Below are 63782 nucleotides of genomic sequence, written 5' to 3'. Positions count from 1 at the left end.
CTGGTCTATAAAACTTGTTTAATCTCATATACATGTGTGTAGGGGTATGTATGTATATGTATGAATTGATGACTCAAAAGGACGAGCTGAAGGGGCCAAAGAGGCTTAACGCTTGTGGTGGGCTCGGACACACCAGATGACCAGGAGATCCTACTTTTTAATGAATTGATGAATCAGAGCAAGACACCAACACGAAACTGACAACATAGACAATTCACTGACACCCTTGTGTGTACATCTTTGTAGAGAATGCTTGATAGAACATAATTTCCCCAAGCACACCTCACAGCTGGGAAGAACTTGTTGAAAACCAAGGAGTACTGGCCACCATGTACTTTCCTCCACAGTCCACATGGAAAACCATAGGGGTCTTGAAGATGGAGAAACCCAAGTGTTTTGACATCACGAGTAGCTCTGTGAAACATTGTCAGGCTGGGAAAACATAGCTTATCAGGTTTTGCACAAACATGTGTTTGAGTGCATGCTGTCCTGCATTGACTACCAGCCTGGGGGGACAGCTCAAAACTTTGGACCCTCCTATAGGCTATACATGTAGTTCATATTTCATTAGCAATAACATGCATATATTCATAGAGATAGCAACTGTATATACATCCTCATATTGCTCAGTCTTCTGTGTAGCATGATACGGTATCCGTTCCCCAGGTTAAAAACCCAGTGCACTGTATTTATTCACATCCAGCTAAACTGGGGATCAGTTTTTTTGCCCCAGATGACAGACTAAGCAGAATCCTTTTCTCCTTCTCTTCCCTCCTCCTCGCTTTAGTTTAACAAATTGTCTCAGGGCTCTTCCTGTCCAGTGCTCTATCAAGGAACAGGAAACACAGAACAAAGAAAGCAAAACAGCATTGACAAAGCTAGTGACCCCATAAACACAAACATTTAAAACAACCTCTGGACAAGCAGCGTGTGCAAAGATAACTAAATATAATATAATTTTGCAGCAAGCACAACACCACAACATTTCTTGGGCACTTGATGCAATCCTTTGGTCCAGGTTTGGCCCCCACAGTGTCCAAAACTGCTGTTATGCTCACATTTTGCTGATTTATATGAATACCTGTTGTAGCTCTGTCTTTATAGATTTGCATCCACTAAAAAATATCTAAAAATGAGTAATAAAATGAATATGAAGGTTAATTGTCATGTTAAGGAAGAGTAAACAAAATAATCCAACCTTGAGGTCTATTTGCTTATTTTCATCAAAGCCTCTAATGACAATTCATAGTCTTCATATGTAGATTACATCACGCAACCTAAGAAGGACATTTCAGTCACATTTAAGATGATCACATAATGATCTTTCACCAGTCATCACAAATCAAAACACTGTCGGTTGATGGCCTTTTATCTCTTCCTACTGTACACTGTCGGATGTTCAGGGCTGGTATTTAACATCATCTCTGGCATGTGAGGGGAATGGGCTACACACCATTTTTGTATTTCCTGCCCATCTTATGCATTGTCAATTGGCCTGATTGATCTTTTTTCTCATTATTATTTTCAGCGGCATTGGAAGGATCCATTTGGACCTCCTTCACCAGTGACTGGTTGGCATGAAGTAATCCAAATTTACCTGAACTTAAGGTCACAACCTTCTCTAAGGTCTTGACGTTTTATGTAAAGTCCATGAGCTAATGTATATTACGATTAAGCACTATAAAAATTAAGTTGAATTGAATTGAATCAGAAGTAGATGCTGTGCAGGTGAGCAGGAGTCATCTTCAGCCTGGTTGCGTCAACCAAGGGAGCAAAAAACAATATTCATTGGCAAAGGCAGCCAGTGTCTAGGTGCATTTCAGGCAGGTCTGTAATGTTAACATCTTACGACCGGTTGCTGAGTGAAAAAATGTAATTAAATCTTGAGTCTATAGACCCTTTTATTCCGACCTTTACAGTCCCAGCTTAAACTCTGATTACAGACTGATAACTTATTGTAGCATGTTGCTTGTCTCATTTCCATTTCTGTTATTTGACTGAATAACAGAAATGGAAATAAGACTGACTCCATGCACTACTTTGCTGTTTGTCTTTTCTTTTTGTCTATTAAGGAATGCACACAAACCCAATAAACTACCTGTCCTATCCCCTGGAAATGGAGCGGGGGGCTTTTGGCTTATGGAAACTATAAGATTCTGTCCTAGAATGGAGAGTGATTTGTGTCAGCTCAATGAACAGGTCTGGGATTGACAACAGGCATGCCACCAACATCCCAATCAGGTCCGGGAACCATCTAGTGCCCAGGTGCTCGGATGCCACTGTCAGGCTGTGTCCTGATCCTGTCGAGCAATGGCATCATCTATCTGTAGGAGGGACAGGTGTCACTAGCATGCTGAAGTAACCGGACAGTGACTGAGGAGTGTCCTGCATGTGCACAGGTCATCTGAACAAAGATCTAACTGAAGCAACTTTTTCCAGGAGGGGGGTGAACTTGATTCCAAGCCCTCCTCTCCCCACTTGCGACTCGCGACATTAGCGCAGACACCAACATCTTAGGGACCTCTTTTTAAATGCCTGTCGGCCTTTGTGTGGAGGTTGAAGGACTGGTACCTGCTAGGCTCACAGAGCTGTAGTGAAAAAAACTGTTCCTAAGGAGAACTGTTCCTAATTTCCTCCTTCAGTGCCATTCTCCTACTGGTGAGGGAAAAGGTAGAAAGATCAGGGTGGAGGAGAATAGCAGCAGAGAAAAATCCCCACTTGTAAATCACTGATTTGTATCCATATTGCATTGACGTGAGAGAGGCAGAGTGAGGTTGCTCCTGGTTAGCCCTTTCAAAATTTTGAAAACAGTTGGGTCCTGCTGCAGAAAGCTGTTAATGAGTGTGCTGACAAAGAGGAGGTCACCATTGGGAGAACACTGTCTGTGGTGTCAATGAAGGGGCATCCTAGTGAGCAAAAAGAATGGTGATTGGAATAGCTCTATTCCCGCAACCATCAGCATATTGCCTGTATGAAATTAATTTATTCAGTCGTAATTGACTCTTGGAAATGGGTTACTCTGTGATGTAAGTTTCAGTGACATTAAAACTGACCTGTGTGGTCAATCTGTGCCCACGAGTAACCACCATTCTTATTTGAATGTCCTAAAATCAAATGATGTTCCTCGACTGATGGCAAATGCCAGAGGGTGAAAGTCAAGGGACAAAACCCGCCACACCAGTACCTCTCTGGTGCATGAGAATTGACAGCAGTAATTTACCGTTCGGGAGCCCAATTGTGTCCACATCTGGGTGGGTCTAATAACTGAACTGGTGGTAAAGATGACCTGAGTGACATTACTGCTCTGACAGTATGCCTCATAGTGCATACTTTAGAAGATTAAATAATGTTTAACCACAGCTTTTTCATATAAAATGTGCCTGTTTTGCTATATTAAATGTGTTGGAGATGCACCATTTTTTTTTTTAATTAGTTATTTGCACTGCAGTTTCCTTTTCGGGTTTTCAGCTTTTCCTTAAAGGTCCAGTGTGTAAGATTTAGATGAAAGGGATCTATTGACAGAGAGTTAATATAAAATAATCCTAGTGTTGTTTTCAAGAGTATGTTTCATCTAAATTATACAAATTGTTGTTTTATTTATCGTAAAATGAGCCCTTTATATTGAAATACTTTATATTTACATCTATGGAGGCCACCATGTTTCTTGAAGTAGCCCAGACTGGACGAACTAAACACCCTTTGAGTTTTTATGAAAACTGAAGGTTACCACCATTTCTCTTTCACGTGTGGAGGGTGAGGGGAGTTCAGCTGCAACATGACACTTCACCACTTTATGTCACTAAATTCTACTCACTGCATCTTCAAATAACTATTCAACCTGTAACAGAGAGAAACCTGTAAATCCAGAGTGCATTGAGCGTCTAACCATCTTATTCTGGCAATTATACTAACAGTTTTTTTTATTTCTTATTTAAATAACGGAAGCAAATTACTTCCTATGTATTAGAGAGTATACCATGGTTAGACCATGCCCTTTAAATGAAAAGTCACAAATAATGACAAATGTAAAAAGTATTTATTCAAATTAATTACAACAAACATATAATTTCATTCTGTATTTGTGTATACTTTGTGTAATAGATTTTTTAAACTATTCTTCCCAGGAAAACTGATTTGGGGTATTTGTCCAGCATAGAAGACCACTGCACAAAGAAATAGTCTGATATTGGGTACAGGATCTTCCCCGTGAGTGACAGTGTGTGCACCCGGCAAATACTTTCAACATAAACTATAAGAACTTTCTTCATTCCCAGAATTCCAAGCAGGAGTCCTGCCACACACAAGGGGATGCAAGTCCCTGGACCGTTACACAGCACCTGAAACAACAAATAGAGAGAGAGAGAGAGAGAGCGAGAGAGAGCGAGAGAGAGGAGGGGTTGAGCACATTTCCAGGAAGTGATATATACTCCATTTTGCATAAGCTATATAGAAAGTGGTGTCCGTGCTGATATGGGGCTCTGTGACAGAACTCATATTTTTATAGCTGCTTTCAGACATGCAATGAACTCTGGATAATGTCCGGAGGGAGGAGCTTTATGTAAGAACGCAAATTAGTGAGTCTGAGTGAGAGTCTCCGGAACAAGAATCTCCTGCTGCATAGTTGATGTGTGAGAGGCAACCTCCGCAGAAAGTCCAGACCAAAATCTCTGGACCTCCTTCACAGGTCCTGACCGAAAACAGCTTATGTTGACCTACCTCAGTAGGTAGAGAGGGTAGTCCGCTAACCAGTGGTGGTTCAATACCCGGCACCTCCCCTAAATTGTCCCAAACTTGAACTGCTCTTCGAATGTAGCCTATTTACATGCTAGCTGAAAAAAGACACTGGGGTTTGGAGAGATATGTGGTGTGCTTGAAGGTAAACATCACTGAGTTGAACTGCTCCTCAACATTCAGGTTGGAGAAGCTGGCATTAAAAGGCAGCAGTGACTGCAGCTGAGTGAGACTCGAAGACAAAGGGGGAGGGTGCTGAGATGAATAAGTGGCCTCAGGGCTGAAGGGGGGCTGCGGGTGTTGGGTTTACAGGAAACCAGGCTGAGCTGCTCTGTAGTCTGGAGAAGTCATCATACAACTCCAGAGTACAGACAAATCAGACATGTACCCTGCACACTGCACATTTAAAAGTATAGAACAGCGAATCCGCATTCACAAGATGAATTGTTCAGGTCATAGCTAATGTAAGCATTAAGATTATAAATTTTCACTTGTGAACTACACAAATACTGTGGTCAGTGCAGTAAATAATACTAAAATTTATTTCAGTATTACATGAACAACAGCGGATTTTCCCACTTGATCTTAAGCTCTCTCTGGCAGCCATAAATAGCATTGTGGCAATGGAAATCTTATTTCCAGGCACTGGACTTGCACACGCTCACACACAGTAATCTGGTAATTGTCGACTTTCTTCCAGTAACCTCACTTCTTGCATCATAAAAATGAGAAACCCAGTCAACATGGTTAGATTTCTGGTATTCACCTGGATTATTTAGGGGCTTTACAGGGACAATGCTGTTGTGACAATAGCACAAAAACATCTTTATATTCAGGGAAGAAAAAGTTATTGAGGTTGTAGAAAAACTCACAGAAGTTAAAATATGCCACCCTTGGTGGTTGGCCTGGCATATGTGGTCAGTGGTAAGTGTTTTACATCAACTGAGTTTCGAAGTTTGTCTGTTGTTTGGTGATGTCAGTGTGACACAGGCTTGATACACTTTTTGCAAGCAATTGTTATTCAATCAAATACTACATTTAACTTTAAAGCCTTTTGTTACTTCAATTTTGCTCACCTAAACTTGGGACTTTGTCCTAAGTTGCTAAACACATCTCCATGTATATATTCAGAATGGGCAGCTGTGGCTCAGGAGATAGAGCGTGTGTCCTTCCTTAACCAGAATGTCGGCAGAATGTTCTGGTTTGATACACTGACGGCTGTGCCAGTGTAAGTGTATCAGTTCTAGAGTATACATATGCAGTTTACATTTCACGATTGCTTTTATTTATAGAGTAAACATCACTATAAAGACATTTAGCTAAATTGCCATCAAAAGATATTACATCCAGAACACCCCAAGAAACCCATCCTCAACCCATCTGAAGTAAACAATTACAGAACTGTCTATCTTTTTCCTTTTCTCTCCAAAGCACTCGAGTGAGCTATCTTTAATCAACTCTCCTCCTATCTTCACCAGAACAACCTTCTCGACCCTTCACCAGTCTGGTTTCAAGGCAGGTCACTCAACTGAGACTGCCCTCCTTGCGGTCTCTGAGCAACTTCACACTGTTAGAGCAGCCTCTCTCTCCTCTGTCCTCATCCTTCAAGACCTTTCTGCGGCATTTGACATAGTGATCCATGATTCTTATTTCCTTCCTTCAGGATCTGGGTGTCTCAGGCTCTGCTCTCTCCCTGCCTTCATCCTAACTCAAAGACCGTACCTACCGATGACTTGGAGAGGATCTGTGTCAGAACCTTGTCCACTCACTACTGGGTCCCCTCCATTTCTCTTTGTACATCAACTCTCTCTGCTCTGTCATTCACTCACATGGCTTTTCCTACCACAGCTACGCAGATGACACCCAACTAATTCTGTCTTTTACCCAGTCTGAAACACAGGTAGCAGCAAGAATCTCTGCCTGTCTGAATGGCATCTCTCAGTGGATGTCCGCAGACCACCTGAAAACCAACCTGGACAAGACCGAGCTACTTTCCCTTCAAGGCTCTCCCACCCATGACCTTACTATCACCATCGACAACGCTTTTGTAGCCCCCACCCAGACCGCAAGGAACCTGTGTGTGACACTTGACAGTCAACTCTCCCTTACCGCAAAGACTGCTGCAACAACCCGATCGTAGATACATGCTGCACAACATCAATCTGCCAATCAGCTTGCTGCTCCACTGGTCTGTGGTATACGGACTCGACCAAGGTAATTTACACCATGTTTAAAGCCTAAAAGTCCACTACTGCAAGTGGCGATGCTAGCGGACATAGCCACACGATGGTGTGTCCGAAGGTCCTTGAACGTTCCCCCGTAGGAAGATATCAACGGACATTTAAGCTAAAAACATTGTGTAAATGATGCCGTTTCGAGCAGTACGGAGGCATGTTGTGTTTTTTCTGTTGTGTTATTACGTCTGAAGTATAGGCTGCCGGTTACTTCAATTGTATTGGATTCAGTTGCATCAAAGTTTACCCCTGAGACTCCAGAAGTGTTTTGTGGACACTTTCACCCACTCCTTCATCGGCATAGGGGTGAGTAGATAATGAGTGAATTTAAAAAAAAATTCCGGTGAACTATCCCTTTAAGTCTGGCTGGAACATTTCTGGCCTTTCTGATAAATCCCTGGCTTTGTTTCCAACTAGCCATAAATAAAGCTGGACAGACACTTCACTGACTAAAGTGAGTGTTGTAGACCACAGAGTTGTTACTGTAATTTGCCTTCACCCAGATCATTTTGGCTCTACTCTCACGTCAACACTACTCACTGGAAATGATGCTTTCAGTGCATTTAAAAACTGCCCCCAATATCTTTATTGGAATTGCCTGAGTAACAGCGAGGTTTCAATTACCACCATAGATATCTTAGAATTTTTTTTTGTTTATTACTATGGGGCCAGGCGGGTAATCCAGAGGCTTTTCCCTGTCCCTCACACATACAGTATGGTGATTGGCTATAGTTGTCGACAACTCATCTAGATATTTAGACTGGGAGTCTGCATCAAGTTCACAAAGAGCAATAGATTTGGCAAAAATAAAACTATATCATCATAACAAATACAAATACTGCAACATAAAATTATGTATGAAATAACTCATGCTGCCTGTGAACAGGAAGAAATTGTTCAACCTATAGTAACAGCATTGAATTCAGGAGAAATGTGAAAGAGCAGCATTACTTTGATGTTTTGGCTGGCTTCAGCGTGTCATCTCCTCTCAGGCCATCTCTGAGGTGTTTGATCTGATGGATGGCTGGTTTGCACAGCTGCACAACACAAACACCTGCCTGTGAACGTGTCATTTTCTGCCTCCATTTCTGAGAGCAGCTGTGAGGTTTTACTTACAGGCTCCATTTAAACAAATAATGACAGCGTCTGAACCTTATCTTCTGTATGTCTGTCAGTTCAGCCTGGTGTGTTTTTTTATTTATGTTGATCCTTGCCCATTTAGATTTACAATGTGTTATGTGAATGTCTGTCTACCAGGCTTACTTGGACTTTATGATGAAAGGACAATATGTGGATTCTACATGAAGGCAGAGGAGTTGAACAATGCCAGCATAACAAAACAAACAAATACAATTCAATTTGCAGCAGAGGAAAACAAAGGGTCTAAAAAAGGTTCGTGAATGAGAGATTTCTGTTATGGCTTTTTAAAAAGGAACATTCTTATTTTTTAGTTGACCTTTGTCTGTTTGACTGTTACATGAAAACTACAAACCCATGTTATTGAAACCTGGTAGTCAGAATTTTTTCTTAACTTAACATTTTGTGATTTATTCATGCTCTGTTAAGTCACTCTATGTATGTTCCAACATGTACAGAACTAACAGGCAGCCTTTTTCCAACTCTTTCTCGCATTCAGACAATTTTTCTCACTGTACATTGACTTCACCCAATATTTCCAAAATGAAAATGATTGTGGAACAGATGATATCTAACGATCTATAAGTGGAAGAAATTTGGTCTGGTTATCAATTTTGTGAACAAAGGGCTTTACATACTCTGGTGACGTCAAAGACGTCTGAGAGACTTGCTGCTGCGTCACTGACTGCTGGCAGACATCTAGCAGTTTAAACATATGGACCTGTCACTGAGTCCAAATCCAGAAGTTTGACCCTTATGTGACTGGCAATGAATGCAGTGACCAGCTCTAGCCAATGTGTGAGGGCAATCCCACACAAGAATGGATTTCCCCTGTTACAAAAGATAATCCTGAGGAGATATTGTTCTGATTCTGATGTCACACCTTGTTAAAGCCCTATGAGACAAATTGTGATTTGTGAATATGGGCTATACAAATAAAAATGATTTGATTAACAACAATAATATTTTAAACATCTAAGGTAAACTTGTCACAAGAAACAGAAATAATTCATATATATCAGGTTAAAAAAAAAAAAAAAAAATCTATGCCACACACTTCGAAGACACTGACGAAGATGTCAAGAGAGCGTTTGGTGATGTTGTGAACGTATCGGACCAGAGAATCTCCTGCTGCGTCGTTCATGTGTGAACGGCAAACTCAGTAATAAAATCCAATCCTAGTTCTGCTGACATCCTCTGGAGTTCATGTCTAAGACGGCTTTTGATGTCGACTGCTTGCTGGGAGAAACGTGTTTTATTCGCGAGGCTCAGAAATGCTATACTCCCCATAATCCTCAGTTGTGTAATAGTGAGGTAGTTGTATGTTAAGTTGACTTTTAGTCAACCTAGATAAGAGTTTTTTGTAAAATCATGCTAACTCACAGACAAATAAACAGAAACAAACAAAGTAGTATATAGGAATTGCATGTCCTGGGACTCTTTTGGTGTGTGTTGTGTTACCATGACAACATCTAGTTTGGAGCGCGGACACATTCTTGTTGGGGATTGCTGCTGGTCAAAGATCTTGTAATTTGTGTGATGTAGTGAGCAAACCACAACAAATTAAAGACTCATGATTAGAAGACAAAAAAAAGTTGTGCAGTGTGAACAGTGCAGAAACTGATTGACCATGAAATCATGGCGTGTAGTGTATGAAGCGTTAGTTGTTTTCAATTGAATAATAAATGACATTCTGCACTGATCAAATGTTCTGGTTCAAAATTAGATACTGCTAAATATGTTGTGGGAATGGGGGCATCTGTTAGAAGCCCATCAATTAATGAGACAGATGCTGCATAACTCAATGAGCATGATCGCGTTGTGCAACATAAGTTACCGGTAAATGTCAGCATTGTGTGTTTCATGAGGAGGAATTGCTGTGTTTATATCTGTGTGCAATATAGCTACATAGTCTGCGTATAGCTACAAGTGCAAGATGGTGCTGGATGTCATTGTAGAGGTACATTTCTGTGTGGCAGGTACGGTCACAGCTACTGACTGATGTGTCCACTTACTATGTCAGGTCTGAGTCTGAACACCAGAGGGAGGGAGTACTGCAGGGCATTCAGGGTACTGCCAACTGAGGAACTCCAAGATTGATGCACCTCCCGGCTCCGTGGGATCCGACTGATGGTGAACTGTGGAACAAGAGCAGGTTTCTATCACCTGTCTCAGACACATGATCATTTGAATTGCACAACAGAAATACAGTACTCATCACACATCTCTTATGTATTTGGTTAAAACTCTCACATCTCACCAACACACAAATAAACCAATCATGGACTTTTCCAATGATTCTGTCATTTTAACTACACTGCTAAACAATAACGGTTCAGTCCACCTCTAATCACACAAAATCTGTTCTTATTTACATTTTGTGTTATCTCGCCATGTAGATAATTCATTTTGGGGAGATTTCCGCCTCAAGACAAATACAATGGATATGGATGAAGTTTTCCTTGTGGTGCTCACGGCACTAAAAATACAACATATAAAAGAGTAGAGTAAGAGTAAAAATGCACTGTTATCTTTTTAATAAAGGTTATATGCTAAAGTAAAAAAATATTATTGTGGGTAACCGAGTTACCTACTAAACAAAAATACTATGTTTGCACAAAGCACAGGAAATGATAAGTCATCTTACTAATTAGTAAATCAAGAGAAAATTTGACATTTAAGTAAATTTGTATGCATCTAAATGCCTCTAGATAATAATGACTAGTTGCAACGATAAACACACCTGGAATTGGAAATCTGGATCCCTCTAATATCAATACACAACCATCAAAATCAAAAAAAGGTTCTAATGATTTTTTCTGCATTGAATGTCATTGATTTTTGTGGCTGACTGGATTTTATTAATTTTCTGGCATGTGATTTCTTAGGTATTTTAATTTTGTAACATAAATGTGTCTGATATTTGTACATCTTTAGTTTTTTGCTTATTTTCACCTAAATGTGTATATCATGCCACTAAAAACTTCAATTCATGTAACCCCAAATGTATGTTATGTGATATGATTCAGTACAGTTTCTTTCCTCACTGCGATGCTAAAACAACATATGAGAAGTGTACTTGTGCCACCTACTGGTGAACAATTACACTCGTCAACTGACAAGATCTACGATGAAAGATGTGGTTAACCAACCAGCCCACTAAGTGTGATAAAGATCTCAAAGCAGTACATTGTTCAAGATACATCTCAATAAGTAAAAGCACAAATGCAACACACCAAAATATAAAAAACTAATCAGGAAACAGAGTTAAAAGCTGGAAGAACTAAGACCAGATCACAAGTGGCTTTCGTGGGATTTACTGTTCTTAACATTATCAATTCCAAGCATAGACTGATTCCAAGACAACTTCTTATCCAATATTTTGTAGGTCCCAGCTTCTAAGTTCTACCTTTTTCCACTATTTTGTGATGTAAATTGATATTTTGGTAATTGTATCAGTGAGAAAAGAGAAAATTCTTCCAATCAAATAATTTATCACATAATTAAAATGTATTTACTTGTTTATTTTAATACAGAAAATAATATCACTACCATAACTGTGTAGTTTCGTGAAAAATCCCAAAAGGTGTCTGCTCGGGAAGCAATTGATTACAGACAGACATACACACTGATCAGTATATCCTCCACTTTTATGCTGGAGGAATGAAAAAGGACCTGGTGCCTTAATTCGATTTTTGGGCATATTTGCCATAGTAAAGTCGTTTGATGAAATGATGTGACTGAGCAATGACCTCAAATTAGCTAATGCCTACAATATAAATATAATATCTGTTACCTGATGATAGTAATATCCAGTGACGATGATGTCTAATTATTCAATGATTGAATTGTTTAAGCAGCTTTTAACCACATTTCATTCAGACTCTGAAGCTGCAAACAGAGCTGCAGTTAACTGAAACTCAGGAGGCTCTCACATTTGCGTACACGCACACGCACACAGTGCTTGTCATAAATAAGCTTCCAGGCGTTGTGTTTGGAACCAATTCATGTTATAGACAAGGTTTGAACAAAATCTGAGACAGTGCTGCCATCTGATACAACATGGTAAGCGCAGAACATAGCCAGCTGTGTACCTGTGATCCAGAGTCCGAATGTGTAGAGCTCTCAAATGAGCAGATTTTCTCCTCACTCATCTGGTCAGTGTTAGCAATGACATAGTGTCGGGGTGTGTAGGCTGCAGACAGGCTCTCCATCAGCCGCAGGATCTCTGTGGTGTGACCACCTGGAAAACACACAGGACACCCTGTGGTGTACACTATGAAGATGAACCTGAAGTACAGCAATGTCAGCCTATGAGGCAGTAGCGTCGTGACTGGACCATTAAGATTGAGATTCTCTCGAGGCTGAGAGGGAGCAACTCTCCACAGCCAGATCCTAATGTCTGGTAGACACAGTGGAGCTTCATGTTTAGAATGTGTTATTTGCTCTAGTTTATGGAAACGTATTATTGACTTGAGAGCAAAGGGGAAGGAAGAAATATTGAATAACCACTGAAGAGCTCTAGTTTACCCCCCCATGCTCCCCGATGTTTTGGTACACTCCACAGTGCGTACGGTTGATGTTGTTAGCATTGTTGCTAAGGAAGTCCGCTAATGGCAGAACATGAAAACATGAAGTGTACATTAGAGCGTTAGAATCTAGCGGTAAATGACCTGACTCACAAGAATATTACTGTTTCGCTTGATCTAAACTGATAACATGTGTCTAGATTAATGTCATGAGCGTTACCTGATCCTGCAACGACGAGAACAGCAATCGGACCTTTGCTTCCAGGTTTCAGCTTTGATCCAGTCTTCACAACTATATATAACCGGAGAATCAAAAACACACATATGATTAAAATAGCAAAGGCAGCGCCTTCCATGTACATTATGGCGGATGCGTAAGAGCAACTCAGACACTGTGCTTTGACTGGATATAGATCTCAGAGTTCAGGCACATTTTCCTGCTCAGCTTTGTACAAATCCCTCCGCCTTCACCAGCACACTGCCCCCAGTTGTTCGTGGAGTGGAATTGCAATGTTTCTATTTACACTCCTGACACACAACGTGTTGAGGTTGCCGTGTTACGGCCCTTTGACATAAATTACTACCTACTCTGTACATAAACACATACACACACATACATAATATGTTTGTTTTATATACACACACACACACTGTTTTTGAGGTTGGAGCTGACAGAGAGGCTGTGGCTACTCAGATTATCACTTATTTTAACTGTGGTAAAGCAGAGAACCATTTCAGGATGAACTCGGGGGAAACCCTGAGAGCACATACCCCAGCCAAGGCTGATTCCCTGCAAGACGATGTCTTAAAGTGAGTAAAAAAGTTGATGAATTCTACCTTGGCCTGTACTCAACCATTTCAAGTTTGAATAAAATAGGTCATCATGCTAACGGACAGACAAACGGCAATGAAAACTTAAGCTCCATAACATAAGCTCCAAAATAGAACATTTTTTACTGCATGTGAATTGTCTAGATTTAAGTTATCTTTGTCATTTTAGTTATGTTAATGAAATTGTTCAGATTATTTATGTATTTTATTTTGGTCTGAGAATTGCATTTGTTTTCAGAGGAAAGCTGTTGTCTCCGACAGCTCATGAACGCAGCATGTGTTGAGACGCGGAGGCTGAGCAGCATCAGGAGCAGGGGGATGGACAGAGAACTACATTAGCTTCTGCATGACTGACAGGTGGGTCACACAGTGTGTGTAGACTCGGTGTGGACGGTCAATGTGTTTCCATCATCTCGCTGTGTTGTGCGGCTCCACAGTGGAACAGCAGCGACCGTGCTGCAGGGCTACAGGTGCACAGACGACCGTGTCCTTCACAAGAACACAAGGTCTCTGCAGACAGAAGGTCAGTGTGACGAGACGCAACGTCTCCTGGTGGACGTATGACCTCTGATCGCCGTCTAGCGAGCTGCTGCAGCACCTGATGGTAGCCAGTATAGGACGACCAGGACACACACACACACACAGGCAAACACAGGCACACACACACACACACACACACACACACACACACACACACTTTTTTTATATTTGCAATCCATCACGAATAGAAGGCATTTATTATTTAAAATAATGCTGATCAGATTAAGTCGGGTTGAGCAGGACACACATTGGCTGGTAAAGTGTAAAGTTCTCTTGAGATTATATAAATGCACCGCTTTATGATTTCTGCCAAAGTCTAACATCAATCGGTTCAGAAGTGCGAAGAATAACTGTAGCCAATATCATAACAACCATTGTAGAGTTATGGTATCATCATTACACCCACTTGGAAGCTAGTGACCTAAACTAATGCATATCTTCCATCCTGTGATGTGTGTAGGATATCAAGAAAATATTCCTGAGAAAAACATAACAATGTTGCTGAAATTCCCTTTTGCGCTTACCTCCTTTAGCCATACTGAAATCCTCCTTAGCCGAAAACCATTGAGGAAGTGACAGGGAGGAAGGATGGACTCTATCTCTATGATGGGTGGAAGCAGGAGCCACATGTTCCTCACAGCCTCCTCCTCTCAACACATCCATCACGCCCAGGCCTGTTTCCTGCCCAACGGCATTAAGAATGGAGTTGGAGATACTGGCACGACTTGTGTGTCTACCCAGCCTACAGTGGCCATCCTGGGCTCAGGTGACTTCTCCAAGAGCCTTACCATCCGCTTGCTGCGTCGGGGTTTCCATGTGGTGGTGGGCAGTCGCCATCCCAAACTGGCAGCACAGTCATTTCCCCATGTGGTGGATGTGACGCACCATGAAGACGCTGTGGGAAAAGCCAGTGTCGTGTTCCTGGCAATCCGCCGGGAGCATTATGCTGTCCTGTGGGACCTTAAACATCTACTGGAAGGTACCAACACACACTCAGAACACAAGCATCTATTTAAAGACACCTCTTCACAGTCGAGTGATGAGTCTTTCAATTGCATTATCCCCTAACATTTTACTTCAGTAAAAGTAAACCTGATGCTTATTTGTGATGGAAATGCTAACTGAAACTCATTCAAAAGATACATGCTAAATGGATGTTACAATATTATATAGCACTGAAGCATAGCATATGCTATGATGAGTTGGAGCTGTATTAATTATTATCTACTAACAATGATGAATCGAGCTATATGAAGAAAGTTAGTGATTTTGTTTTTGTTTATCTTCATGCAACACTGACCATGTGTGCACCATTTTGGACACATCATTCCTCCTGTCTGCGTTGGTTGTAAAGTCCCCAACAGGATTCTAATGTCAGAAACTGGAGGGCAGCTATCAAACTTTAGTCTCTGTAAACCTTTATAACTTAATTTCTACTGATTATGACGTGATGCTTTATGAAAGCATCACGTCATAATCAGTAGAAATTAAGTATTTGTACTTGAAGTGAGTATAGTAGGCTACTAAAACTGGCTTGAAAATATTTCAAAGTGTATTGTGTTGTCAGTAAGGAAATTATGTGGTTTTATATTTGTTTTTCAATACACTACATTTTTATTGGGTCATGGTGGAGATAGAATATGTAAACTCACACACACACATTAGGTTTCATGATTAAACAATTTAAAATCATTACATCTCCTACAAAAGTTAAAACTACAGTGTGACTGCCTTCAGGGACACGTCCAAGCCTCTATGGTCCAAGCACGTGGGGCTATAAACAGTGGACGGACACAGACTCTTCTCACTTTTGTTTTAACTTCACATTGCTTTTTCTACTATTATACACTTAGTTAGTTCTTGTCGTCTTCCTATTTAAAGGTCTCACCGTCTCACCGGTTTTATCTATAGATTTACTTTGTCCTACCCGCAAGTAACTTCCCTGCGCAATATTTACTTTTTTATCAACAGCCAGCTGATCAGAAGAATACTGCATCAAATGCTCTTTTTGTCTAAATATTTATAAATAACTTCATTGCAACTTTGTTTAAATAGTAGGGGGAGATTTTGTGTCGTACGACCAACCCCAGTTACTCCTGGAGTTTGAATGACAAAGTTGAGTATAGAACTTAAACTTAAAATACACCTGTGCATTGATTTTTGTGCAGATCGGTCAATGTGAACACGTTCCGGGGGTCTCGGGGGGCACAGTTAAGCCATTTTGCAACGCCCATTGAAAATTCCTCCAGAATACGTAAATTTTCACCACTTTCTAACTTTCTGCAAATTTTGGTAAGAATTTGAGCCCTCAAAAAGCCAATTCATTTGCCTGACTAATAATAATAATAATAATAATAATAATAATAATAATAATAATAATAATAATAATAATGAAAATAATAATAATAATAATCCTTACAATTTCAATAGGGCCTCATCTGACCTTTGATGTCAGTGCTCGGGCCCTAATTAATCAGCGCCAGTTCCAATAGCAAACCGTCAGCATGCCTGGCTCCATCAGTCTCATTCAGAGACCCATGTGCTCTAGGAGAGAGAGAGAGCCAGCAGCAGACAAGGCCTCAACCTGAACAACTGAGACCACTGGCAAACCTTGCTGCTGAACAACTGATGTTGTCTCAATGACAGACCACCTGGACCCGAGGTGAGGTCACCAGCCACCGGGCCACAGTCTGGCCGAGAAGGTCCTGAGCACAGTGGCACTCATTCAAGTAGGCTTGGTCCAATCTTGGATTTGATTCTGCTATTAATTAATGGGTTGATGTCGTTACCAGAATTTTAATCTCTAAATCTACCTTTATAGGTTAATTCACTTATTCATTAGTTTGCCGTCAATCTGATCACAGCACAACACAATTAATCTGCCATGATCCCTCAAATTACAACCTTTTTATTGTATTGCTTTGAATCATATTGCATTTATTCCGTTTTGCATATTCTTGAGTTATCCTCTAAACTTTTCCCTACCTAGTAGACATTATTCAATAAATCTTAATTTTTATATGGTGGTTGCCTTTGTGTTCTTGTGAAGTCCAGAATGGAAATCCATTGAATTGAGAATTCATGACTTCTGGTTTGAGACTGATTAATTCATTAAATTACATAAATTCGCTGCAAAAGGAGCCTCTGTCCCTCATTTTCAAATTGATGAGTTTAAATTCATAATAATACTGCAACCTGTATTGTTTCATTTATTTTTTGCATTTATTTTTTTACTGTGATCTATTCTTTACGGCACAGAAATGGAAGGAGGGGATGTCTAGTATATCCCTTTTTGCTGTATTATGTGTATTTATTTAAATTAGGATACTATCTCTTTTCATTTGTTTCCTTTTATCTTCTATATGGAAACAAGGGTTGATGTCCTGTTGATGTTTTGTATTCTAACAATAACAAATTGTTGTCGTAATTATAGATACAAATTACATATTTAATGTCATTAATGACAGAATCATGTGTTTTGCATTAATGTCTTGCAGGAAAGTACCTGGTAGATGTGAGTAATAACAGGAGGGTGAACCAGTATCCAGAGTCGAATGCTGAATATCTGGCTTCACTGCTGCAGGACTCTATAGTAGTCAAAGGCTTCAACGTCATCTCAGCATGGGCCATGCAGCAGAGCTGCCCCAAAGATGCCAGCACACAGGTACAAAAGTCCACACATTCTGTTCTTTGAAGTCAACAACAAACTTATCACAAAGGTTCACATACAAGCTTATTGCGTTGATTTCACCATAAGCATCTATTAATGGAATTCAGTAACACTGAGTTGGATCAGTCACTCAAGTCACATTATTCTGGGCCTTCATTCACACAATACCAGGTGATCTCTCAGCACTATACCTACACTCGGCTCTGTACCTGGTATCAATGTCTGTCTCTAGTGAACACAAGTAGCCAGGTCTAAGTTCTGGTGTGAACAAACCCAAGACACACAGAGAACACATTTGAGATCCAATAACATTCAGAGGTGGTAGAAACATGTAGCAGATTATTTTAGCCTTTCTTCGCCTCTCAGTGTCTCAAATACAATAGTTTATTATACCTTCTATCACAAGATTAACACTGATGGACTTTCATTGGCAAATTAATAAATCTTATTTCATTGTAAAGCTATGCACAGTGCATCTCATACATATATTCATGCATACACTTACTCACATTTACAATGGACATGTGTATAGTCTGGATAAAAAGAGAATAATTTGGTCTTTGGTCAAGTGCCTTGAGATAAATTAAATTATGATTTGGCGCTATACAAAAAAAATCTCTAGTTTTCCACTAACTTCTAGGACAGTGATGGCTGCAAGACAGGATCAAGGGCACAGGACAAGAGAGTAAATTATCCGTCTGTGAAAACCAGTCACATGATAATACCGATTTTTCATTTAAACTCCAGAAGAAAACAAGTAGACAAACTGGAGAAATAAATTGGATTATTTTGTCAAAGTTCTATTCCAAAAGAAATGTGGATCATCATACTCAGGTCAAATGCATTTTGTTTCAGTATAATGTGATAAGGCTCACTGCAAGATCTGTGTTTTCTCGCATGATGACAAATCGGACACTTTCAATCTCTTCTAATTTTGGCACAGATTACACAATGCAGAACACTCATAAAAATAGAGCTCCTGGCTGTAAAATAAATCCTGAAATAATCCCCCAACAAGTCGACTGTCTTTATCCATGGTTTGTATTATAAAAGTCTGGAACAACAACTTAAGTCCTGCCATGAAGACGCTTCTTAGAGGGTCAGGTTAACAGTACATTGGATGGTGAAGAATTTTATGGTGGACCAATGATTTCAGAAATAATATTGCAGAAGAAAAGATAATTTGTACGATTTCTGTTATTGTTATTTCATATGTACATACCTGGGAGGTTTTTAGAGGAAATATTCTCTATTTATGTCTTTATCAATCAATTAATATTTAGTTTCTCAGAACTTTCTGACCTCCCTACCTTGCCTGTGCTCTTAGACCACATTGGTTCCCACTAACGACAATCTGATTTAATTCTTAAAACAACTGACAGATATATAGTTTACATTGTCACAGTAAAAATGTACAGGACCTGTTTCCTAAAATAGCTAGTTGATGTACTTTGTAATCTGTTCATCACATGATCTGTTCTTCGCTACTCTCCGCAGTTGGTTACTACATATGTTTGCTTTGATGAGTATTTCTGGCAGCTGTAGAGGGAATGTTTTGCTGCTATTGATAGTACAGTGCAAGTGTGAAATGAGGAGAGAGAATGGGGAAGACATGTAGCATCGGGCCAGGTGGGAACTGAATCTATACCATATACCCTAAGTCAACATACATTTCATGGTAAATATGGAGCATGTCACCCAGTGCAACACTGTGGCTCTATTAGGGGTTCAGTGGCAAAGAGAAATTAGTAATTAATAATACTCTATCTCAATGGCTTCTCCCCTCGGTCCCATACTTTCTGCTTCTCTAAACAGTCCTCTTCTCTGTAATCCTGTCTCTGTGTAGGTATTCATCTGCAGTGACTCAGTGGAGGCTCGAAGGCAAATTATGGAGTTAGCCCGCCAGCTCAACTTCCAGCCTGTGGATATGGGCGCCTTGTCTTCGTCAAGGGACATTGAGAACATGTCCATACAATTATTTCCTGGCTGGAGGGGCCCAGTCCTAGCTGCTGTGGCCCTCTCTATCTTCTTTTTTGCCTACTCTTTTGTACGAGATATCATCCACCCATATGTGAAATACAAGCAGAGCGACTTTTACAAGATCCCTATTGAGATAGTCAATCGGACACTGCCCACTGTTGCTATCACTCTTTTAGCCCTTGTGTACCTGGCAGGCCAGCTGGCTGCTGCCCACCAGCTCTACTATGGTACTAAGTACAGACATTTCCCACATTGGCTGGAGGGGTGGCTGCAGAGCCGAAAACAGTTGGGCCTCCTCAGCTTCTTTCTGGCTGCTGTCCACGTTCTCTACAGCCTATGTCTGCCCATGAGGAGATCGGAGAGATACCTGCTGCTCAACACTGCCTACCAGCAGGTCAGTATAGGACAAAGGTTACTAACAATATGTCCACATTCATACTCATAAACTTTATCTCCCACCACACAAAGCTGGCATGAAATATATAATCATTTTGAGAAATATAATTAGTTTCATTATTTCCAACTAGGACATCTAAAGATGTATTTATCTCCTGTTGGGGGTGAAGAGGATATCGCACCTTATTAAGCCCTATGAGACAAACTGATCTGGGAATATGGGCTACAAAACCAAATCTGTGTCTGGCTATATGCACTTTAGCCAGAGCTGCTGCCTACATAGACCTACATTACATACATATATGTAGCATTGACCTATTCTGCCTGCTGCAACTATATATTGATGGCCCAGGCAAGACTGGCCTGTTAAAACATACACATGAATGAGGGAGATGTAAAAATAATTACATATGAACCAATTTCAATCCAATCAAGTTATTTTTTTAAATCAAGGGTTTATGATCTAACAACCACAAGACGTTAAAGGGACCAGTGTGTTACATTAGGCTTACATGAACTGAAAAATGTGGTGCAAATAATTAATTATTGTAAGAAATTATAAAACCGTTCTCCTGTCAAGCATGGATTTGGCTTTTTCCATGATATTCAATATTGATATTTGATAGTGGATATTTGATATTTGAGATCCTTCTTCGATCTTCCTTAATACATTTGGAGACGTCCCTGTATGATATTACATTGATTAAATTTAATTTAGCCTATGCTTTTATCCAAAGCGACTTACAATATGTGCTTTCAACCATGACTGTATAAACCTAGAACAACAAGAATCAAGAAAGTACAATTTTCTTCAAGACAGTCAAACTACAAAGTGCCATATAAGTGCAACTTAAGCGCTTCCTTTTTTTAATTCAAGGTATAGTCGGAGGAGATGTGTTTTTACTTTGTGGTGGAAGATGTCTAGACCTTCTGCAAACTTCTTGTTGAGTGGTTATCTCGCAATGAGGCCATGAAGCCAATTGGCAGATGTAGAGGGGAGTGGACGGGCTGGGGTGTAAGGTTTGACCATGTCCTGGAGGTAGCCACCGGTAACCAGTGAAGGGAGCGGAGGAGCCGAGTAGTGTGTGTGAATGAGGTCAAGGTTCAGACACAGATCCTCTCCAAGTTACCCGGTAAGTGCGGTCTTTGAGGTAGGATGAGAGCAGGGAGACACCCAGATCATGTAGGGAGGAAATAAGGATCTGTTGGTTCACTGTGTCAAATGCAGCAGAAAGGTCTAGAGGGATAAGGGCAGAGGAGAGAGAGGCTGCTCCAGCAGTGTGAAGTTGCTCAAAGACAGCAAGGGGGGCAGTCTCAGTTGAGTGGCCCGCCTTGAAACCAGACTGGTGAGGCTCAAGAAGGTTGATTAAAGGGCGGCTCTGGCTGAGGGGTAGAGCGGTCGTTCTCCAACCTGAAGGTCGGTAGTTCAATCCCCAGTCTTCCCCATCTGCATGCCAAAGTGTCCTTAGGCAAGATGCTGAACCCTGATTTGGCCCTCATAGAACAACAAAAGTGCTGCTAATAGATGCACTGTATGAATGTGTGTGTGAATGGGTGAATGTAAAACTGTACTGTAAAGCGTCATCAAGACTAGAAAAGCACTATATAAATACAAAACCATTTACCATTTACTCCTTTATAATGCCAACTTTATAATGCCAACCATTAAAGAGAGTGGTAGAGAAGAGTTTTAGAAAGAAAGGGGAGAAGAGAGACAGGTCTGTAGTTCATCTGAAGATGGGTTTCTTCAGGAGATGGTTAACTCTGGCTTGACATAGTAAAGAAAATTTAAACATTCTTAATTGACCATCACTTTATCCAAATCTGCTTGAGTGCCTGAAATATTCTGCATACTCCGACATATGGCACGTCTTGTCCACATTGTAATAGATTTGGTAGTAAATATTGGTCATGTCCACACCCATATCTATGCAGCCGTGTGCTAAATTAATTGAAAATATTATGGGAATGTATATTACCGACTCCAAATATACAATGTATTGATATAAGATCTTTGAGATAGGTTCAGTTTTATTAATGAGTGTTGAGGTAGAACATTTTAGATATTTCAATGTTTCACTTCCATATTTCCTGCATTTATGTTTTAATCACATTACCACAAAACAAATTTGGTGCTGCTTCTTTTAACCCTTTAGACGTTGTTACAGGAGGTAAATAGAGTCAAAGCACCTCGTCTTTGTCCCAGTCTTTTCTAGCAGGTTGATGTTGCCATGCATTATAACAAGTGATAGGTGATAATGCCTTTGATGAATTATATCTTGAGCATCTTCTGTGTTGTCAGGTCCATGCTAAAGTGGAGAATGCGTGGAATGAGGAGGAGGTGTGGAGGGTGGAGATGTATGTTTCCTTTGGGATCATGAGTCTTGGGCTCCTGTCACTTTTGGCCATCACCTCCATTCCATCCGTCCACAGCATGCTCAACTGGAGGGAGTTCAGCTTTATACAGGTATGAACATAAAATCCAGGGGTTTTTGAAGTCTGACAGTGACCTTCCTCAGGGTGGAAAAGCTGTTAAGTGAGTGAAATGTTACCAGAGCTGCAGAATCCATGAATTCTGTTGCTTAGATCAAAATAATCACTAATGATTCTGCAGATACAGTATTTTTTCTATGATAAATGCTTATCTTCAATGAACATTAGAGATAATGATATTGTGTGACAGATTTTATGATTGAATCAGAAAATATGTGTATGATATTATAGATATAAGCCAATATTTACATACATAACTGCTGAGCATGTCAGAGAGTTGTCAAATCTGTAGTCAAACTACAATAACTTCCACTTGTTGTTTGAGCACAGGCATGCATCTGATGTACATAGAGAAGGTTATGTGAACAACAGGAATAGGGAACACTGGGTTTTCGTTACACAAGGTGAAGTTTGTCACATGGTAATATTGCAGTGTACCAGGAGTTGTGTGTCATATCAGTTGTTACATGTGCGCACCATCACACGTCTCTCTGTCTTTGCTCCAGTCCACTCTGGGCTACATTGCCCTGCTCATTGCCACCTTCCATGGCCTGCTGTTTGGCTGGAAGCGGGCCTTTGAGGAGGAGGCCTACCGTTTCTACCTGCCCCCCAGCTTCGTGGTGGCCCTGGCCCTGCCGGTGTGTGTGATACTGGGAAAGGTGGTGATTCTGCTTCCCTGTGTTGCCTGCAAGCTCCATCGGATCCGCCGGGGAATGGATAGCTGTCAGTACCAGTGCCAGCGCCTGGAGCCAGTGGGTTCAGCTGCCCATGTTTCACCTGAGAGAGTTACCATCATGTGATCACTGCAGCACATAGCTATCTGCTCCTTTACTTAGGGTTTCACACATACTGCCACATGCCATACAAACAAACACTATTTACTCATGTGATGAAAATGCAATTTGTTCTCACTTTGTTATTGTGAACAGTGTTTCCTGACATGTGAATTATGTCCTTGTGTGAATGTGTTCCAGAGGTTTGCCCAAACTGTAAAACTGAATATTATATCCTTGACATTGTCCTATCAATATGCTCCAAGAACCTGCCAATATTTCACCAACATTTTCATTCTGTCCTTTGCCAGACAGTACACTCAGATACACATTAGTCATTAATGAAAAGGGAGACCACAAGTTTTCCACATAAAGGTAACTATACTAGTTCTACTCAGTTTATGAGAGCAATAGTGTGAACAAGTCTGAGAAAGTAACCCAATGATGTCATAGGGAGGAGACAAGAGATTTAACTCATGAAATCTATGTGTCTACCAGGCAGGGATGTTTAAGGAAAAGACACTTCTGAGTCTCTCTTCTGATCGGATAACTGTTTTCTGAGTGATGTATGGGCCTGTCACATGGTATTAAACTGTAATTTAATACAACAAATGGAAACAATGGTCAATGCTAAGAAAATCAGATAAGAAGTGAATATCTTACTTTTTACAATTTTGGAACTTTTAAGACTTTAAGACTTAAGACGTTTAACTTTTAAGGAATACACATGAATAGCTGGGTTCTTCTGACTGTGTTCTCCACATGCCTATGTCATGTTTCCTCCCACCATTCTAATGCAGATCAGGTCAACAAGAAACATGAAAATGCATCAGTGTTCAGTATGTTAGTCCTGTAACAACCAGGTGACCCGACATGTATTTCTACTTGAAGGTTGACACATTTCTTTTAAGTAATGTTTTTCATTCTTACAGCCTGAAAACATTGTTCTCATTTTTACAAAGATGTTACATCAAACTGTCAAATGTTTTAAGGTATTTGTTGATTGTGCATTATCACTATGTTGTTATGGTTTTTCTGCCTTTCATGACTGTGGTACTGTACCAGTGAATATTGTGTCTATCTGTCATGTTCTAATCAATGAAATCCATGGCTTTGATTGGCAATTAATATTTGTACACACTGCAGCAGCAGTCTTAATGGTGAAGATAATGTTGTTGCCTGCAATGTAGCTTATCTGCCAGTACAATGACATTAGCTTATAGAGTTAGTCATGCGGCCTTGTCAAAAACAGTGTCAGGGCAACATCATCATACAGGTAAGATCTGATCATTTTCACTGTGTAAGATGTGTGACTTTTCCATCAGCGCTGTTGGGTGTAATGCTGATGATAATCTCTTCTGTTCAATGTGCCCATGATTTGAATAAAGTATGTCACCAAAATACTAACAGTATTCATCAAAACAATGGATGTCCACTGTAATGGCATGTATTTCCCGTCCGTTTGATCATGATTGAATGACGATGTAACCTTTATCATGCTGCATCCTTTACTCTTGAATGTGTATTGACTTGATTACCATAGCCACTGTAACCATAATTTCCTCTAGACAATGTATCTTTGATCCTGCCTTTCCTGCAGAAACTGAATGTTTATTGGCCTGATTACCATAGCCACTGTAACCTGATTTTCTCTAGACACAGCCCTTTACTACTGAATGCATATTGGCCTGCTAGATTGTTGTATTCATGTGATCAAACAATCTCAACCTTTCCTGTTTAACACACCCCCTCCAGCATGGGAGTGGTTAGCCAGTGTATAAAGAACTGAAATGTCTTCTATCTGGGTGCATTACTACAACTAAACCCTGTGGTGTGCACCATGCTCTGAGCATTAAAGTGTGACAATACTGTAAGAGAGTTTTGAGTCTCGTTTCCTCGTTGGTAGTGGGATTATTGTGGAAATTGCCACAACATTTGGGGGCTCGGTCCGGGATCCTAACTCATTCACGCTTCAAACCACTTTCAAGACCAAGTTTGAATCTGCGCGCAGTTGGTGAGGGATTGTTAGTGGCCCAAGAACCAGAAGTCTACCTCTCCTGAAGGGCAAGTCGTAATCGACTCCCAGGGTGAGAAGAGGCTGCTTGTGAGATTTTGGAATGAAGATTGTTTGATACGGATTTTAAATTTTTCCAACGGAGGATGCAGTATTGAAGACCACGTGTGTGTGTGACGTCTGAGGTAGAGTGACATTACTTAGGGGTGACGACCTGTTGACAAAGGAATTAATGAGGTATAATGTCAATGAATGTCATCTGATCTCTGTGCTGGTAAGTGAGTGACTGCAAATGTATTGAAATGGGGAAATTTGATAGCAAACCTTTGACTGAAGTGTGTGATCTAATGGGATGTGCAAAATTTAAGTGTGAGAAACATGATGATGACTCCTGTAAACAGCTTCTGGTGTGGGTAGGAAAGTTTGCATTTTCTGAGAATGGTAGTTTTAGTATAAATCGAATACAGGCGCTACAAGATGAATTGGGTAAAATATGACAAAATGAAGGGTAAAACAAAAATAAATTAGATAGCATTGATGATGTGTGACTAAAAAAAAAAAAAAAAAAAAAAAAAAGGGGAAAAGAAACTGACAACAAAATAGTGGACAGGGGGGCAAGAGGGAGGGAATGGGAAACTAATGATTGTTTTCAGCTCTCACATTCACACAGAACTGGATCTCCTCCCTGCCCCAGCCGCTCATCAAAGCCACCTGAACCAACAGCCTGCTATCTCATGCCGAGACATCCAAGGACCGTCTTCCTCAACAGGACGAACCACGTCACGCACAGCATCCGCTCCAACCCCTGTCACCAGAATTTGGATGAGGCCGCTGCAACCATCGCGGCACAACACAGACTCAGCCCCATCTCCACAACAACAATAGCACGCGACGACCACCATCTGCCAATGACTGAGGTGCAAAATCCAAAAGCAGACGCCGATGCAGTGATGTATGTCTACAGAGCCTGAACACCAGAGGAGATGCGCTGAATTTCCAGTGAACTGTCAGACAAAGCGACACAACGAGGGCCTGCAGTTGTTAAAGTACTTGCCCACATTGTACAAAGGCAGAATTTGAGACAAATCAGAAGTGTCTTGCTCCCCAGCATGAAACTAAAATGGGGCAGAGTATAAGGAGACTGGCCAGAGACAGACATGCGTTATCACTGGAGAACAAATGATGTTCACGGACATGTGGAGAGACTCTATGACAACAGCCTGCTGAAAAGGTGGTCAGATTGATTAAAGTCTTCAAAGAAAACCGCTGAATGTTGCCATCAGAAGAACATGACAACTGTGCGAGAGACTGTAACAGAACAAGGCTGAGAATGGAATCCACTGGACTTATTTTTTCACGTGTCCCAGAGACTGCACAGCGGATGACGCATGGCTTGCGGCAGAGGCGGAGGAGACTCCAGATTCAGGTGAAAGCACCCCAAACACTACTCACACACGTACAAACATTACATAGAAGTGTTTTAACATGACAAAAAGGCAAGTGGATCTGAAGTTTTACCTGAAATAACTCTACAGGTAGCAGGCAAAATATCACATTTCTGGTTGATTCTGGGGCCATAAAACAAATTATCTTCTAAATTGGGTGGTATATATATATTTTCACTGATGGGGCAACAGGCACCACAATTAAATAATTATATACCACACCACTATCTGTTTCCAAAACAGATGGGGATTTAAAAAGTCCTGTTGACTTGTAAATTTGTTTAGCAAGACACCAAATGCGTGTCTTAGGCTTGATTTTTGCATTATAAACAGGAAGGGGTTAAAGTCACCAGAACATGAGATATCCCAAGTGAATATGTACAACCACATTATGGTCAGCCACTTTACATATACCAATGGGACCTGTTACCCTCTGGGCACAGGAACATAATTTCAGATCTGCTTGAAATAGCACACACACACACGGCGTCATGCAAACATCTGATTTACGTTGAACAGCCAAAGTTAGTTAAGGACCAGACACAGAGTAAAAAATAAAAAAAACTGGTTTTAGGAAGATGAAGAAAGTGATTTTGTATATTACGATAATACATTGTACGCATTGACTGTTGTGTAGACCCCCACAATAGCCAAATTCTTTAATATACTTAACTCATCACCACATGTGTCTCTAGCTAAAGCAAATAATGTGCAGTGGGAAAATTTGGCACCCATGGTCACTCAATGTTCAGGGATTATTTAAAACTGAACCTCTCAATGTGACACCTAAGAGCACATGTCAAAACACAACATCCACTCAAAACAGAAGCTGTAGCAGGGATAACACCAGTATTTTAAAACCTGGTAAAAACCGGAGTCATCATTCCATGTGCACACTCACCAGTAAGAATGCCTACTAAATTTAAATTAAAAAAAAAGAGAGAATAATATCCACCAGAAAGCACGTGGTTTTTGTTTGTTTTGAATTGTTGATTTGGCTAATGCATTTTCAAGTGTCCCAGTTCAACCACACTCTCAGTATTGGTTTGCTTTCACAATTCTGGGCAAATCATATATGTACAGACATATGTCCCAAGGTTTTGTGGAATCCCCCGCAGTCAGGTCACGGGTACTGAGGCACGTAAGCGCGCTGATACGAATGTTGATGATTCGATGATTTGTTCACCAACAACACAGGCCTTTAAAGTCGACATAGTAGCATGCTAAAAATATCTTGCAGACCAGGGCCACAAGGCCAGCCTGGCTAAGTTGCAATTTGTCCAGAAAAGTGGAACTTTCCTAGGACACGAAATTTCTAACAGCGGTAAAACTGAGCTCAAACGAGTGGAAGCCATCCTCAAGATTCCAACACCGCGTACTAAAAACAATTAATGTAATTTTTAGGGATGACAGGCCACTGTAAACAGTGGATTTGTGATTATGCATCCCGGAGGCTCCACTCCTGTATGTTATGCCTTGGCCAACGACTGACACCGACAGACAACCTGACGTGGACAACAGACGCTGACACAGCATTTGCTACAACTGACTGACTATTACACCTACACTGGGTGTGCCAGAACAAAACAGATACTTTTTTCCTTTCTCTCACAGATTTAGCAGAAGTACAGAGCCATGCTAACAACATAGAGAAAGCAGCCTGTAAACGGGCTGAATGTGTGTTTAACAATGTATGTCATATGAGGACGGCCGTCAATGTCTGTTTTAAATGTTTATCTTTTGTTTTGTTTGTTTGTTTTTATTTTAAATTGTCAGTAAATGTGTTTAGGACTTTCCAAAGAAAGATTAAGAATGTTGACTGAAGGTTTGAGAGATGAAATAAAGACGAGAAAGATAAAGTTATGTGCAGGAGGAAGAAAGATCTTTAGGAGTGCGATGTTTCAATCCAGTGATATCTTGCTCTGAGATGGATAATAGAATGTAAAGCTTGAGTGGTCAAGAAAGTAGGGGAAGAGATGTGGGAATAGAAAGATTTAGAACGTGCACCAGAGGATGAAAAAAGGGAGATTTTGTGTTTTGGAGTGGGAAAGCTATCGGGGGATAGCCAGTGGACCTGACAGCTCGGGGTACATTGGAGTTGACATCATAAGGAGGCTTTGTTTTTATTTGTTTGTTTGTTTTGTTTGTGTTTTTATTGAAATTGTGGGGTTTCACAAATTACTCCTTCACGTTTTATTTCAAAATGTTAACATTTTCTGACAGGCAACACTACAGGAGGCCAGGACAAACAAGCCCCTGGCAAACCGTTTGATCACTTGCAAATGGGTTTCATTGAACTAACACAATGTGAAGAAAGGAATATTGTCATGTGGCTGTTGACATGTTTTCCCTACAGATAAGCAGATGCCTCTGCAGTGGCAAAGGTGTTAGTGCGAGAAAACATTCACCCTGGGAATCCCACATGAAATCAACAAGGGTCGGAGCAGTTGAAGAGAACATTGGAACAATTAAAACAAACTGGTCAAGCGCTGTGGAAGGGCCAGAACAGGTATGTACTATCTGTACATAACCAAAATGTTGAACCTTATACACACAGGTAAATGCAGCAAATCCCGCAACCAGCAGAGGGCCAGTTGCATAGCCGGCCCCATCGGGTGTTTCTAACCACACCTTCAGCGGTTGGTGTGAAGGAAGAGGAGAAATTACCAGGACCAACTCATCATAACTGACCCGACAGTGAAATGGACATCATTTATTTTTTCTTCAAAACTGACTGTGGAAATATCCAAGGAGCAGGAGTGTGGATAGCCCCGTGGAAAACTCAAACCAAATAATGTTCTTAGGATTTAATGTACGTAATTATTCAAAGCCCATATTTTCAGCTAAATTCTCAGCCCGCTACTGTTCAGTCACTTGGCCTCCTCTGCGAGTGCATCCTCTGTCAATGTTTTTCTTTATGTGTACAGGATCCTAGCCACATAATTATAGCAAATATTACTTATTGTAATCAAACAAAGACTTTTTATTTTAACCGACAGTCTGCACTGCCAGAAAAAGTGTTTTTAGTCTGTGGGGAACAGGCTTACAGCTGTTTTCCAAGAGAATTCCAGTCATTTTTAGTACCCCTAATCAGGGAAGTATCTGCTAACATTACTCCACCCTAATATGGGGTGTTTACTGAACCACGGATAAATGATCTGCATGAAATGCACGGTTGGGACCTTTTTCGAATATGTTTAGCCCCAGTCATCCATGGGTACATCGTTTTTGTTTCTAATATAGCACATAACTGAAGTAACCCAGACAGAGTGGGACTTCCCCAACCTTATAAAGCATCGTTGATCCAATTCTGATCAAAAGGGCCGATTGTAATGGCATGAATTTCCCGTCTGTTTGATCATGATTGAATGACGATGTAACCTTTATCATGCTGCATCCTTTACTCTTGAATGTGTATTGACTTGATTACCATAGCCACTGTAACCATAATTTCCTCTAGACAATGTATCTTTGATCCTGCCTTTCCTGCAGAAACTGAATGTTTATTGGCCTGATTACCATAGCCACTGTAACCTGATTTTCTCTAGACACAGCCCTTTACTACTGAATGCATATTGGCCTGCTAGATTGTTGTATTCATGTGATCAAACAATCTCAACCTTTCCTGTTTAACACACCCCCTCCAGCATGGGAGTGGTTAGCCAGTGTATAAAGAACTGAAATGTCTTCTATCTGGGTGCATTACTACAACTAAACCCTGTGGTGTGCACCATGCTCTGAGCATTAAAGTGTGACAATACTGTAAGAGAGTTTTGAGTCTCGTTTCCTCGTTGGTAGTGGGATTATTGTGGAAATTGCCACAACACCACACATGGTGGATCATCAATCTAAAGCACGTTTTACGTATGGATGCAATATTCTCTCCCTTGAAATTAGTCAAAAAGCATTAGCTGCCTTGCTGTAATACAGTACCAAATGTTTTAGAGCCTGCTCTTGCCAATTAATTAATCAGCCATACATTTTTAATCATGTGCAGCTTTTATGTAGCTTTTTGGCTTATATGCACATTACAGCTGACTGTCAAGTTTCAAGTTTAGTCATGAAATTCCAGCGATATCAAAACAATACAGTGGAATAAAATTGAGTTTCTCGGGATCCGTGTGCACATACAAACTGTTTAAGGACAATACAAAAAAAGCAGCAGTTTTAAAAGACAAGTGCAACAATTATGAAGTGCAATAAAGTGGCTGAGTTAAAATGATATAAAATAGGACAAAAGTTGGCATTATAAAGGGGTAAATGGTAAATGGTTTTGTATTTATATAGCGCTTTTCTAGTCTTGATGACCACTCAAAGCGCTTTACATTTTTACATTCACCCATTCATTCATACAGTGCATCTATTCGCAGCACTTTGTTATTCTATGGGGGGCCATTCAGGGTTCAGCATCTTGCTCTAGGACACTTCGGCATACAGATGGGTAAGACTGGGGATTGAACTACCGACCTTTAGGTTGGAGGATGACCACTCTACCCCTCAGCCACAGCCGCCCCTCCCCCAGGGGTGGGAGGAGTGTCTCACAATACAGAAGGCTTTCTTCCTGCATGTCTCCTTATAGATGTCGAGAACATCTATGTATTCATAGGAAATCATTTCCTCATGAAGGGGAGTGAGACCCCAATGACCTTCTCAGCCATCCTTGCCACGTGTTGTAAAGTCTTCCTGTCTGACACACTGCAGGTCGTCAGGACACTTTCAACTGCTGACCCTCTCCATAGGAGTCGCTGTTTTGCAGTGGGGAATGCTCAGTCTTTGACCTGAAGTGCAGCTGTTGCACCACTGCCCTGTAAGATGTTTCATCGAAATTACTGATGAGTCCTACTATTGTAGTCATCCGCAAATTTGATTTACTGATTTGAGTTGGATTTGGTAATGCAGTCAAATGTAAGCAGAGTGATTTGCGACAGACTGATCACGCAGCCTTGAGGGGCCTCTGTGCTCAGTGTGATGTCTTGGTGCCACAACAGACTGTTTGTGGTCTAACAATTTATTTGCAGAGGGAGCTTCTTAATCAGCTGCTGTGGGATGATAGTCAATGAACAGTATTCTGGCACTGGTTGGCAGCAAAGTATGCAAATTGGAACAGAATTTGCAAGGAGAACAGCAGACATTTAGGCTAAATACATGTGTAAATGATGCCGTTTCGGGCCAAGGACACCTGGATGACACCACAGGACCAGGATGGAGGCAGTTTCTTTTCCTTCTGTGTTTTTTTTACTTTGAGGAAGGGCTCACCCTTAACTTCAACTGTATTGGATTTGGCTGCAACACTGTTTACCCCTGAAACTCCGTTCACCCACCCCTCCATCGGCATAGTGGTGAGTAGATGGTGAATTAAAATGCTTAGGTCAACTATAACAAATCTATCCATTCATCATCTATCTCTCGTACATGTTTATGTAGGAGCTGAAGCAATCATTGCTGACATTAGGCAAGAGGCAGGGTAAACTTGACAGGTGACCCAACAACATGATGTGTTAAAGAGCTACGAAGCAAAACATGTATAGTATAAAATAATTTTAATGAAAACCCATCACACTTAAATCTCAGTACAATCATGGTGGCAAATAAAACTCAATTCAAATCTGATTCATAACTTAAGAAATAAACAAAGAAATAAAACAAAGTCTGAACTTTCACAGTAACTAACAACACCTTTTACACAGTTAGTGGTATGTAGTGATGGCAAACGGTATAACCTCTCAATATAAAATATAGTTTGAACATTTAATGAACCAATGGCGCGAGTCGCATTTGTTTTCGTCATAGTACAGGAGAGATCTACCTTCTCTCAACACACTAAACCCATAGGAACAAAGTGCAGCAGCTGTTTTAATCTAAATACTTAAGATGAGAATGAGGATTTTAATACCATCAGACTGAACTCCGCTGTGTCATTGCGCTATTTAAACTGAGCTCATACTACTCAGCAAACGAACATTACATTTTACAGTTGCAACTGTATTTTAAAATCAGTGGCGGGTAAAACGTGTTGAGCATGTTATCTAACAATATTTACTGAGGCACACGCCATGTTGGCAGATAAACAATGCTACACCTTTTGAATGGGATTCGGCGTGAAGGTGGGTCCACTGCTTGGTCCTGAAAAGCGACTAAAACGCCCCCCCCCCCCCCCCCCCCCCCACACACACACACACTCCATCAAACCCTCAGTGGCCGGTGCATGTCCATCAGTGGTAAAAACCGAGTCATATGTGGGAGCGCACCTGCTCCAGGTACGGCAGCAGCTCCTGTGCAGTGGGCCTGCATCGGACCTCTCCGCTCCAGCACCGGCTCAACAGAGTCCTGCACAGCCGCCCCTGCTCCGAGCGGAATACCGGCTGGTCCTGAACTGGCGGCCGCAGATTGTACGCCACCACCGCATAGACCACGTGCTGCCGGTCGCCGGTGTAGGGCTGCTCTCTGGTGATCAGCTGCCAGAGGGTGATCCCGAAGGAGAAGATGTCCGCTTTAGGAGACACCTCCTCACCCTTCAGCAGCTCAGGGGCCCTGTGCGTGTACGTGCCGCCCATGTGGCTGAGGAGGGGGGTGATGGTGCTCGTCTCACAGCAACGGTCCACTTTGAGAGAGCAGCCGAAATCAACTATTTTGCAGACGTCTTCACCGGACACCAGCACGTTGGCTGGTTTTATGTCCAGATGCACAATGCTGTGCGAGTGAAGGAACTGCAGGCCGTGCGCGATGTCTGTGGAGTACCTGAGCCAGCGGTCCTCCCCCAGCTCTGCACAGCCGTAGATGATCTGTTGCAGATTTCTGCTCCCAACAAACTCCATCAGGATGGTTCCGATGCTGCTCTCATCTTCAAAATCCGCCGGCACGCAGGTGGTGGCCGCGATCACACGCACGACGTTTCTGTGGCGCAGGTGTGCTGCGTTCAGCTCGGCCCAGAAGCTCTGTCGGGAGGCCAACTTGTTCTTTGTGCATTTCTTGACTTTTTTCAGGGCCACGGTCTCCCCGAGGTACTCCACCTTGTAGACAGAGCCGAATCCCCCGGAGCCCACAGGCTGCATGGACCGCAGCTCCTTCCAGTAGATCACAGAGGACCAGAGCCGGCTGGCAACTCTGCCGTGCAGTCGCTGGACGGGGACCTGTAAGGTGGAACCGTCCGAGTGTCTAGTCAGCGGGCTGCTGCAGGTCCCAATGTCAAGATAGGGGTAGAGGTCTTTAGGGAGCAGGCGACTCACAGGGATCGGAGAAGGCATCGTTGCATGTTAGAGTCAGCCTGTGCAATCTGAAGTCTGTCGCTGACTGACTCTTGACTGCTTTTCTGTACACGCACAAACACAGCCGCGCAGCCACACTGCCACTTAGCGTTGTGGAGTATGTAATGCTTTCTGTTTGGGTTCAACGGGTTCATCCCAATGGTTCAACTCAGTTTACTCAGTTTGCAGCAGGGGAGGACGGGTAATATGAGCCACTTTTTGCATTCTGTTTGAGGTGAAGCACAATAATATTTATGTGTGTCCAAAAGTAACTACCGTGTGCATGCCACTGCTACATTAGCAGCTTACTGGACAACTTTGTGCAGTGTACAGTTTGAGAGGTGGACAGAGATTTGACATTGTACAGCATGAGGCTGGGGGAGGGAGCTCCATTGGGAAACATGTTACACAGCTCAGAGCCTGTATTTGTCCTGCTCAGTGTGTTTCACTGAGACTTTCCCAGAATGCATCTACAAATTATCACATTCTAACAACTACGTCAGTGCACAACAGTGTTGATAACACAGGAGAGGGCACAATGTGCTGCATCATCTGTCCGTCTGTTCATGATAAACTGTGTCACTCTTAAATTCTGTTCCCCTGCGAAAGATCCTTGAAACTTCAAAATAGGCTTTGAGATGATCTGCAGTTTCTTTGTTCTGCACAGGCCAAGCTCTGCTTAAGATTTGACAACAGCGAGGGCAAGAGGGAGAATTACTGAAGTGTACGGGGTAAGAAACATTGTGGCTCAGTTTGATTTTTGACTCAGAGACAGCTAAACAGGTCTGTGTACATATCATCTGCCATGCTGTTAGAGAATTTATTTTAATGGGTTTGTTTAGACTCACCATATGATCAAATTAACTAATGACTTCAACATAAATATAAACACTATGTGGAAAAGATATGACTATTGTTTTCCTTAACATTGACTTTTAGGATTGGTTCACCTCAACTTTTATAAAACCACTCTCTAAAACACAAAAGCCAACATGTATACAGAGTTCAATGTCGAAAAGTGAAGATGTTTGAAAATGTGTGTGTGAATGGGTGAATGGCAGAAAACTAATGTTAATTCCTTTTTTTAATGTGAATTACATGGTGAATAATGTATGCTAAATTGTAATGACGAAACAAGTAAGTAAGTAAGGTATAAATAATAGTGATGAATGGATAAAAGACACACTGCACACCTTTTAGTGATGTGACTGTAATGAAAATATCTATTTTCTGCTCCATTGTTGTTGGGAAAAAAACTTATAAGTGATTAAACTGACATTTCCTTTCTTCACCCTGCACACACACATATTTAGACCCAGTCTAACACACACACACGCACATTAATTATTTCAGCTTTGACTTTTTGAGAATCCACTTAGCTATATATATTGTACATTATTTATATTATATTATTAGGCTACCTCACAGTAACACTAGTTAGTTAGATGAAAATTCCCCCAACGAACCACAGACTTTCACAGAAAAAGATCAGGAGACAAAATCACAATGGTAGACATGTTTAAAGAAATGATCAGACAGAGTGACAGTTGGATCCTTCTCTTATGTTTATTTAACTTTCATTACATTGTGTAAAACACTGGAGTTTATGACTGCAGGCCTTCTCCCTCATAGCAGCAAGGTATGTAAATCCAATCAGGTTACTCTGCCAGACAATAAATAATCTGCCTCTTTGGATGATGTCAATGTTTGAAACACAATGGATAAAAGCTGCAGCATTATTTTTTATTTTACACAACCTATAAACATATACATATATATTTACTTATATATATGTTTATGTGAAATACTTTGCCTATTTATAAAAATACAACAGTAGTTTGTAAAATAGATTTGAAGAAAAATATTGAGAATTAGCAATGAGTCCATCATTGAAACAGGATGGCATTAATGAAATGCAATGGATAACAAAACCAACATGGCTGGAATGCAGTTTGTCTCTGAACTTCCTCTGCTAATTTTGAACGGCATCACATGGAGTCGTGTTTCTCAGCATCAGCACAGATGTCTGCATCTTTGCTGAGTGCACATCACTCAGAGTTATCTCCCACCATGACTCAGATTCCAAATATCAAAACACAAGACTGGGTAGGGGGTTGAAGGGGGAAACGTGTGGGGGAAATTTACAGGCAAGTCTGTAAAAAGACTAAAAAAATCACAGTACAATGAAATATATGTAGCTATATAGTACAAACAGGCACACACATGCCAACTGTTCAGCTAAACTGGATACTTTGTTTGTACAAATGATACATTTAATAACTAGAAAAGAGGTCTGTAGCACCTTAAGGAGCTTTAGAAGTATGTTAGCAGCTTGATCCAAGACCAAAATAAATTGCAGTATTGCAGTGTTTCTTACATACACATTCAATAAAGTTCACTGGTACCAATGAAGCTTATATAAAAGTTTGACATGATTTGCTAAATGTCTGTGCCTCTCACCGAAGAGCATCTCCTGTCTCTGGTTCCCACTCTGGAGCACATAGTGGTTTTTTTTAATCTATGTCTTTGTCAAGGAAAGTTTAGTTTTGCTTTAGAATCATGCACTTGATCTGATACACGACTCCAATGAGTTTAGATTTTATTTACTTTCTGGATTATATCATAGAACCATAAATTAAGGCCAAACAACAACTTTCAGAGAAAAAGCTCTAAGAAATCAAGTAATATTTTTTCATAATGTCACACTTAGGTCAAATGATGATAGAAGAGGGCAAAATCACCCCGGGAGGTATTGAACATATATCTTGTTTGTCTTTTTAACAATAACTTTAACGAGATGATACAATTAAGTGCTAAATAACTGTCCATTTAAGCTTCATTATTGCTTATGCTCTTACTTAACCTAGCGGTTTTAAAAGTCAAGAAGGCCCTCTGAAAACCTTCACCGACAAAAATCTCAAGAGTACATAAAAGCCTCCTCAGTGAGACACACAGAACACTTGTGCAAGTAAAGCAAAATGACACTTTGATAGGAAAAACACTGTCAAAATTGTACCTGTAAAAATAAAACATTTATATTGTATTTACATGTTATTGTTCTCTGAAAGAGCTAAATATATATCTATAGTAATAAAGGTTTTAGACAAAAAGGATTGTAGGAAATTAAGGCATTCAGTTCAAAAAGTGCTATTATTACTATATATAGTACATGTATACGTATATGTATGCATATATACGTATACATATATATGTAAAAGAGAGGGAGAGAGAGGTTTGCTAGTTACACTTGTAAAATCTCAAACCTTGACAAGATAAAAATAGCAAAGTTCCATAAATGCTTTGCATTACACATTCAACTCTATATTTCACACAAGCCAGAAAAATATTGACTCTATTCATGTCTCATCAAGTCCCATCATTCACAAAGAAAACAGGGGAGCTTAACACTTCTAGTTCATCATCATTTTTAAATCCTGGAGCACAAAAGCAAGATGAGTATGTGAGGTAAATGATAACACTATTGGGTTAAATATATGTATCAAACATTTCATGTAACTCAGATGCACCATCTGTTAACTGCTGCAGTTGAAGGGAAAAATGTTTGCAATCGGTGATGTTCACATTTATAGTGTGCAGTCCAATGTTTCTTGAATAGAGAAACAAGTGTACAATGATTTTTCTGTTCTACAGATAAAACGTAAAACGTACAATTGTTGTTTTTGTTGGAACAATGTACATCAGCTGACTTCACCTTTGTCACATTTCACACTTCAGTAATGTTGTAGTAGGGCTGGGTATTTACTGAAATGTGTCAATATGAATATACAGGTCTATATTACATATTTAGTTCACTCTTTTCAGCAGTATCTCATGGCCTTCATCGGCAAATTGACCTTGCTCAGTTAATATGTAGTTTGCTCACTTCTCATCATGTGACCAAAGTATGGGGCTTTGGTCAAATGACACATTTTCATTGTCAAACCTTAACTTAGTAAAATACAGTCTAGAATTAGCAGCTAATCAAAACTGAGCTTTCCCAGTAGATTTTTGATGCACAGTCAGTACTTTGAAAAATATTTGCCTCCTTCTGATTTCTTCTATTTCTGTAAATTCGTTACACTTAAATGTTCCAGATCATCAAAGTTATTTTAATATTAAACTGAGCTCAACCAAAATAAAGGTAATATATTTATTTTAACTGACATTTTCATTCATTGAAGAAAAACACTGTTTGGCCTAATGGGAAAAAGTTATTTGACCCCTCAGTTTCTAATCAGCCAAACCCAGGTATGATGACGGATTTTTCAGAGCCATTTCTAAGGTTCTGGGACTCTAACCACGGTGAGAACCGGTATAAAGACAACTTGGGACAGTGGTGAACCTTCACTGGAGTGGCCGCCCTTCCAAAGTTCCTCCCAGAGCGCTTCAACAACTCATCTAGGAGGTCAAACACAGTCGGATTATGCAGCAGGACAACGATCCACAGGCCACAAGCAGGTCAACCTCAGAATGGCTCAAAAGAAATAAAATAAAGTCCTGACTTGAATCCAATTGAGATGCCGTGGCAAGAAATTAAATGCACACGTCACGCTAAAAAGCCCACCAAACAATTTGAGTGGGCCAAAATTTCTCCACAGCGATGTCAAAGACTCATCGCAAGCTGTCAACAATGTTTAGTGCCTAGGGTGGCACAACCAGTTATTAGGTTTTGGGGGCAATTCATTTTTCGAATGGGTGATTTAGGGTTTAAATATCCGTCAATAAGTGAAATTACCATTTTTTGTATACTCATGTTGTCTATATCTTAAAATTATTCGGCTGATTTAAATACAACAATTTAGCAGAAACTGGAGAAATAAGGCAGGGGCAAATACCTTTTCACAATTTGATTGAAATCAGAAAGTAGTTCAAAGAATAGGTCATGATGATTATATGCTACACAAACATTTCAGTTGATGATCAGCCCCACTGAGCTGGCTTCTGATTGCGAGCACAAAGTAAAGTGTATGACAGAAGTACACTCATGAGCCCATATATAACAACTAGATAACACAGACACTGTAACCTACCCCAACACTTGTGACCTCAGCATTCTATGTGACCATTCTATGTCTACACGTACGTTACTTCATGATTCAGAGTTTTCCTCATTACCAGTAACAAGCTGCGACTCTCAGGTGTCTGTCATACTGTCAGACCTAAAATTTGCCCAAGGTGATGAAAATAAATCACAAAGTGATGTGCAGAGTGCTGAGCCCACAAATCAAGCAACTTTATAGGAGCAAAAATGGCTGTAGATATTAAATGCAGCTCTACAGCCATTAGAAAATCTACATCTAAACACAGTCAAAAGAGGTAATGGCAGTTGCTAATGCCATGTCAAAGCAGTGCATCAGTGTTGACGGTAGTTTACTGTTTGATTCTGTTTGGATTTTGATAGCAAACATCTCCGGGGGAACCTTTTTCACGTTATTAATCAGCATCTGCTTGTTTCAACACACCATTGATGGTTATACTTTTTTACACGGTCTGAATAACAACATTCAAAACCCAAAAGTCCACATGTCTTGTGCAACATTCCAGCATCTTTACAAATGTTGGAATCATTAACAGAATCTTGAAGTTTCGAGGTGAAAGCTGAAATTAGTTATACATGTAACTCTAACCTGTGGAAAACAATGTAAAAATATGTCTGTTCAAACACAGCTGTTATTTTTCTAGTTATTTTTTTAAAGCCCCTCATGCATTTCCCACATTGATTGTAAATCATATGTTGTATTTCCTGAAAAATAAGGCACATCTGCTTGAAACGTATGGTTTGAGTGTGACTGTGTCCAGAGTGATGACTGAGCAGTGACCGACCTCATGTTGAAAGAAGCTATGGGTAAATAGGCACTGATGACTGAGGGCCCATCAGAGCTGAACAACAGCTACAGCTCATGTCCTTTCATCACTATTCCTGAACAAATTAGCAGTGAATGTTATGTTGGATGGAGCTTTGATACATACAGCTTCATCTCTAACTTCAACTCTAATTCTGTCAGTTAACAAATGCTTCAGATAATGCTAAAAACACTCCACCTCCTGGTGGAAGCCCTTACTGACTGCAGAAATTAGCTAACGTTTAAATAAGTAAAACAGATGATGAACACACCCAAATAGAATGTCCCTTAAAAAGATTGATTCAAGCTTATGTTTTAAGTTTTGAAATTAATGATGTTATTCACATAAATCATGAGACAAATATCTTCCCTCAAGTGGTCTCCATCCATGTAGATAGATTTGGCCTGGTTGGCCCAGGTTTGACACCATAAAATGAAATTAAAAGAAAATCCCGTTATATATATATAATAGGAATTTTGTCAATACAAGGTTCATGGGCTAAATGAGTCCATTTCCCCTCAAATCTTTTGGAGTAGAAGCACAAGTCTCAGAGGCAAAACTATGTGCATGGATAGGGCAGTGGGGAAAGCATTTAATATGATCTATCAGTGAATGTGTGTCTTTCTCTATCAACATATTGAACTGCATTCAAAATGACAGTCCTTTAAGGCTTAACCGGAAAGACTACTGAGACAGCTGATTTAAAAGAAGCATGCTTTGGCCTAATGAACTTTATGTATCTTTAATCCAAGGAATATTAGCTGCGAATCTCAGCCCTTTTCCAGTTTTGTCCTGCTTCACATTCAAACAGCTCTATATATTTAACCTAGGATCTACCCAAAAACCACTAAAGTCACCCACCAGTAAGCAGCTTTGCTTGTACAAATGCCTTTCCATAGGGCACTATAGAGGAAGTTAAAGGATAGGACAATGTTGACTGATCAGGTTCAGTAACACATAAAAAGTAGAAGATTCTTTGATGTATACCACAATGTTAAATCACGCAATTCATTCCTGAAAAGTTTTTTTTTTTTAGCTTGTTGGCTCACAAAGTAACACTTTGATGTTAAATTACCAATGATGAATCCATGATTTACAAGATGATACAAGTAAAACTGGAAGCTAATGTAATGTATATGTGAATAGCCCACTTTATAAAACTCAGATGAACATTAACCATGATTAAGTTTACGAAATAATGTTATAATGTATTTGCTACAATCTTGTTGGATATGCAAATATAATTTCCAGCTGTCTAAGTTGCAACATGTGGCTAGCATACTGTGTGAGGGTACATTTTCATTATTGTTATCATTAAAGAGTGATTGGTGAGAAAAATTTAATTATAAGTTACTGTTTCTTTTGTACAATTTCACTTACTTTTTCAATGAATGTTAAAGTTCATGTTCATAGATTTCCACATAAAACTTGCAGGACTAACATATCTTTTAAGTTTCCATGTTAATCTAAATATGAAGTGGCGCAGTACCAGAGTAAGTCAGTTGTAACTTGTGGCAGTGGATGGTTGACAGAGGGCAGTGGACATCAAACTAGTAACATGATTGTGAACAGTAAAATGTTTGGGAACTTTTTCATTAATGGAATAACCACCAGGCGGTGAAACATTCACTCATAAATAATTTCCTCATTTGCCTGTTTCACATCCCATTCCTTTGACTAAATCATCAAAATAGCAGCAAAATGTGGCAGCTTCACATAACATTTTATGGACTTCATATATTCTCGAGGTGTTCTATATTATTCCACACTGGGTGAGAAAAAAACGTAACTGGCATATTTAATGACTGTATTCTACACCTAAGTCTCTAACATATAGAATGGCAAAAGTAGTTGGTAATCAGAGCAGATCCTTTTGATATATTTGCCATTAAAGGAGAGTATCAAATTCAGCCCCCTGCCCACCTTAATCATTTTTCACAAGCGTCTTAATGTTAATTTTCAATTATATGATGATGAAATACAACGGTTCTTCTGGATCTTTTGCATTCCAATCCTGACTTAAGGTTTCAGTCCAACATTTAAAAAAAAGGGCAGTCCTACAAACTACACTTCTTAGAAGTCTATCTCCTTCTGAAGATGATAGTTTTTTGCATTTATAACTTTCGGAAACCAAACAAGGGGAGCCTCTCAGTAGACAATCAAAATCATCACAATTCAGTTTTCTATTTGGAACCTGGTGCCCATTCACACTTAATTGACTGATCTCACCTCTCCATCTAGGTATACTATATGTTTGTGGTGGAATGGGTCTTTAGAGGGGATTACAAGAGAATGACAGCCCTTGGTGTTTGTACTGATGAGTTTACCTCCAAAGCTCTCCAAATGAATTGTAAAGCTGTAATGCTGCCATTCAGTAGTTCCTACTCAGATCATATGAATGTGGATAAACTTCTTTTCATAGATTGATCAAAGGACCAACCTGATGTTTTTGTGTGTGTGTGTGTGTGTGTGTGTGTGTGTGTGTGTGTGTGTGTGTGTGTGTGTGTGTGTGTGTGTGTGTCTCCAAAGCAATGCAAATACACAAAAACATACCCAAACTACAGACTGGTCCTTTAAAAATCACGATTTAAAACAAAGGTAACATGATGCTTGACAGCATCAGTTTGTTCAATGTGTTCAAATGAAAATATTATGAATTTCAGAATCTGCATACTAAGCTAATTTATGTCATTCATCTAAGTGAAAGTTCCTCTAATTCACCTTTGATGTATTTTTGCTGTGTCAGGTTCACATTACTGCAGAAAAATGGTTATACTCCAGCAATGTGTGTGTTGCGAATTTTTGTACTGATGAAAGTGATGCAGTGCACAGAGAAGTGCTGCACTGAAATCTATTAAAGTATGAACCTGAGCTGTGCTGACCTGTTTGTCAGAGCTGTTGCTTGCGCTGCAATTTAAGATCTAGGGGATAATTTTTCTGCTATTAAATGAACACATCACTAGTGAAACGTGTGATTAGCCAACTTAAATAAAACTGATAGGGGCAAAGAAGACATCCTAATAGTTGCCATTAGAAAACGGACTAAACCAAGCCTTGTGTGGAGAGCTCTGTATCTGTGTGTGTTGTCAGTGCTATCAGGAGGAGGAAGGAGTTTCTTATATCACCAATCATGTGTTACTGGCATCTTGTTTCAGTGTCTCTCTGCCTGTGTGGTTGTGTAGCTTGACATGTGTGTCAGTACGTGTGTGTTAAGAGTGCATGTGTGCTATTTGCAGTACATACTGGATCACTGAAAAGCTTGGTGGAATCGGGGCAGTGTGGTGGGTGTGCTCAGGTTGGATATGAAGGAGGAGGGGAGCCCTTGAAGCGGCGTCTCTGCAGCCTCTAGGCCTTCAGAGGACTGGGGGGGCAGCTGGACGAGAGACGTGGGCTCTTCGTTGGGTTGATAGGCAACACCCTGCCCCCCGCTGCCCCCTGCCTGGTTGTACGGAGGCCCATTGAGTGGAAGGAAGTTGAAAAGCTGTGAAAAGTCCATCAGTGAGGAGGATGAGGCCAGAGAGTCACCTGCAGTGGCTGCTGCAACCGAAGTGGACAAGGACATTTTGGACAAGGACACTTCCTCGCTCGCTCCTTCCAGCCTGCCAACGTGAGGCCCCAACTCAAGTTTGGAGGAGGAGAGTTGGGCTGATTCTTGGGCTGCTGACGATGAGGAGGGCATGCTGCTCTGCAGCTCCATCAGGTAAGTCTCCAGTTCTCCCTTTAGATTCTGCTCCCGCTCCTGTGAGGAGACGGTGTATGAGGTAAAGTTGGAGCCCAGCGGGTACTTTAAAGAAAAGGGGTGTGTGGGGGTGGGGAAGGGCTCTGTGTCCAGGACGGGGCCTGTGTACATGTTGAGCTGGTGGAGCCTTGGCGTCAGCATTCCAGGGAGTTCACCCTTGATGTCCCCAGAAGCCAAGTCGTAGACAATGGGCTCCAGCGAATCAGCTGGCTCAGTTTTTACCCTCAGCAGCTCCTGGGGGTGGCTCTTCTTCATGTGACGTGTGAGATGGTCCTTCCTACCGAAGCGCTGGGCACAGTATTGACAAAGGAAGTCCTTGCGTCCGGTGTGCACCACCATGTGGCGTCGTACGTCTTTCCGGGTATAAAATCGCCGCTCACAATGCTCGCAGCGATGCTTTTTCTCTTTGGTCCCACCAGAGGACTTGCCAGCATGTGTTTTGAGGTGCTCTAGAAGAATCCCGGTGCTAGGAAATGGCTGCAGGCACACTTGGCAGGTGAGATCTCCACTGTTGGCAGCGTGGAGGGCAAGGTGGCGTTTGAAGCCCAGCTTGGTGTTGTAGCTCTTGCCACACTCCTGACAGGTGAATGCCTCCTTGTATGGGTCATGAGTGTGTAGATGATTCTTTAAGTGATCCTTGCGGTGGAACATTTTCTCACAGTATGAACACTTGTGGTTTTTTTCTGGCGAGTGAGTTGCCATATGCCTTGGAACACAAGACACATTGTATAAGCAATCAGAATTCCTGCAATCATGTTTTAGGTAGGCATGCTTTACATTATACATAAACATAATACCTGTGAACTAGTATTCATGAACACATCATTCTGTTTACTGCAAAGCACTATGGTGATAAAGAAAAAAGAGACTGCTATATACTGTAGCTTGTCTGTACCGTAGCAGCTTGTATTTGGAGACAAAAGCCTTGGTGCAGTCGGAGTGGGAGCAGCGGTAGGGTCTTTCTCCTGTGTGAGAATACGAGTGCACCTTCAACTTCTCCAGACTGTTGAACGCCTTCTGACACTCCTGGCAGGGGAAGTTCTTCTTCGGCTTCACCTCGGCTCTCCTGCGCCTCCCTGTCGGTGGCGTGAGCTTGGCTTTCTCCAAGATGTGGTCACGGTGGCCCTGGGTCCCTGTAGCCATGGCACCTTAAGGCAGACCAGCTACATGGACAGACACAGAGTGCCCAACTAGATCTGATGCAATTATTCTATCCAGCTTTATGTGCTCAACATCGTCCGGACTCAGGGGCCTGAGAGAGACACACAAAGAGAGAGTGAGTTGTTTACTACACGTAACATCGATGGAACCATGAGTGCTGCTCTTAATATCCCATAAGATCAAATGATAATACCTGCATGGGAATTGGATTCAAGTAGCAACAGTAGCAAGTGACATTCAGTGAGGTAAAAATATAGTACTGTATAAAACGTGCAGTTTTAAACAGTATAACCCCAGTTTCTGAATCTACTTACCATAGTGATTCAAGTGTGTAAAATGTTATTCCATTGTTATATTTAATTAGTTTTATTATTTTATTCTAATATGTTAGATATTATTTATTGTTTGGTTATGTATTGTTTATTCCTTCTAGGTCCAGTGTGTAGGATTTATTGGCATCTGGTGGTATTCAATCAACTGAATACCTCTCACCCCCTCCATCCCTAGGCACATAGATTTAAATTTGAGGTCCAGATAGAGAACATTTCCTGAAGCAAAGGTCTACAACATCATGATGTCTAACTAATATGATTTAGTGCAATATATATTGAAATATTAGATGTATCAACACCTGTGTATAGTCTACATCTAACTGTCAAATCAAAATAGTAATTAATTCAATAATATTTTTGTAAAAGAACAGTAAAAGAGAAACCAAACCCTCAATGAAGGTAGGCTACATAACAAAACAAATTTCTGTATAATGAAAAACAGTTCACAACAATAAACATTTTCAAAAATAATCATACAGCTGAATCAACACCTCTTCATGTATAATTTTACAGCATTGTATTTACATGGTGTGCGTGGTAATTCCAATGAAGCTTTTTTCTTGGTTTGCCTTCATACCTGCATGTTAACATTTAACAGTTGAGTGAGACAGTGAGACAGCTGATAACTGTCTCTGCACATCAACATCATGGGTTTGGTGCAGTTGTCCCTCTGTGAGCCCTCAACTGACACAGAACCCTCGATCTCATATGAAGGATTACTATATGCTACTTTGGCTTTCCCAAATATGTACTTGGGTAAAATCAATGGCCACATTGCACTGTTGAAAAACACTCAGCATTGAGCTGTGGCTCAAAAGCTAGAGTGGGCTGTCCACCGACCAGAAGTTTGATGATTCAAACCCTGGCTCTGAACCCCAAATTGCCACCTAACTGTGAAAAAAAGTGCATTATATATTACAATACACTGGGTGTGAATGGGTTAATGTGGCTTGTAGCTAAAATAACTGTTCATGTCCTGCTGATGTCAAGTGGCATCAAACAATAAAGCAGTTAAAAGTGAAGACTTTGATTCAGACTGAGAGCAGTTGTAAATGTTTTAATTTATACAGCACTTATTGCCAAGTACCCTACAATTTACCACCCACCATTCACACACTTATTTTGTTTCTCTGTGGTTTTATTGTAAAGAATTAACGGACAAATTAAATAAATTGGGCCAACATTAAGAGAAAAGTGTAAAAAGTTTAGGTTTAGGAACATGTCATCCATCAAATGGACATATTTTCATTCCCCTACAAGTGTGCATTCACACAAACACACACACATAGACACACATACACAGACGCACACAAACCCACACATACCTCTATGTGAACCACACCATCCAGACAAAATATTATACCTAGCTTATTGAAATATTGTTGTGTTAGTAGTTCCATCATATAGAGTTATTTTCTTGCAGCTCTGGTATGTCACTTCCTTGGAAAATGTCCACATTTCATTATATGCATAATGAACAAATAACAAAGACTACAATATGAATATGATCCAAACCATGAGACAACTGAAGAGGGATCTGATGAGACTGTTACCTTCGAATCAAAGACTCAGAATTTCATGTTGAAGAAATAGTAAAGAATCAGGAACAGTTTAGAGATGATGCTGTGTGCATGAGGGAGGAGCAGAACAGTAGAGCAGGAGCCGAAACGAACATTGACCACCTTAATATTGGACAATGCTTCCATCACATACTTCTACTTAGATGTTTTTTTATACATTTATACATTGTATCTATTTGCAGCACTTTTTCTATCTCACATCACTCATACACTGCCAGCACAGCCATCAGAGGATACTTCAATATGCAGAATGGTGGAGACTCGGATCGAACCGCCGACCCTCTGGTTAGTGGACGACTCGCTCTACCTCTTGAGCCAGAGCCGACCAGGTTGGTTTATCGGGAACAAGTTCATTCTAATTATTTGAATGTGATACGTTTTGAAATCTGGTGAACTGAAAATGATTTTATATTTAATAAGTCACTATGTGAGACATGATAAATTGTTTTTATATACTGACTATTTAAATGATTGTTTGTTTGTGGAGGTTACTGTGACATACACATGTAAAAGAATCACTGCATGATGGGTCTGTTTCACAACATCCTACATGTGTGAGCCTACAATGCTTTTGTAGTGTGGATGGAGGTACTGGAGGAAAGCCTTGGTGATGCTTCTAATTCAAAGGTGCCAACACTTTCCTCAGACACCAGCGTTTGCTGGATAGATGAGGGACCAGATGAAAGAGACAGTAGAAAGAGGTTTACAAGCTGTGCACCAAGAGATGTAAAAACTATGATTGTATGCCTAAATTGCAATACACTATTTGCAAGGCACCTGTAAAAACTACCTCTAATGGTCAATCATGCGCTTGACAACACACAAAAGTGATTTTATCACCATGTAAAGGTTGACAGATTTACATTTTTGGGTTTTCATATTTAATATCCCGAGTTTCCGGGGCTTCAGAATAAATATCATATTTACTGAATACATACGCTGAAGAATGTGTCCAAGTCCGACTTGTTGTATCATTAATATGGTTTAATCCTCTGAACTGAAGTCTGGCATTCCCAATATGCACAAACCAATTTAAACAAACTAAGATGAATTATTTACTCATGTATTTCAGACAAAGACATCTATTGAATTTCTGAAGCTCTTATCTAAACCCAACCACGTTTTAAAAACACAAATACATGTAACTGTACAGGAAACAACGACATCTGTCATCATACATTCTCAGGTTGTATTGTTGAAAATTCATACTACACTAAAAAGTCACAAATTATCAGCTAAAGGTTTTACCCAATCTGCATTCAATCTGGGATATCTATAAAATATTAAAATAGATTGTCACTCAATAGAGGGTGTATCCTACACATGATTGTTATCATAGTAAATATAAAAGAAAAAGAGAAATGGCCTAATAATCTGAATTATTTATTGTTAAAGAATTTAAAAACCATCCTGGATCTGCTCCTTAATCCGCACTAACTTTTAATAGGTTATTCCAAAGGGCCAGGCCCTTTCCCTATGTCTAGTTTGGTGGAAAACGTTTCAATAGTTAACCAAACGAATAACCAACTAATCCAAAACACTAAGATGAAAACAATCTCCTTGGCTGAATTATTTATGTATATCTTATTTATCTATATTGGTTTTAAGTCATGCATTTCTCCATGCAGCAGATAGCCCATAATTTGTTGTCCCTAAATCTACTCTGGAAAGGGTTTATGTTTCGTTTATTAACTGAAAATTTTTGCTTGGAATCAATCTTTGAGAATCTTGCTATTGAAGAGTAATCACAAGAGGTGATTCCTGCATGTCTAGCAAAAATGAACTCAGTAATAAAAAAGAACTATACTTCTATTATGCAATAATTAATTAATTATTGATAACTAATTATTCCTCAATAAGTGCTTGAAATTCTAAAGATTTCACATCTCTACAAATCTTAAGCAAAGAAAACTAATCTTATAATTTTTTACTCATTTCAATGTTTTATCATTATTGTAGCACATATTGTGTAATTCATATTTTGCCTGGGTAAAAGGTGCAGTTCTTCAGGATGATCTTGGTAATAACAACAAAAACAACAACAATAATCATAATAACAACAATGGTAATAATAATAATAATAATAGTTTTCAGCTGATGGTGTGATAAACTGTATGTACTAATAATTTATCAAAATAGACAGACACAGCTTTTGTCTTCCAAATTCTAATGCTTTGAGTTCAAATCTTTTAAAGTAAAAGTGTAACATAACTCAATGTCTAAACTATTAAGTTCATGTTAAGCTTGCGACAATATAAGATATTATACATACATATAGATCCAGGAATAGTGGTAATTTGGCAGAAAACACATGTTCAAGACATCAGCAGTATTAAAGTGTAAATACAACAATCAGGACAAGAAATACATCAGCTTCAAACCAGGTGCATTTCCATAAAACTGTGGCATCAGTAACCGTTTAGTATGGAAACGACTGCAGATGGAAATCATACCATAACAGCTGCATAGTGACTGCATGTAACATGGTGCGTGGGGACGGTTTAAGGTGTAGGACAGGTGTAAACAGAGACACGAGCTAACACTGGCAACACACTTCCTCTCAGGAACTGTTTCAAGATCTACTTTCTCACCGCCGACACAAATACACTGGCCACAACAACTAATGTGCGACAGGAGAAGCTCCGCAGCGTTGAAGCATGAGAGGACGAGCAGCTCGTGTTTACAGCTTCGTGCTGACATGACATGCTCCTATACTGATATATGCGCAGCAGCAGCTTTACACTACGAGTACATAATGTAAAGAGCAACTCCCAACGTGCTCGCTGCAACCTTCCACAGCAATCACACCGAAATACAAGTTGACTTTTGCTACTAAAACAAGCTGTATGTATGTGTGTCTGTGTGTGTGTGACACGTCGGACGCAGGCTGCACACGCACATCTTCAGCATTTCATAATTAGTTTGCCTGAAGATCTACCTCCATTTTGCTGCTTTATTTACAAGCAGTGTCTTGTTTATGAGCGTCCCGGTGGGTCACAGCCCAAGTGTCAGCCGTGTGTCGCCGGGATCAATAGCTGCATAGGATGGAAATGCGATACAGTTTGGAGACTAAAAGTGAAACGGCATGACAAGAGGAGTGTAGCCGCTACATGCTCGCATTCGGCGATATAGTTTTGGAAACGAGATGCTTGGATCGATAAGGACGTGCTGACACCGTCTATGATGAAGTGTGTAGCTGTATCAGGCAGAAATCAACGTGAGTGCACACAGCAGGAAAAATGACAGAATTGCCGAATCCGTGTGCGCCTGTTGCTGTCGGCGAGCACCGCACTGCCGCTGTTTTTATATTAAAAAATAAACTGTGTGGAGGCTATTTCCAACTTTACACAACTTCCCTTCTTTCCACCGATCCCCCTGCTCTACAATGTTCGTGGACACTCACCGTGACACTGATATCACCAGTGACACAATTTATTTAAATTTTTTTTCATTACTTGTGCCTCCCTAGGTTTTCTCTGTGGTCCCAAACTGGGTACTGATTAACACAAACTTTTTCCCCAGCTCACCCCTCTCTCATAATTTAAATAACCCCGATATTTTAATTCAAGAACTGTGTAACCGTTTACTTAATTTACATCAAACTTACCCCGGACGCTTTAACATCCTTTCTGTTGAGTTTTTCTTCACTTTCAACTATTTTCCGAATTTTTAATAATTTTTTTCTCATATTTTTTGCTAGACGCGGCGGGCCTGAAAATTGTTTGCTTTCCCCTCTTTCGAGCAGCCATTGTGTATGCGCTGCGATGCAACCGCACTAGGCTTTAGCCACGCCCACCACAAGTCCCGCCCCCCATGCTTTATGATTTGTGCAGGGTGCTGCCACTCTCACCTCCATGTCCGCCACAGTCCCTTTTAATAAAACTCATTTTGTGGACTTGCTGCACGCGCTGTCAATCGTTTCAACTTGGTTTCGTCCAAATATCAGCGATAGGAAAACCATCATGTCTGCCAAGGAGTCCTATTCGCTAGGTGGATTGTCAATCTACGTGGTCAGTTTTCAGAGGTTGCCATTGGCCGACGTCGCTGTCAGTTGCCGGTGACGGAGCGGGTTATTTTCCTGGTGCGCTGTTACATCAACGAATCTCGTCTCGAGCATGACGGGGAGGCTACATGCTAGTATAGCTCTGCTAGTTAGCTCCATGCAGAGTAAAGCGGTCCGCTGGCTCGTGATGCAGGAGCCTAGCTAGCTATCCACAGAGACAGTTGTATATGTCAACAGCTCCTCTGGACGCAGGAAGCGGTTATTTAGCGTGCTCTTTTAAAAGCTCGGATAACCTTCACTCGTGAGGACACACGGCCCGTTTACGATTCATTAGCCCGGATAAAAGTTAGCATTTATAAAAGGTAGGTGTTGTGTAGCTGTATCACACTCATCTAACTTTCTAACAGTTGTGAAACGTGGCTACGTCTTTGGTAAGACTGAATACTGAAGGTCAGCTAGGGTACTGTGTGTGCTGGGGGGTGATGAGGGTTCACCTCTGGTTTATGAATGGAAATACTTTATACTAAAGGAACAGCTTTTCACCCAGTCACACAGTTTTTACATCAAGATGAGAGCATATTAATAGTAATAATAAAGGTGAGTCGGTGTCATTTTGAAGTAAAGCGTGCCATGTGTTGTGTTGTATAAGCACCATGTGTATCCTGTAACTTAATATGACAACGATTTGAACTTATGTGTTTGGCCATCAGGTAGGATAGATTGTGATTTCTCACTGTACCTGAAATGAAGAGCGTATAAAATGTTGTCATGGGACCTGTCTGAAATGGGAATGTAAACATTAGTAAATCACTAGTTGGGTTGAAATTACTGACAAATGTGAATTTTTAACAGATAAATCAGTGTTTTAGTACATGTTGGCATGAAACTGCAGTACAGAAAAGCCTAAAACTTGACGGGGGAATACATTAGAGACATGGCATGTAATTAGTGAAGAGATGGAGAATGGAATGCAACAATGGTCCCTGTCTTTTTTTGTTGCAGTTTTTGATCAGCACCCTAAAGGCCCAAGGTCACAACGTTTCCCTTCGATTTTTCATCTTCACTACTTAGCAAAACATTTTGAGTTTTATTATCAGAAGGACTGCTGCAGGTTTCTGTAATGTTTTAGTTTGATACTCAATATACTTGTAGCATAAATATAAATACCCTGCTTCAAGGTGTCATCATCAAATGTTTAGTTTTGACCAACCCACTGCCCAAGGCACATAGATCAGTGACCTTACTGTGATGTAAAACAGAAAATAACTTTCACTCAGTAAGAACTGACCAAAAAATATTAATTTTCAGACTATACTGAAGACTCAGACTGACTATACAACTAATGAATTTAGTTGTTTATGCACTCAGATTAATAAAATTTTTTCAATTCATTTGCTTCTATAATAAAATATAGAATCTACTTTCACTGTCAACAAAATTCTAATAGTTCTGCTCTTGATATTCTTTTGGTGCATCAGCCAATGGTTTCTGTGAATTTGTTTCTTCTATTTTCAGATGAAAACTAATTCTTTATTTAGTTTGTAAAAGCGAATTTTGAAAGTAAAGTACGAAATGATATTTAAATTGTTAATGTACATGTTTTAATGGTACCTTTGTGTCAATATAAAACATTTATATATTAAATAAATTCAAATGAGCTAAGCGATAATAATAAAATGTATGCCACTAAACCTCACTTAAGCATGACTCACACACAAAGCTGGGCTCTACTTATGAGAAATGTCTTAGCATTTAAATATTGTCCGTCTGTACACAGATCCAGATGGAAAAGAAAGTTCGGAACCAGGACATAAACCCATGCATCGAAGTAAGATTACTGACCCTTGACATCCTGCATTGTGTCAAACATCCTCATACTGTTGGCTTATGACATTCTCTCTAAATGTCTAAATCCTTTTCTGTTGATGCAAATGCTTCTCTTTTTCAGCAAAGTGATGCCTCCCGTAAGTGTTTGGACGTCAACAACTATGATAAGAGCAAGTGTTCAACCTATTTCAAGACATATAAGGACTGTAGGAAATACTGGGTAAGTGTCCTTTCTCCAGCATCAAAGAAAACAAAGAAACTACACTGATTCGAAAAGAAATCTCAGCAAAAAATTGTTCATGTAAATGCAGTTTGATAGCATTGCCATCATCAGACCTCAGCTGTGATTCTCAGTAGCCATACCTGTGGCTTGATTAAGCGTAGTTCTCTAAACACAATTTTTAGCATGACCGGGTTCAATCAGCAGTTTGCAATTGCTGTGAGTGAACTCAAAGAACTGACTTGAGAAGCTTGCAGACACAACTCGGACTCTACTTGTAGCAACTAAATATCTACACAAATCGGTGACAACTGCAACCAGTCACTGCATGAAGGTGCATGCAGTGTTGAGGTGCCTCCCTGTCTCTTCCATATTGCGCTTATGCCAAGTCCTGTAGAAATAAATTAAGTTGTAGACTATGTTTAAGCATGAACCCAACAAAGCAAATTATGAATGTCCACTGATTAATTTCTTCTACTCCAGTTTGATGTGTCATTCTGTTACCAGGTGAAAAGATCATGTATGTGTGACCCCTTGTCGTGGGTCAGTCATGTAGTGTGAACCGCACAGCAACAACTTTGAAAGACATGTCCTCTGGTATAATGCTCAGCTGATAATGCTTGGGGAGATAGCAATGTTTCTCTCTTTGATGCTGCATGACCAACTGGTTGGTTAGGACATCTGCACATTGAGGGGCAGAAGTCATGGAGGTGTCACGTGTTTGTCTGAAATGAGTGAAATAGAGGAGTCTCAAGCAATAGTTCCTAATCTTTTTCACTAAAGCTTTTTCAAAAAGACCCAAGTAGATCTCTTCAGTACTTTCACAATCTTGCGCGATATCTCTAAAAGATTTCCAGAAAAATGGCCATCATTGAAGTAACAGAGCAAAGTAACAGTGGAGATTCTTCTCATGTCAGATCTGTCTACAAAAAAGATAATTTTTCCTTGGCTCCCAAAATGGTTTTCTTATATTCCAGCCTTTATCAACAAGGAATTAAACCAGACTCTCAAAGAAATGAACAGCAAGACCAGGGGTCTAATTTTTTACATTACATTACATTACATGTTATTTAGCTGACGCTATTGTCCATTTAGGGGTTCAGTATCTTGCCAAGGACACTTCGGCATGTAGATATTATATATATTTATAAAAGAGTGTGTAGGATTCATACTGAAAGAGTAAGTACGTACAAAAGCCGGAAAATGGCGTACGCAAAAGATAATTCTGTTTTATAAAACCGTGCGCACGCTCACCTGAACGCAATACTCGCTTTATAAATCACAGTCCACCTGGAAACGTTTGTACAAATCCGCCCTCCACGCGTCCACTTTCCACCATAAATGGTCAATGCAAAGCACGGCGTGAATATTAAATGATGCTGCTGACCAATGGGTTTCCACCGTGAGTCCTGACGGAGTCACCGCATCAAGCGATGAGAAGAGGAAGTGGAACTTTCTGACACTGACATCGAGGTGTTTGTTAGTGAGGTGGGGGTGAAGAGCGACTTTATGGGACAGCAGTGATGTCACTAATAAAGAAAAACATTGATGCTCTGCCGCTGCTGCTGTGGACAACACACTGTGTGAGATCAGAAATCGCTGAACCCTCCTCCCTTCCTCCTCGTCCTTCTATTCACGTGCACACATCACGCAGATCCCCGCTCCACTGTCACGGCAGTATTTATTTATTTAGAGCATCGGACCGTTTCCCTCACATCAGTGAATCCTCACCTCCTCTGGGATATTATTTGGAAAGTTGCTAATTTCTTGTAAGTGATCTCCTGTGCGCTCTGTGCTGCTGATGGCACAGTCACGTTCACTGCAGCGATCTGATGATACACGCACAGTGTTAGAAGATATTATTAATGACTCTGCTCCATAACTCCACTGTTAAATCGAATCTGAACGTAATTTGCTGTAAGTTGTTTCATATTTTTTTTAATTAAAAGGCTCGTGTGGAGCAGATATGTCTCGCGAGCAAAACTAAGCTGTTGGTTTTAATGTAAATTATGAAATGGATCAATAATCTGCTTCAGTTCACCACCTCACGTCTGCATCGCCACTTTCCCATCTCCAAAACGTTCGTACGCATGAGTTTTGCGTGGAAATACGTAAATTCTCCCGTCAAGTTTGTTTTTATAAATCCCAACGTTGGCGTACGCCGATTCCGTTTTGTGTACGCAACGGTTATAAGATTAAGATACATTTATTTATCCCACACACATGCACAGACATGCACAGGCACACTCATGCAAGGGGAAATTTAAACTCTGCTTTTAACCCATCTGGTGCAGGACACACAGAGCAGTGCCCGGCAATGTGTCAGCGCCCGGGGAGCAGATGTTGGGGGAGTAAGGTGCCTTGCTCAGGGGCACTAGACAGGGTAGGGAGAATCCTCTTGGATTTTTGGACAGATCAATCCAGGTTCGTCTTTTTGTTGTTTCTCCGTAGAGTCGAACCAGAGACGAACCAGAGACCTTCTCTGCCCATAGTCCAAGTTTCTGCCACTAGTCCACCGCCTATCCATATAAATGAGACCCCCGAGAAGGCTCAATGGACTTGTTACATTTCACACCACTCAGTTATTTCAATTAATTGCAGATTGTTTGAGGTGCGTAAAATTCACAAAGTGACATCCAAACAGATGTGTGCAACAAATGACTCATTGTTAAATCCAGGAGGAAATTATCAACAACAAGTTTATTATGTTTATACATCTGTGACATTTCTGTAGATTTTTTCTGTTCTTATTTCAATAAGAAGTGGCGGGCTATTTGATTCTTTTTTTCAATACCTTTAATCATGTATCATTATCAGCATCTAGGGTTTTAATTCCTCTGCCCTTCTAATAAGTTATAGTAAGGTTAACTCTGGGTGAATTTTAACTGACTAACTACATTTTACTTCTATTTGAGTAGATTTTCTTCTAATTAACAATACTTTTACTTGAGTAGTTTTACTTCACATTACTGAAGATAACCATAATGATATCACTGCCAACATAAGCGTTATTTTCCTAGACTTTTCCCCTGCTGTACTATTATGCTTAATTCATACTTAACATCCGACCTCTGCCTGCTGAACCACCCTTCACCTGAGTCTTCCTGAGGATTTGCTGCTACTGTTAATGCGTCAAATACTCTGGCTGGAATAATACTAAATTCTGGAGAATGCACTAGGGTGATAAGATATTTCTCTCATTGATTGAATTGGTTTGATAGCGTAATCATATTTAGTTACAATTTCAGTGAAAACTATATTTTTTCTTCCCTGGACCTTCGAGGTAACTGTTAAAAGAAGCAAATGCAATGAGAACTCCGGAATATTTAAACAGCGTTCCCCTTCAGCAAAGTATCCAAATATTTACTGTATAAAGTACACTAAATCCCCTATAATAACAAAGTGAAAATGTGTTTTTAGAAATTTTACTGATCATTCTCCTGCAACGCTATCATCAAGTCAATTATGTAATGGCTTTCCAATTGAAATCTTTTCTGTGTTTGTCCATGCAGCACAACGTAATGGTGGACAGGAGAAGAAACGGGGTGAAACCTGAGATGCCCTCTGCTGCAGAGAGGCAGGAGATGCTTGCTGCTATCGGAGGCAAACCATACTGAGAGTCAGCAGTGTCACACAAAGACACTGAAGAGCAGTAGGCCCAGGAACTGTGATGCTACGAAACAGCAGTGGCTGGGTGTATACTGTGACTGATCTGTTCTCAAGCTCAGCTCATGTTAAAGTGACATTTATAGATGGACTTTATTCTACAATAACACTGAAGGGTGGTGTTACAGTGCTACAACATATGAAATGGATTATTTATTGAGGTGATTAATGTGTCATGAACTGTCACATAATGAAAAGAATTAAAGATCATTTAAAGCAGTTGTTTTTGTTTAATGAAGAAGTTCCGGGGCCTGTTCCAGAAAGCAGGTTTAACAAACTATAGCCATGGATTCTGAGTTGACCATCGCTGAGATGAGAAAAGCTGTATGTTCACTCTGTGTTAAGTCCAGGCATGCTGAATGCAAAAAGCCATAGTCAATGGAGCTTTGATATTACGACTAAATACAGAGAAGAGGCTTTATATTAATCCAGTTGAGCCAGAAATATAAATATATCACCACGCGCATTTATCTTTAAAGGACACAGTAGCAGCAGTGAAAGACTGGGAAGAAAATTAGTAATGTAATACTTTTTCCATTTTAGTCAATCCATTGCTCATTAATTAGCAGAGATACATTTTTTAAATTGCTGATGAATTTAGTATCTCAATGTATGTTGCAATACATTTGAAATACATTTGGCCGTAACCTGCTGTGGACAGCGAGCTGGTTAAAGCAGAAGATCAAAATCACATGTCATACATTTATTCATTGACTTGTTGTAAATTTAAACACGGTTACTTAAATCTTGTAAAATGATTTTAACCTTTTAACTACAGTAACAGAACTGGCTTTTTTGTTTCTGAAATGGAAAACTCATTAATATCCTCAGGTCAAGATGATGACACTCATTAGTTTTCACTCAACCTGCTTTATTATATGCAGATTTAATTATGAATGTATTATGTGATTAACAGGTAGACATCATCCAGTTTTATTTACATGCAGCCTAAGACAATGTTTCATATTTCAATCTAATGATGCTGGAGTCAAACTCAACAGTGATGGATTTCAGCTGTGGTCTATCCTTGATTTAAAAGTAGGGTGTTGGTGATATTTGTTGGAATGTGTTTTGCATCTTCCTCAGACTGATCATGAATCCTGTCACATATCGTTTGAAGTTGTAAGTCTTTAAGTGTTGATTTCCTTAATAAATTAGAGACATCTGAAGTGGGGTGGTAGCAGCCATGAGGTGCTATGTTTTAAAGTTGTCTTTCTGTCCGTCTTACCTTGAATTATAATACCCCACCTTGAAGGAATTTCTCCAGATTTGGTGCAAATGTTCACTTGGAACGAATTATGACATAGCTACTACGATTTAACAATTCAAATAGGCATTTTACCAGATCTAGAATTGAATAAAGGGATATGAAAATGGTAAAGATAAAACAGTAAAACTCCTAAAAGAGATGTAGAAAGAATAAGGTAAATAAAGATACAATTTATTAATTTAATCAGTTGATTTACTGAAATAAAGTAAATAAGGTATCGGTTCTCTGAGTATTCCCACTTTGTGCCACATGAACATGATGAAACTGCTCCACTTTACAATGTTTCATACAGAACCTAATAAAAACTAAATTTTCATCCCAATCCAACTCCAACCTATGCCCCTTTTGGCCGGAGGACGGCGCTGTGGTGACGGAACAGAGCCGAACTCCAGGTAGTCACAGGTTGTTTGTTAACGTTAGCAGAGCTAACTGAGGTTAATAACAGTCCACAGCTAATGCTAAGCACACACAGAGGAAAGAGACACACTGAAGAGATTTATCGGGAACAGATTTGATCAGGTTTGTAAAAAAGTAAGCACACGAACACACACAGTTTTAGATCAGCTGTATACATCAGCTTTAACAACTAATATCATGTTAACTGTGTTCAGGTCGTGTGGTGCTGCAGGCTCTCTGAGCCTCACAGCGGATACATGTGTTATTATTTAGTTCACATCATGACTGATACTCATCTCCACTCATGAAAATGACTGATATTGCAGACAGTCTTTTAGAAGTTTGGAAACTACGTTGTTATTTTTTTTCGAGCTCTGTAATTATTTTAATTAGTCATTCATTCAAATGAATCATCAGGCTATAATTGTCAATTGTGTTTGGTCCAATATTATCCGGACGTTTCTTAAATGTAAAGATATGCGGTTTCTCTTGTGTTCACTATTAATATAATTTCCAACTGAAAGTCTTCTTGAGCTCTCAGCATTTCTTATGGGTATTTGGTTTTGTTACTCAACAGTTATTCAGAAAATACTGACAGAAAAAACAGTAAGTAATGAAAGTCATAATCGGTTGCAGCCGTACATATAGTGTCCATAACTGCATAACTGCCTTGATAGACAGGGACAGAGGTCATCTGGAGCAGAGACTTGCAGTACAGGGTTTTTTCCGTACAACAGATACCGTCTGAATTGATCCAATTATATCTGTCAGTGATGCCCCAGATCACCTCATTCAGATAAACAGTTACACAACGACAATAATACATACAGACAATAAACAAACTGCTGAAAGATGATAAATTATTGTAACTGTGTCATAGAGCGCAGGGCGCAGCAGGCCAGTTTCAGATTGGATGTTAAAGGAGAGCTTACATGACATTTAGGAATAATTAGAGGAAACACATAAATAACTTCAAATTCAAGTGGACGTTGTTGTCCCTGAAGGGAAATTTGTTTTGCAAAACGGCAAAGAAAGAAGTTCTGCTTTAAAATCTAAAATAACATTAGATATTTTAAGGTGACACAGCTGCATGTTTTATACTTGATCTAGACTTGGGTAGACAGTCAACCCCCAGAGACACCACTACATAAGCTTGAAACCATGTTCAGAAAGAAGGTTTGTTTTTCTTCACAGATTTTGCTGCCCTCAGTAACCTTCTCATGGATGAGTATGTTAAGCTCTGCTCTTCATTCGGGTAAGATAAAGGTTTCCCTCAGTTTAGGATGGACATATAGATCTTTTCATATCTGTCAACATGTACGTAGAAAAATGGATTACAGAGGCAATATACATCACAAGGGCACTAGAGAGCATTTACCGCCGCCATGGCTGATTGGCTATTTCAACATATTGCATATACAGTACAAATATTGAGATAAGATACATCCAGATCTTGATACAGACACACTCCAAATGTCCTCTACACATAGCATACCTGATGTTTTTCATAAAGAAAACACCCTGGATCCTGATTTTTAATAAAATTTGCTTCAAAGGTTAATGGGTTCTGCCTTGGTCCATACCCCACCCTTACGCCCAGGTTCAAGAAAATTCGTTTTTTAGTTTTTGTGTAATCCCGAAGAGACAAACAGACGGACAGAGAGGCATAGGACAGACAGACAGACAGACAGACAGACAGACAGACAGACAGACAGACAGACAGACAGACAGACAGACAGACAGACAGACAGACAGACAGACAGACAGACAGACAGACAGACAGACAGACAGACAGACAGACAGACAGACAGACAGACAGACAGACAGACAGACAGACAGACAGACAGACAGACAGACAGTAAGCTATGAAAACAACCTCCTTGGTGGAGGTAAATACATTAACCCCACATTTGATTCAATCTATATTCCATGTGTGATGCAGTATGGGATTACTGCATGGCAAAGGTGTGGACGCGTCACATGACTTGGAGTTCATCAAAGAATCTTATCATTCCAACTTCTATTCAACTTTGACTTTTTACAACAAATGATTATGATTTAACATGCTATTAGGCTTTGAGTGTACTCCGCAAGTCTGAAGGTTAAAATTAATATGACTTACGACACACATCACATCATGTGATGTGAATAAACTGGAGGTTAAGAGAAGTGTCCCAGTTAGAGTAGCCAAGGTGTGGAGTAGAGTTGATACTTGCAGAGAGGCTGCTGTGGGATTACACAATAAAAAAGCAAATATGGTCAATCATCAGATACAACACCTTAAAATATAAAACCTTTCTGTACTGTAGAAAATGAAAAGGGAACAACTTTGTGTCGCACATCTTTCAGACACCACTCTTCAACACTGAATGGGTGAATGGTATATATGGCTTTGAGTAGTCATTAAGACTAGAAATGTGCTATGAAATACAGGCCATTTACCATTTACCGTCATTTGGCCAAACAGGCCTAATGTCAAATAAGAACGATTAGATGTAAATCTGTATACATATATCTATCACCATAGAGTAATTTCCTGATGGTGAAGTGAAAAGTTCAATAATTACTGCTCAGAACCAAACCACTACATGCATGTCAGATTCTAACTGTTCCCCTCTCCTCAGACTTCCTGTGTGGATAGCATCATTGATCCATACGGCCAAACGACTCAGAAGTGACCCTGCCCGTCGGAAAAAAGTCTACAGGCTTCTGCAGAGAAAACTGGTCGGTATTCATGTTTCAATTGACACTTTTGGAAAGCAACAACAACGGACTTATTCCAGTCAATCAAGTGAATTTTATTTGTACAGCCCATATTCACAAATCACAATGTGTCTCATTGGGCTTTAACAAGGTGTGACATCCTCTGCTCATAACCCTCAACAAGAGTAAGGAAAAACTACACTTATTTCAACACTAAGTTTGGAGTACTTGTTGCTGGGAGTGAGGACCAATCATTCACTCCCAGTCTTATAATAAGAGATTGATTGTCACTCCATACAGCACAGCAGGATTTCACCTGAACGATCTTATTACCACTCCACGCTGGCAATAGCCCTGAATAACTCCAATCACATGGAGGTATTTCAGTCATCTCCAACTCGTAAGGAGACAACTGCATATATATAAATATATATATATATATATATATATATATATATATATATATATATATATATATAGAACTTACTGAAGGGATTATATGTCATATGGGATATATTTTATTGTATATATATTAGGGTTGCAAAGGGGTGGAAAGTTTCCGGAAACATTCCGGAAACTTTCCATGAGAAGTTTAGCTCGGGAATTTTGGGAATTTTGAAAAAAAAAAAAAAATACGCAAATTAAACGCTGAGCAATAAAAACATCATTAAAAACTCTACTTTTAAAGATGTATGGAATGCAGCACACACTGCACGTTGATTTTCAACCCTCCACTGTGCATTCTTCCATCACATGCACAGATAATTCCCAGCATCCTGCACACTACAGCAGGGCTGTTGAGGCCTGCTGTAGTGTGCAGGACTAGTCAGGTAAGTTTCGATGATATTACTGGGGAAAATATATTAGCATGCTGATTGAGGATTGTTCATCTGTTCATTTAGCCTATTTCCATACGTTTATCCATCAATTGTAAAATATGTTTACAGAAGATTCCAATTGTTTGGCCAACTATTTATATCTCTGGCATTGCATTAGCGTTTTTTTCAAACTTTTTTCTCATCTTATTCTACAGAACAATGCCACGTGCACTATCTCATGTGTGGAGGCATTTCACCTCATCCAATGTAGAAGGAAAGGCTGTGTACATTTGCAAATACTGTGCAAAGACCTATGTTAAGAATGACACAACGATGCAGAAGCATATAGTCAAGTGCCCAAAGTTTCCTCAGGGCTAAAATCAGCCTATGACAAAACAAAATGTTTATATTTATGTCTGTATATGAAAAGGTTAATACAGTTAGTATAAATTACCCACAACATTTCCAGTTTATTCCCGTTTATTCCTGTTAATTCCCGTATATTCCCGTTTATTCCCGTTAATTCCCGTTAATTCCCGTATATTCCCGTTAATTCCCATGGAAAGTTTCCAACTTTGAATATTCCCGGAATTTTGCAACCCTAATATATATACTATATTTGGTCTGGCATTGAATGTCTCAGGGTCAATAGGAGCAGGAGGACATGGGACATTATTGCCCGGACTAACATGTTTTCACCATGACTGGAGCTGGAAAAGCAGAACAAATGGGTAGATGGAAAAAAGAAATGTACCAACAGGACTGTTGGAGACTGGATCCTTTAGGATGGTCTTAAATATTCACAACTACAAGCTATAAGGAAACATTATTTTTCTTCTTAATCCTCCTCCCACTTTGCTTCCAGATGTTTCACAAGGTTGGTGTGAGTGAGGCGAATCTGCGTCAGCCCACCTATGTTTACCCTGAAGAGGTGAAAATGTTGATACGTTCTGTGTTCCCACAGTACGTCTGTGACTACCCTGACCCCTGCCATGATCAGGTGAGTGTGATCACTTTTCAGAATTCACTTGGTCTCTGATGTCTTTTCAACTATGTTTGGAGAATCGGTTCTGCTCCAAAGATGCCGATGAAGTCCTCAACACTGACCTTCATGAGTCAGAGATACCTGTAAGATGAGAGAGAGAGAGAGAGAGAGAGGGGGAGAGTAGTAGTAATAGAAGTAGAAGTAATATCATAATATGGACAATCTTTTGGGATGGAAAAAACACGAAGTTAAGCCGCTTTCAGACATGCATAGGATCTCTGGAGAATTGGGTCCGTACCTTCTCTGCAGTTTGCCTTTCACACATGCACAACGCAGCTGGACGTTCTGTCCGCAGACGCATTCACAACAGCAACAAATTCTTAGACTTTCTCCGACAGATGTCCTCCGGAGAATCACTGTAGCAGGTGGAAGTATTGGTCCAAGTACAGAATCTTGTGGAACTCCATGACTTACTTCTGTGTACATGGAGGAATTATTGTTAATGTTAACATATTGGAATCTATCTGATAAGTATGACTTAATCCTATCATGACAAGTCCATTCTCTGAGGCCATGAAAAGGTCGGTGCTAACCTTTAACAGTGCTGTTTCTGGACTGTGATAGATTCTAAATGCTGATGGAAATTCCTTAAACAGACCATTATTGTGCCAAATATCACATCACTAGTTAGCTGCGTTTCCAAGGATTTTGGAAATGAAGAGAAGGCTTGATATGGGTCTACAATAAGCTAAAACATCTGGTTCAAGACCAGGCTTTTTAAGCAGAGGTTTTATTACCGCTACCTTAAAGCCTGTGGTATCCAAACGGTAAATAGAGCTGTATGAATCTGATTTAATATAAAACTGGAAAATGACTTTAAAAGTTTAGTCGCAATAGGGTCTAATAGACAGTGATGGTTTAGATAAAGAAAGTCAGGTCATAAAGATCTGCAGAACTAGACACTAGACAGTGTATCTCTGCTATTCGTAAGGAGGAGGTGGTGATTGTTTTTCTGTGATGGTTATGATTTTATTAATGAAGAAGCTCATGAAATGAATACAGCTAAAGGAATAGAAGGATCAGTAGAGCTATGACTCTCCTGGCTGCAGTGCTGAAGAGGAAGATGGGGATGTTTTTGTTTTTTTTCTAATAATTACAAACATCAGTATAATGATTATTAAGTTATTCACTTTTGGATTGTACGATCTATGTATGTTAAGT

At 40.1% G+C, this 63782-nt stretch overlaps 5 protein-coding genes across 5 annotated transcripts; 2 read left to right on the top strand and 3 right to left on the bottom strand.

Annotated features, from left to right (window-relative positions):
• Positions 1-4017: 4017 nt before the first annotated feature.
• On the bottom strand, positions 4018-13101 carry alg14 (ALG14 UDP-N-acetylglucosaminyltransferase subunit). Its single transcript, XM_061093792.1, has 4 exons — positions 12852-13101; positions 12197-12345; positions 10118-10240; positions 4018-4337 (listed from the first exon to the last, which is right to left on the bottom strand). The coding sequence occupies exons 1-4, from the start codon at positions 12991-12993 to the stop codon at positions 4107-4109; spliced, it is 645 nt and encodes a 214-aa protein (XP_060949775.1). The 5' UTR covers positions 12994-13101; the 3' UTR covers positions 4018-4106.
• Positions 13102-13942: 841 nt separating this feature from the next.
• steap2 (STEAP family member 2, metalloreductase) lies at positions 13943-23385 on the top strand. The gene is made up of 6 exons (XM_061094000.1): positions 13943-13985; positions 14536-14981; positions 17500-17666; positions 19519-20046; positions 22351-22515; positions 23048-23385. The coding sequence occupies exons 2-6, from the start codon at positions 14591-14593 to the stop codon at positions 23339-23341; spliced, it is 1545 nt and encodes a 514-aa protein (XP_060949983.1). The 5' UTR covers positions 13943-13985; positions 14536-14590; the 3' UTR covers positions 23342-23385.
• A 9605-nt stretch (positions 23386-32990) lies between these two features.
• mos (v-mos Moloney murine sarcoma viral oncogene homolog) lies at positions 32991-34056 on the bottom strand. The gene has a single exon (XM_061094159.1). It carries the CDS (start codon positions 34015-34017, stop codon positions 33004-33006), a length of 1014 nt encoding a protein of 337 aa, XP_060950142.1. The 5' UTR covers positions 34018-34056; the 3' UTR covers positions 32991-33003.
• Positions 34057-42556: 8500 nt separating this feature from the next.
• On the bottom strand, positions 42557-50328 carry plag1 (pleiomorphic adenoma gene 1). Its single transcript, XM_061094150.1, has 3 exons — positions 50281-50328; positions 44496-44852; positions 42557-44306 (listed from the first exon to the last, which is right to left on the bottom strand). The coding sequence occupies exons 2-3, from the start codon at positions 44741-44743 to the stop codon at positions 43109-43111; spliced, it is 1446 nt and encodes a 481-aa protein (XP_060950133.1). The 5' UTR covers positions 44744-44852; positions 50281-50328; the 3' UTR covers positions 42557-43108.
• A 439-nt stretch (positions 50329-50767) lies between these two features.
• On the top strand, positions 50768-56608 carry chchd7 (coiled-coil-helix-coiled-coil-helix domain containing 7). Its single transcript, XM_061094151.1, has 4 exons — positions 50768-51038; positions 52454-52504; positions 52625-52723; positions 56236-56608. The coding sequence occupies exons 2-4, from the start codon at positions 52460-52462 to the stop codon at positions 56338-56340; spliced, it is 249 nt and encodes an 82-aa protein (XP_060950134.1). The 5' UTR covers positions 50768-51038; positions 52454-52459; the 3' UTR covers positions 56341-56608.
• The last annotated feature ends 7174 nt before the right edge of the window (positions 56609-63782 follow it).

This window comes from Limanda limanda, chromosome 20 (genome assembly GCF_963576545.1).
Source record: "Limanda limanda chromosome 20, fLimLim1.1, whole genome shotgun sequence".
NCBI classification, from domain to species: domain Eukaryota; kingdom Metazoa; phylum Chordata; class Actinopteri; order Pleuronectiformes; family Pleuronectidae; genus Limanda; species Limanda limanda.
Note: the sequence above shows the minus strand (reverse complement) of the source record. Positions and strands in the feature narration are given on the sequence as shown.

Bases quoted from the DNA above. Each gene is read 5' to 3' on its own strand.
- alg14 (XM_061093792.1), bottom strand. From the start codon at position 12,993: ATGTACATGGAAGGCGCTGCCTTTGCTATTTTAATCATATGTGTGTTT. The intron at 12,346-12,851 runs GTAACGCTCATG...TGTGTTTTCCAG, and splicing joins TCTCGTCGTTGCAGGATCAG to GTGGTCACACCACAGAGATC. The intron at 10,241-12,196 runs GTACACAGCTGG...CTTGTTCCACAG, and splicing joins ATTCGGACTCTGGATCACAG to TTCACCATCAGTCGGATCCC.
- steap2 (XM_061094000.1), top strand. From the start codon at position 14,591: ATGGACTCTATCTCTATGATGGGTGGAAGCAGGAGCCACATGTTCCTC. The intron at 20,047-22,350 runs GTCAGTATAGGA...CTGTGTTGTCAG, and splicing joins TCAACACTGCCTACCAGCAG to GTCCATGCTAAAGTGGAGAA. The intron at 22,516-23,047 runs GTATGAACATAA...TCTTTGCTCCAG, and splicing joins GGGAGTTCAGCTTTATACAG to TCCACTCTGGGCTACATTGC.
- mos (XM_061094159.1), bottom strand. From the start codon at position 34,017: ATGCCTTCTCCGATCCCTGTGAGTCGCCTGCTCCCTAAAGACCTCTAC.
- plag1 (XM_061094150.1), bottom strand. From the start codon at position 44,743: ATGGCTACAGGGACCCAGGGCCACCGTGACCACATCTTGGAGAAAGCC. The intron at 44,307-44,495 runs GTACAGACAAGC...TTGTGTTCCAAG, and splicing joins TCCAAATACAAGCTGCTACG to GCATATGGCAACTCACTCGC.
- chchd7 (XM_061094151.1), top strand. From the start codon at position 52,460: ATGGAAAAGAAAGTTCGGAACCAGGACATAAACCCATGCATCGAA. The intron at 52,505-52,624 runs GTAAGATTACTG...TCTCTTTTTCAG, and splicing joins ACATAAACCCATGCATCGAA to CAAAGTGATGCCTCCCGTAA. The intron at 52,724-56,235 runs GTAAGTGTCCTT...TTGTCCATGCAG, and splicing joins AGGACTGTAGGAAATACTGG to CACAACGTAATGGTGGACAG.